The following is a 72089-nucleotide window of genomic DNA, read 5'->3' as shown; positions in this document are numbered from 1 at the left end:
TTATGCAAAAATTCAAATGTCATAGTTCTGCTATATGTGGCATCACTGTTAGTTAAACAATACATTTTTGTTTAGTTTCAACATAAATGTAACCAAATGAGTGTGATAGACTTGATACATGGTTAAATTTTCTTCACTTATTCTCTCTTTATGTGTGTGTGTGTGTGTGTGTGTGTGTGTATGAGATTGAGATGATATATATATATGTATATGTGTAATCTTTGTAGTGGTGAAAATGTTAGTCTGGTATATTTAAAATAGTTTGAAGATTAAATAGATAATTTTTCTATGGGTCAATTGATAAGTCAATTCATAAGTCAAAGGGTAATAAGGTATTTTTACCTTTTGTCAACGGTAGTTCGGGTGATTGTTCAATTTTGCAAATTTGGGGATGTTATCGTCCAAACCGTGTCTAAGTTGTGCAATTTACCCTATGTCACACAATGCGGGAGCGGGAGCGGGAGCGGGAGTGTAAAAATGGCAAAGTCTAAAATTAGTTGAGAGCGGGAGCGTCTTGAGAGCGCATGTATATAATACATTTTATGTTATATATATATAATTTTTTTTTATTTTAAATTCAACTAATGTTAGAACTTATAAAATGCCCATATAAAAGGTCCAGTCCCACCCATCTATCCGAGCCCAACGCCATAACAATTTCAGTACTCTGGAAAAAAATAAAACTTAGCCCATTACCATTAAGTATAACCCTACTCTTTTTAAAAGACCCAAGCTCATGTTCTATTAAGTATAACCCTACTCCTTTTGCATTTGCATCATTTAGACCAGCAGCTAAGTTGCTAACGGCGGAGCTCTGTATGCCAAGAAGTTATCTCGATGGGCAAAATCACAATCTACAGCAGCATCACAAAAAAATCACTATCCATTGAAGGAGATCTCATCGGAAGATTAGGCTTCATCTTTGGAGATAGAAGTGACTATTGGTAGTGCTTTTTTATTTCATCTTCAGATATGCAAACACACATATATATGCATATCTCTCTTAGTCTTAATCTTCTCTCTTTTTCTTTACAAAAGAAAATCCGAACGACCATCCGCGCCATGTTTTCCAGTGAGTCAACAGGTATTTAGGCAAAAGATCGAATTCTAAAAGTGAGTTCATGAATTCGAAAATTGAGTTCGCGAACTCAAGCTCTCAAAACGTCGATCCGCGTTCGGAGCTCTGGAGCGGAAGTCGTCCATGCGAATCATGTGACTTAGAATTTACCCTTATTATTATTATTATTATTCTTTAATAAGAAACTCACTTATCTACATATCATTTAAACCCTTAAGCTTTTACTTTGAAATACATAAATAATTTGATAACTACACTAATTAGGCTATAATTTTATTATGACTCAAACTAAAATTTAAATTTCCATCAAAATCAAGGAACAATAATCAAAAGATGGGTTTTTTTATATCTTAAAAGAAGAAGAGAAAATAATACAAAAGGGACAAGACAAGAGAAAAGAACAGATGAACAACTTCACAATATTTCATCACCGTGTCAGTAGAGAGGAAATAGAGGGATAGGAAGGAAAGGATGGGGCTTACTCAGAAACCTTTTAGTCTCCATTTTTCTTATTTAGTCTCCTCTTTGGAGGAACCAAGCCATGGGAGATGTTTAGTAAAAAATTATTCTCCCCCAAGACACCATTGTGTTATGTTAAGACGAACTATGTGATAATTTCTTATAATCTATAGTGAAAAAAAAACCACAGGCCTTGAACTACACAGAGGGTTCCAGTTTCAGAACTTAGTTGTAAAGACGTTCTTTATAATACAGCAAGCACAGAGCGAAGAAAAAAAAAAAAAAAAAAGGGTAATATGGAGTAGTAGCTGAACAATATCAGCCGTAGTGCCAACGAGATTGTACCACTGTATAAAGAAAGCCTAGTGCTTTTTCAGGCCTTGAAATAATTATGAATCGGAAAATGATTTAATTTCAGAAATAAGAATACAAGTGTGAAGATGTAAATCTACAAATAATTTAAAACAGATCAACATATTGCTTCATTTTGTAAGAATAAAAATACACACATTCAAGAAAAAAAAAAAAAAAAAAAAAAAGAACAGATCGATTTCAACCACTACGATCTCTTCTCGAGAATTAACTCTCATTATGCTAAAAATAGGCCTTAGACTTAAAATCACAAGAAACATAAATATTGTTGTAATAACTACTGTTTTCCATTTAAGAAAATTAATGTAGAGTGACAATGGACTACCACCAAAGTATTTGTTTAGTTTTTTTATGCAAGGAGATAGAGAGTGTCAAAATTGCACAGCATGTACGAAAGGGACAACCCAACAACACTACTTATCCTTGTCCATAGACCTTAGCATTCACATTCTTCCTTGTATCGAAATTTCTACCAATATTAAAAGGTTAGTAGCACACGAACTAGAAAAACTGTGTCCTATTTGTCCCTGTTTATTTCTACCAATCATAAATCATCGAATAGTGTTTTCATTTGTCCGAAAAGCTTCAAATTTAGCAAGTTTGCCAGAATGAAATGCCTCCAATTTTAACCTTTGACAAAGGTTCACAGCAATCCAACATAGAATCATCAAACCATCTCCATGAACCTGTAAGACAAATGGGAATGGAAAATCATAATGCAAATAGAAAAATGCTGCAACTGTGAAAAATTATATTCTTACACCACCAGATCCTAACTTGGGTGGTATCTCTTCAAGGCTGAGGGCTTCAAGTCACACTTGGAACACAAAGTGTGCGAGTTGCTTACCTATTTAAATGAAAAATGATTTTTCAAATACTTTATTACACATGATATACAAGTTATAACAACTTCTCATCATTTTTCCACCATACAACATCACAACAGTTAAAAGAGGGGCCTGTCCTCTATTTTAAACCCAGACATTGTAGCATTACATCTTTAATTAAATATTACAAAGCACAAATTGCCATCTAATGTTACATGGGCAGCCCTCCACAAAATCTTCATATTATCATTAGTTCAACCCCTCGAGGTAATTTTGATTGCAGTCCCATAGCACACATTTTCGCCGCTAGTCGATTCTCATCTTCCACATTCTCATTTTCAGCTCCTATCAAATACGGTGGGCGTGTATCAATATTTATCTTCTCTAGCGAGACAAAATTCTTAAATAAGTACATGGCGAGCTCAACATCAACCTCACAGCCAGTAAATCCAACCAATTCTACCACCTTGGGACATTTGAGCAGACGTTTCTCAGCCCTTCCTTGTACCACCTTCCCTTGCAAAGAGTAGCGGCCAGGACAGTCAATATTCCCATAAAAAACCTGCCACACCAATGGTCCGATTATTAATTCAATTTTGTTAGAACAATGAAATTGACTTTTGATTCCAAACAATGAAAATGGAATGATGATCAAACTGGTTAAAGCTAAGACCTAAATCAATGCACTTAATCTATTAGCCACAAACAAAATGAATCAAAAGTATTAGTCTACTGAAAGTTAACATCTTCTTTTAAGTAGCCTAGTCCACAAAGGACTGTCATCTTATGTATTAATACCTCTAACATCGGTTCCATCTAAGAGCTGATGTATAACTTATTGCCTCTATAATAGCATCTAGTTCATACATCACACATTGGTAATCATTAATTCACACGTATGAGGCAAAGAAATAAAGAATTTTTTCACAAACTTTCCTTGAAGGAGAGAGATGCAGATTAACATTGAACATCAAAATAATAGAAATTGGAAGGCAATGTAGGAATATATTGTCTTCTCATCAAATTTTAAAATATATACACACACACACACACACACACACATATATATATATATTAAAAAACACCTCCAATGGCCGATGCTAAGCCTAAGCTACAAAATCAATGAAAACAAACTAGATGCACAGTGCACCACTGTTCTCAAATTCTTTTGATATTAGGTAAATTTATGTAAGATATGAATCTTATCTATAGGTCTCAGAAATTTTGTAAAGCAAATCATACATATCTAGAGGGAAAAAAGAAAAAGAGAGCGATGATGTAGTATGAATGCCATTACAAGTTAAAATTACTTAGTAATCACCTAAAATAACATAAAACATAAGATTCCAGGATAGAATATGATGCACATATTGTAAACCAGAAGGTAAGAGCACTAACCTCGAGACAAAATCTATACAAACAAGGAGCTGCCTCTATGAGAGAAATGCAAGGAAGGAAGCTCCTGATACGGTATGGATACACCTTCAATGTCAAATGCTTTAGATTCCTTAATTCAGGAAATTTGGGGAAGTTATCAAATACCTGAAGAGTCCAAATAACAAAATGTGTCAGAAAACCTTGAAGAATAAGAGAAGGCACAAAAGAGAGGTAAGTTAGATACTAACCTCGTAATCCAACTTCAATACAAGTGTCTGCAGCTGAGAGGTATAGCTTGAAAACTGGGAAAATTTCATAAACTTGCAAAACTGACCCCCCAGGTTTAGTTTAGAAAGATGGCATGCACTCTTGAAACACAAGTTTATTTGGTGACCAAAATATTCAAGTGACACCAGACTTTTCGCAGAAATCTCAATGTCTTCCAAAAACCAACAGTACGCTATTTTCAAATGCTTGAGCGATTGACCATAAACTTTAACATTGACTAGACAAGCCGAGTTATCAACAGATACTTCTTCAAGAAATGGACAGCTTGATAAAAAACATTCAAGGCATTCTGCAGTCACATCCACATACGTGAAACGGATTGCAGTTAGTGATTCAAGTCTCGAAAAATCCAGGGACCGCATAGATGATAAATTGTAATGCCCTTCCGGAATATTACTATGTAATCGTTTAAGATTCAACTCAAGCCTTTGAACTCTCTTCTCCATTGCAAAGTGAACCCAATTATCAATATCAGATGTAGAACTAGAATCCAAATCAAAGTGAATTCTGAATTCATCCAGGGTTGCACCCTTGTGTGAGTTCAAGACCCGATTCACCCAACTTATATAGTTAGCCCTCTCCACCCCTAATATTTTCCAATTTCCTTTCCTTCGAAGTTTCCGCAATAACTTCAAAGCCTCAAAATTAAAAGTACCAGTTGTATATGTCCACAACTCTTTCCATCTACTTGAGACTACACTAGTTCTTGCCGCCTCTTTCATTGGCAAGCAAGAGAGGATGCAAATAAGAATTTCATCCGGCAACTGACTGATCCGATCTTCAGAGTGATTACTCCTCCCTTTACACTGATTATTGCAAACCAAATAACATAGTGAGGATAATTAGTATAAATTAATAAAATTGAATTGACCACAAACATGAGAAATTAGGTGATAACAAATAAGGAGAAAACAACTCCTCTCTTTACACTGATTATTGCAAACCACATAACATAGTGAGGACAGTCAGTATAAATTAATAAAATTGAATTGAACACAGACATGATAAATTAGGTAAAACGAATAAGGAGAAAACAACCACGCAAACACACAATAATTCATCACACATAATAATTTAGCGGAGAAATTGACGATTAAGAAAAAAGAAAGCTTTATGATTATTATTATATGGAAAAGATTCAAAAGAAATTTCAAATTGCTTAAAGGGAAAAAAATATTTACCTTCCTAAGTGCAAATTTGGAGTTCAGTCGTCTTTGTTTCATTGTGTAACCAAAAACCCTTTAGCCAAGTCTTCAACTTCGTAAAAACTTTGAACACCCACTGAGGAATTGTTCAAAAAATTACTATCAATCTACAATGAGAATATATGACACAGAAAGTATGTGTGTGTGTGTGTGTATATTACTAAGCAGATCTTGTCACCTGAGGCGATAGCGGAGGCTGCGCGGAGTGTCGAAGCAGATTGTTGTGATCGTAATGACTAGAAGAAATATTTCCAAATCCTTCGGCACGAAGGAACATATAGAATTTGGACGATGGAATGATGGTAAATATACACCAATCTGTTTCACGCGCTTAGATAAAAAATAAATAAAAATTAACCAGCCCAACGTGAGTGGGCTTAGCCCATCAGTTTTGCAACCGACCTATTGATAGAAAGAGGTCGTAAAACGGCACATGGGGGGTCAGAAGCAAGTGGAGTCAAGGGCGGGTCAAACTCACATTCCATTGAGACATTGATTAGTCTTATAAATTATAAATTAAAGCCTAGCCCTAAGAAAAATTGAGATAAGACCCCCTAAGTTTAATAAAAAGAATCCCTAAGTTTTTTATTTTTATGTTAGATATCATTATTAGGGTAAATTGCAACACTGTTTGGACGATACTCTTAAGTTTACAAAATTAAACAATCACCCCAACTATCTTTGACAGAAGATAAAAATACCTTATTGCTCATTGACTTATGAATGACTTATCAATTGACACATTGAAATGTTGATTTACCTATTTAATTTTTTTAACTATTTTTAATATGTCACACTAACATATAAATATAATGTGCTGATTGAATTGGATCAAATCGAATCGTATTCGTATATATATAAATTATTTGCTCACCCCTAATAGTTTCTAAAGCAAATTAGAATCCAATTAATTTCAATTATTTAATGTCCTGCGAAGGGACAATTAATTTCAAATTTTCAATTCGCTATTTGTCTTTTCATTCAAGGAGGACAAAATTGAATGTAAAAAAGATTATTTTATGAGTATATATGAGTATTATTTAGAATAAATTATAGTCATATGGGTGGGCTTGGCTTCAGTTAGTACGTCCTATAGTTTGGGCCTTGGCTGGCTAGTATTGTATAGGCTTGAGTTCGAATCATGTCAGGCTTTCATAATTGTACAGTAATTATTAAGTGCCCTGTCCTTCCCAATGTTCACCCCTAAATGAGGCGTATTATACAGGGATGGCAACGGGGGCGTGATGAGTATTAAAAAGTGCGTATTTAAACCCTTTAAGCTTAGGCATTCTAGTACCTTTATCTATCTTACTTTACCGTTTTAGATTGATCTCGTATTATTTTCATTTTCAGCCACTTATCCCAAAAATAAGCTAACTCAGCCAAATAAGAGCTTAATTGAAGCAATTCTGAGATTAAACAAAGAAAGGAGCAAAGTGGAGGAAGAAAGAAGCAAAACAGCAAGTTCGATCGATCCAAAGTCAAGGTTCGATCGATCGAACAATGATCGATCTCAGCACTTCAAGATAGATTCAAGCCTTGACCAAAAAGCATAAAGTTCCAAAAGTTCGATCGATCCAACACCATCCTTCGATCGATCGAACACTTTTGTCCTTATTCAAATGATTGATCCTATCCATAACTGTCGACCCACTAACCACCTTTTGTCCTTTTCCCAAAAATATCTCCCAAAATATCTCGGATTTGTCTTTTTCCAAAAAGCTCAGCCAGTTGGATCTATCCAGCCTCAGTTTGATCGATCTCAGCCAGTTCGATCGATCCAAGTCCAAGGTTCGATCGATCGAACTTCCTCCGAGTGCAAAAAGTTAAAATTCTAGCTCATTGAAAGTTGTCCTTTATCCAATCATTGGAGAATATTGTGTGCACGACCCTAGCTCATTTTGGGTGTCATTTTGACCTACCTATATAAGGATAAGGATTGCTTTTTCAAAAAGAGAGAAAAAAATTAGACATTCATATAATCTCTTGGAGAGGAAGCTTGGAGGAGGAGGAGGCTAGAGACACCATTGGAGATCTTCATCAACAAGGAGCAAACCTCTTCCATGGAATTAGCCCTTGAGGGTTGGAGTATCATCACCATGAGTGGCTAGACATCCTCTTGGGGCTAGAGTTAGCCCCAAGCATGCTTTCTATATCTTAATCTTGTGTATTACTGAGGGATTAGTGTTGTAATTGATGTTTTGACACTTTGATATATATGGATCTTGTTTATTCAATGATTTATGTGGTTTAATGCTTCCAATTGGTCATTTCATTCTATCTATATGTCTATGTATGCTAGAATAGATGTTCATGTGCTTATTTCTAGATTTTGTGTTATTGATGCGTGTCTATGTGTATTGATACTATAGATTTAGAGATTGTCAAAACATTGTGCTTAAAAGAATGCTTTTGTGATTCTCTTGATGGTTCATGCTTATCTCTTGATGGGTTGTGCCTCTCCCCTAGTTTATTTTCATGCTAGTAGTGTAGATGTAATGTAGTTGTAGTGTAGTGTTAAATGGGAGGACAATCTATGCTTCTTGTTTGATGATCCAAGCTTTTGAATGCAATTAGCATATGTCTCTATCCTTATGTTGTATTTGGATTGTGAGTTAAGTGAAATGATTAACGACTTGTTTTGATTTATTGTGCCTTTCACATGTTGTGTACACAATATATGCTTCATAGCTTAGATATATTGTGCCTTTCACATGATGTTTAGACAATACATACTTAACTAGTCATCCTTACTTGTTGAATCAACCAAATACACACACACCAATATTGCAACACCCTAATTGCCTTCATTAATCACTTGTCAATGATATAGAAATGCATTGCTTGGTGGTGATCTCTAAACCCCAAGATATCTCTCTCTCTCTCTTTCACTTACTCTTAATTGCAATTTTTTTGCTATTATTTAGTTTAATTTAGTTGCTCTTTAATCAACCAACTAACCAATTGTTTGATCACTTGACCTACTAGCTTAATTGTGATTCCACGACATTGCTCGATCTTCACAGTCCCTTGGGACGATCCTTACTCGCCCTAGCTATATTAATAGTGAAATGTAGTAGTGGCTTCTATAAATGTAAAACTCTTGGCCCTCGCCTTAATGCACACTCTTAAGCTTACGGTTCACGAACGACCAGGGTGGGTTTGGGCAGGTGTACCCCCCATAACCGTTTAAAAACCCCGCCCCCGTCCCTGTCCAAAACCATATAAATGGGGGAACCTTCCACCCCATCCCCGTAACCGTTTAACATTTTTACCTCCGCGGGTACCCTCTCCGCCCCGTTTAAGACCATAATTTATTTATTGTTGAAATAAATTTGCTCTTTTTTTTTTTTTTTCCTCATCTTCTGTTCTTCACCATTGTAACTCTTTTTTTAATCAAATTCATTTGTTAATTTAATATTATTATATAAGGTACTTAATATATATATTGGGAAATATATATACGAATGAAATAAGGGTACTTAAATAATTTTTCTATCTAAACGGGACGGGGCGATGCAAGGCGACCTCTCCCCACCCCCGCATCAAATCCGCGTGGGTTTTATTACATCAAACCATCCACACCCAAATAAGCTAGACGGTTCTCCAAAATCGCAAAAAACGGGACGGGACGGGTAACCGCAGGGGTGGGTCAAATTGCCATCCCTAGGCGTATACAAGGGGTTGGAAATGAATAGTTTCATTTGCTGTTCACTCAAAAAAAGAATTGAAATCTAACAATTGTTAGATTCTGAGTCATACAAATTTATGTTTATATAGTTTTATATTTATATAATTTGATCTGTTAAATAATTCATTAAAAATTGACACCCAACTTAGAACACATTTTCCTGATTTCCACGTTGTAGAAGAATTCGAGTAGAGTTGATACCCTTTAACGTAATTATCTAGGGGTGAATTGTTAGGAAAATGAGGTTTTCAATTTTATGCGCATATCAAAGTACCTATTCCATGGTAGGAATGTACTCCTTATACGAAATTTTATAAAGGATTTTTGATAATTTCACATGTAGAGAACATTGTTAATATATATATTTTTCTTCCTTTTCTTTTATTTATTTATTTTTTTCTTAAACAAAATTGCACGCACATATATGTTTCTATGGAGACTTGAATATGACTTTTTACGTAACTTTGAGTTATTAGAGCACATTCTTCTTACTTAATAGTCTTACTTTTTTTTTAAATAGCTAGATTCAAACTTGAACTCGAGATTTTGAACTGCTCACAAGCATAAATTGAATCTAAATTGAGTTTTAAAATGAAGGGAAGTCAAATTGGAATAATTTTTATGTGAACTCCAATCTAATTGTCTGCTATAGAAATATCCTATATCACTAAGACAAATCTAAATTAACAAGAGACCACTTAATTATGATATCCAGAATCATAAAGATAAATTGAAGAAGAGCCCACTTAATTATTTCTACAGAAAAAAAAATAGAATAAATTACATTAACAACACACCTACCATTTTATTTCCAGCTGACTAAATTTATAAAATAATAATATTGTCTTTCTCCTATATATAATATAATATAATACTCCATATTATTATAATATAAAAGTATTACACTTTTATACTCAATGTCACTTTTCAATAGGTGACACAATTTGCCTAACTCACAAAAAAATGAGTATAATTTACAAAAAGTAAATAAATAAAATAACACACATAAAAATTCTTGCAAAACTGGATACAGTAAATTTTTATTTTTATTTTTGGAATCTTAGAGTAACGATCAAGGAAGTAGTAATAGGAATGTCAAGAATTCAAAAAGTGAATTGTTGTATGAGAGAAAAACGGCATTTGGTCCTACAAAGTGATTTGATCGGAATGAAGTGCCACAGTTAGACGTCCCTTTCACAGACAAACTGACATAAGTCGGCGTTTGCCGGTGGGCTGCTATTAGCTTTTGCTTTCATAGGTTGTACTGTCGGCTCCGTCGGCGCGTATTTTACCGTGCCCACTAAAAACTCATGGGTGGGGTCCGAACAGTTGGCCGGACCCTTGTCCGTACTCGAGGTCGACTATGGGTATAACCGTCATTTCCAATGTCAACACGAAGCATGAACCTCATCCATAATGTAACGTTACCGATTTTTCCTATTTTCTATTTGTTGGAAATTATTTAATTTTTTTGGATTATTTTAATTCTTACCTCGTTTTGCGTGTCACGCAGGCCCCGAGGGGCTTTTTGGTCATTCATCTAGCCGAGGGTTTTGGAAATTTATTTTTAATCATTTTAAGTCAGTTAGAAGTGATGGTATTATTTTTAAATTTTTCAGATATCGGGTCGATTTCTGAATTCTTGAACTTCTCTCGGTTTTCTCATTTTAAGTGAGGGGCATTATAGACATTTCACTCATATATTCATATTCATATATCTACATAGTTCGGAAGATATTTTGGAGGATAGAGGAGGCATTACATTGAATGAGCAAGGGCAAGATTCAAACTTTACCAAAAGTATAAACCATTTTTTGTTTGACAAGTGGCACCATTAGGACCACTTGACCAAGTGCAAGACCAACTTTTTCCCCTTCCTCTTTCATTTTCGGGCATCACCTCTTCCTCTTCTTTGTCTTCATTTTTCTTTCTCTATATTCCATATCTGCATCAGATATATGCCACATATGTTTCAACCTTGGATTTGGGGATATTAGAAGTTGTTTTTGGTGATGCCATAGAGAGAAAGTTGATGAGCTTGAGGAGAGCTTCCATTTGGCACCCATGTTGCTAGGGTTTAGAGAATTTTAAAGCTAGGGCTTGCTAAGGCCTTGTTTGGTTTGCTATTTTGCGGTAAGGGAAGTCTAAATTACAAATTCCTATGATTTTAGTGAGATTCTATGTATTTTCTTACATTAAAATCTTGATATTGTGAAGCATGCTTAGTTTGTAGCTTTTTGGTTGTGATGTTAAGCATGAGATAGTATTGAATTAATTATTGTGGATTGAGAATATGATTATTTCTTGTATTTGTGCCAAGCATGCTATTTTCTATGAGAAAATGTGAAAGTACGAATTATGTGACTAAATTTTATGTTTGGGTTTTTTATATGATAATCATGATGTAAATAATGACTTGTATATTGATAAATGGTAGTATGATATGCATATTCTTGGTATGGGGTGAGTTGAAATAGTGAAGGTTTGATATGGTAGAAAAGGTTAGGAAGTGAGATGAAGGATAGTGTTGTAAGTTAAGGTGGTGGTTAATTAAGAAGGTTTTAGTGAGGTTTGGTTAGAAAAGAAGAAGAGAACATTTGTATTTCATGTTTGATGGTTTGGTTTGTTGTTATACCCCCGGATTTCCGGATGCGGGTTGGCAGGCCCACGCCCGATTACCCGAGGATATCAAACCAATTAGGCGATAATCGAACACAGAATACAAATAAGATAAACAGGAATAAATAAAAACTGTTGAAAAGAAACTAGAATAGAAATCTCAAAAACTGAAACCTCAAAATATAATTTTATAAGTAAAGAATTATTCTGACACATACAAATTCTCCATTTCCAATACAACTCGGGAATCCATCTAGTGGACCCCTAATAAAACTGCAACACTAGAAAATAACAACTAAAGGACTCCAATGCTAAATCACGAAGAAACTCCTACGTCGTCGGAAGAATGAGTAGCCGTCTCTGCTTAGCACAAACAAGCTTTAAGACTGGAACCATCCGTTACCTGTAAAATAATAGTGGGTTAGACCCACGAACAAGTTCTATCCTAACTACAATCCAAACAGAGACTCGATACACAGATACACCCAATATATCTCAACCATATCTAAATAGTCCATAGATATGTATATATACACACTACAGGACTCTTACTGGACTATGATGAGGGTCTTAACCTGAATAGAATGCAACATGTAAAAACGCACCCAAAGGTGGGCATGAGTACCTAGACCTAACAGGGTATACCTTAACCATCATAACTAGCTATGCATCATATTGCATATACGCACCCTAACCAACGATCCTGAGACTCAAGCTCATATCGCGGTACTATAAATCTTATATATAAATTCCCATCCAAATATAATGATGTGCCGATCAACTGTTCGTCACTCAAGACACAACATATAATTAAGATTTAAATGTTTTAATTAAATCCCTATCCTATTTCATACCGAAATATAATCAACCATCCAATATGTCGTTCAACTGTTTTAGCTGACACGACATGAAACCATGTAGGATTTAACTGTTTTAGTTAATCCATTCCGTATGTATGAATGGGTAGGAGTTAGCGTTTTGATCTAGCCCTTCCCTCCGTATGCCACCGTCCCATACCGGTGCATACCATGCAAATGATCCGTAAATGATGCAACATTTTAAGCAGTATATCAAATATAGTCCACATAATCCATATAGTTGATAAATACAGAATTTAAATAACTCATCAACTAACCATTCACAATAAAATCCATGTAATTGACGAAACAATGTTTGATCGTTCGTCAATTTAAAATCCAGACCGACATCCATATAATTGACAGAAAATATATATATTTAATTCTTTAATTAAATCCAGGCCAACATTCATATGCTTGACAGAATCTAAGTGTTAGTTCAGCAACTTAAATCCAAACCATAAATCAAGTAATTGCGGAATATGGTATACTATTTCAGCAAGTTCAATTTAAAAATATACTCCAGTTAATTGCAGAGTAAGATTTAATATTTCAACCATTAAATTCCAAACCATAATCCAATTCAAATCCTTAATTGAAGAATAGGGTGTGACACTACAGTAACTACAACCAGAGTACTATCCAATTCAAAACCATGTAAACTACAGAATTAAAAAAAGTAGTTTAGCAACCAAAATCCAAACCACGCCTAGGTCCAGTCACTTAAATGAAGACCCTTTGTACCTTTAAAATAAGTTTTAAACTCATGCTATAATCCATTTAAATTGCTAGTTTAAACTTAGGCAATTAAATCATTTCCGTCTATAACTAACATGCGAAGTTGTTTAAGTTCCCTCTATTAATTCCACTTGCATAATTGCATCTCTTATGCACTGAGAGCTTATAAAAATACCTAGGTTACATGTTAATCATCTTAGTCTACTTCCCACACAGTTCCAGACTCAAAAATCGTCCACACAGTGCATCCAAAAACCCAGTATACATCAAAATAGGAGAGCCTGCTCTTTGAACTTGAAAGTAGGCTCTTTTTAGAGCATGGAGCCGGCTCCATTGCTTCATGGAGCCGGCTCTGAAGATGAGGGAGCCAGCTCTCTCTCCATAGAGCAGGCTCTCTCCATCTCTGAGAGCCGTCTTCAACCTCTGCAACATCTGCGACCTTCTGCGTTGTTTTAAGCCGCTTCCACCCCTTTTTGTTTTTTAAAGACTAAATCTAGATGTTCTAGGTGTGTCAAGTATTAACCAAATTCATTATTCAGACCAATTTTACATCGTTAAACCCCTTTAACACGTACTGATTTAAACATGCTTGAAAACCAAACACAGTAGCAACACTTGCAGGAACCATCATAGAGTTTAATCAAAGCATACACATAATTAAACAGACATATAAAAACATACATAATTCAGTTATTGATCCATTAAACCCTAGAGCATACTTAGGTGCACAGAACACAGGCCAACGGGAAGGAGAAAGAAGATAACTTGCCTGTGCTTTCAGTTACGAAATCCCAGCATCATATCCGCTGTTTTGGCAACGCTGAGTTACTGTCTAGCCTCCTTTTACTTCTGCTCTTCCATTCTCCTAGGTCTGACTTTGAAGCCCCAGCCGGAAACCTCACAAACTTGTTCTGTTTCTCTCAAAACCTCACTCTGTATGACACTGTATTTTGATACGTGAATAGGGTTTTCCAACCTTTCCTTTAGGCTATAAACATATATATATAGGCATAGATAAAACCTAATTCTAATGGAAATCTCAGATAGAAACCCTAACCTAAATTAAACCCTAATCGGCCCATAGGTTGTAATCCGTCTCTGCTTCTACCTACTGGACCACTCAACAGAACCCTAAAGACTGTATTAACGTAATTTAAATACTCATTTAACTCAATTAAATAAGTAAAGCAAACTAAAAAAACCAAACCATAAATTAAATCATTACCACAAATCAATTAAATCAATGAATGCAATTAAATTAAATGACTAAACAACAAACACAATTTAAAAAAAAAAAAGAAATTCATTTAAATAAAACAATTAATTAAAACAATTTGACACCTAAGCACATAGAATAAAATTTAAATTCCAATCTTATCCTTTTGAAAACTAGGGATATTACATTTGTGAATTTGTGAAATTCATGTATGATTGATATGACTCATAATCCCATGATCCATTTTCTTTGGTTGCGGCTCACAGGATTTTTAGGAATGTACTTTAGGCTTTTTCTTCTGAGCTGTTGAGCTCACCCTATTATCATTAATATTTTTCAAGAACTCGGAGATGAGCCGGTGAATGATAGGCATCCATAGTTATTGATGTAGTTAGGATTTCAATTCATTTTTATTAAAACTATGTAATTTTGGCAATGAAAGCCTCAGTTTCTGTATTTAATTCTTTAGAGATTGTATAAAAATGGGATTTGTATAATTTGATCTTTAAACAATGTATTGGACTTGTATTGAGCTTTAATTATGTTTTACACACCTTTGAATGCATGAATTGGGACACGTTTAGACCTAAAATGTGGTTACCAAGGGACCCAAGAGGTGTCTATATGCACAAGTGCACAATTTTAAGGTTTTTAGGGCATTTTCAAGATTCTGACCATCTTGAACCAGTTCAGTCCCAATGAACCCGTTCAAGGGGTGCATTTGGTTCATGTTTGGGCATACTGCCCATCTTGAACCTGTTCATGATCATTAAACCAGTTCAAGACCTCTAGTACTCACTTTAGCGAGTACCATAACTTTTCAAGTGATACCACGACCGGTTATTCAACCATAGGAGACGGAGATGGAGCGGAATCTTCAGTACCTTATTCAGTTTGGCAAACTCATGAAAGTAACATTTGAGGGAGGTCTGGACCCGTTAGTTGCAGAATACAGGCTTGATGAAGTTGAAAAGCATTTCAGGGCAATAGTCGCACCTAATGATCGGTTAAAGATTACCTTAGCCACGTATAAGTTTGTTAGCGACGCGGCAGTATGGTGGAAGACCATGACTAGCGCGTATAATACTGATAGTATGAGTTGGGATACATTCAAGAATCTTTTCTCTGATAAGTATTTCCCGTAGACCAAGATACGGGAATTGAGGACACAGTTTGATAGTCTCGAGCAAGGTGACCTGTCAGTGATGGAGTATGAGAATAAGTTCACTTCTATTTCACGTTTTGCTACAGATGTGTTAGGGAATGAGGAGGAGAAGACATGATGTTTTGTGTACGGCCTAAATCGTTCTATTAGGCCGGGGGTGACACTTTTGGGATTAAAGAGTTATTCTGAGTTGGTACTTCTTTAGGGTCCTCTAGGATGAGTGTGGTGTGTTACCATTGTAGACAACCAAGACACTGCAAGGCAGAGTGTCCGCTTGATAAATCTAGTTTCAGAGTTTGTTTTCAGTGTGGTTAGATGGGCCACATGAAGAGGGACTGTCTACAGAGGAGATAAGGCATTACTGTGATTGATTCTTGTATAATGGGGGATACCTGTGAGATGGGGCAGATGCCTGTGCACTATTGTGCTGGATGTAGCATGAGTTACCTGTGAGTTTTATAACGAGAGGTCACCTGTGACTATGTTGTAACGGGGGATACCTGTGAGTTGTGTCAGTTGTAATAGGGGAAACCTGTGAGTCGGCTTGTGTTGTAACGGGGGATACCTGTGAGCCATGTCGAATGTAACATGGGACACCTGTCAGTCAGTTTGTGTTGTAACGGTGGACACATGTGAGTCGTGTTGCATGGTTGTCTGTGAGTCGTGTTGTATCGTTGTCTGTGAGTCATGTAATATAGTTATTTGGGAGTCATGCCGCATTGTCGTATGTGCGTTTTGTCATGTTATTGCTAGTGCGTTGTGTCGTGTTGTAACGGGGGCTACCTGTGAGTCGTGTTGTGTTGTAACGGGGGATACCTGTGAGTCTAATATAGTAACAGGGGTTACCAGTGATTGTGTAACGGGGAACACCTGTGAGTTCTATAACGGGGGGATCCTGTGAGATTGGGTGTGACAGAAGATGCCTGCACACTATTGTTCTGGTAACGGGGGCTACCAGTGAGTTTGGACAGATGCCTGTGCACTTTATGCAGTGTCGGGTTCATCTTTTCCAGGATGATGGACATGTTCCGTAGTGTGGTTCTGGATTGGGGTGATACTGATGATGGTTAAAGTGTGAGCCCCTGGGGCAGGAAATAGATCGAGATGTTTTGTAACTGTTTCATGTTGTAATGTTGTATTGGTTGGGACCACTATGTATTAAAGCAATGACGCATTTCTAAGACTATATGTGTATTATCTTTCGGGGAGCCATTACTCTTCCTACATTATTTTATGAGTGGACCCCACATGATTAAGCTTAACATTTATACATCACACACTATCAGCTTTGGAAGAATCTCTCCTACTCACGCAACATCTCTCTATAAACTTCTCATATATATATATATATATATATATATATATATATATATATATATATATATATATATATTTTAAGCCTCAAATTTCTTTTCCATTTTCTGGCTAATAGGTAGGGTTTTCGGGCTCAGTTCCTTAACAAAAAATGTCCCTCTCATTGTCATCTATCACATAGTTAAAGGACTTAATTTTCGGAGTAGCGGTAATTATTTTACGAATTTTTGAAAATTTTAGATTTAAGGCTTCGGAAGAGATTTTGGGCCGCTTTGATTCGGATCCAGGAGCCGCGCCTTTAGAGCAGTTTGCTCTCCTCATCGTTGGCTACGTTTCCACGGAATAATTTTTCGTTCCGCCGCCGTTGATCGGCATTAACTGCGTTGACTTTTCCGGCCGGGGATGCATTTTGGCTACTTTTGAGGTAAGCCATTACATTTTGACTTTAGTTGCTTTCGTTTACTTGAATTCTTGCTAAGTGTGCTTAAAAATGATAAATTTTGGAATTTTGAATGATGATTATGTGTTTACATATTTATGTGGTAAAACATGTTCTAGATGATGTTAATTGTGTATATATATTTGCTTGGTTGCAAAAGTGTTTAAAGAACATGTCTTACGTTGAAATATTTTTTTTTAAGGTTATGTGTATATACATGATGATGATGTTGATGAGTATGTATGGCTAAATTGATTAAATGCAAGCATGTGTATGTCAATTTCATTCATGCATAATTCCATTCGTGGCATGGGCATGGTTCGGGAAAAGTGAAGTTGAAATGATTCTTTTTAAATAAATGCATTTGGAAAAGATTGTGAGAAAAGGTTTTGTAAATGGAACCGGGTTTCGCAAGCCCGGGGCTAATTCGACCTAGAGGGAGCGCGACCTGGTGTAAGGCGTGAAAAAGTTGATACTACGCCAGAAACTGTTGTTGGATTTGGAACTGGGGATAGCTATCAATCTCACCTCGGTAAAGTCGGTGAGCGGTTTTCGGTGTGCGTTGTGTTAAAACGGACTTTAATCAGAAAAGCGTTGCATTTCATGGCATTTTGACACCTATGATTATGACTCATTATGTGATACTAATCTTTTAAATTGAATGATGTGGACTGTGATTTTGATAATTCCATGTGTGATTTTGATCTTCATTGTTATTTTAGGCATTACCTACTGAATTGTTAAGCTCACACCTTATCTTAATATTTTCAGGAAATCAGAGAAGTATGGACATATGACTTATATTCACGAACTTAGGCGACACTAGAAATCTTTATAATGTTATAAGGCTGTATGTACGGCTATGGCGACCTCGTTTATGTATTTAAATTCCTTGTAATCACGTAAATAAAATGTGTATATTTTATGGCCTTGTATTTCCAATTATGTTTCTTGGACATGTATAAATGAAATTTGAAATATGCACGCTACGGATGGGATGCGCGTGAGCTACTTTAAATACTTATTTTTAATGATCATGATTATGGGACTTTATATCATAACTGTCGTGAGTTGGGAGAGGTTTTACATTGTGCTTTGGCTCACAAAAGAGCTCGGTTGGTTACAGGACTAGAGAGGTTGCAGACTGCTAAATTTGCAGCTTTCAGGGCTGTCGGCTGTTGGCTAGGCTAGTCAGCAGACCGAAAGTGCATTTTTCATGTCATTATATCGTTTCGGCTGGTTGACTAACTCAGTCAGCCAACCGACCCAGCAGTTTCAGTCGGCCAACATAAGGCTGTCAATCGATCGGCGCTGCCATTCTACCTTCATTTGTGTTCCTTCTGTGATGTTAGTAGTTCAGTGTTTTATGACCCTTGGGATGATGTGTATATAGTGTATTGACGTTGGAAATGACTTTTTACCCTTAGTTGACCTCGGGTTGAGGTAAGGGACTGGTTAGCGATTTAGACCCTCATGTTCGGGTCGTTACAAAAACTTTATGCAAAAATTCAAATGTCATAGTTCTGCTATATGTGGCATCACTGTTAGTTAAACAATACATTTTTGTTTAGTTTCAACATAAATGTAACCAAATGAGTGTGATAGACTTGATACATGGTTAAATTTTCTTCACTTATTCTCTCTTTGTGTGTGTGTGTGTGTGTGTGTGTGTGTGTGTGTGTGTGTGTGTGTGTATGAGATTGAGATGATATATATATATGTATATGTGTAATCTTTGTAGTGGTGAAAATGTTAGTCTGGTATATTTAAAATAGTTTGAAGATTAAATAGATAATTTAACATTTCTATGGGTCAATTGATAAGTCAATTCATAAGTCAAAGGGTAATAAGGTATTTTTACCTTTTGTCAACGGTAGTTGGGGTGATTGTTCAATTTTGCAAATTTGGGGATGTTATCGTCCAAACCGTGTCTAAGTTGTGCAATTTACCCTATGTCACACAATGCGGGAGCGGGAGCGGGAGTGTAAAAATGGCAAAGTCTAAAATTAGTTGAGAGCGGGAGCGTCTTGAGAGCGCATGTATATAATACATTTTATGTTATATATATATATATATATATATATATATATATATAATTTTTTTTTATTTTAAATTCAACTAATGTTAGAACTTATAAAATGCCCATATAAAAGGTCCAGTCCCACCCATCTATCCGAGCCCAACGCCATAACAATTTCAGTACTCTGGAAAAAAATAAAACTTAGCCCATTACCATTAAGTATAACCCTACTCTTTTTAAAAGACCCAAGCTCATGTTCTATTAAGTATAACCCTACTCCTTTTGCATTTGCATCATTTAGACCAGCAGCTAAGTTGCTAACGGCGGAGCTCTGTATGCCAAGAAGTTATCTCGATGGGCAAAATCACAATCTACAGCAGCATCACAAAAAAATCACTATCCATTGAAGGAGATCTCATCGGAAGATTAGGCTTCATCTTTGGAGATAGAAGTGACTATTGGTAGTGCTTTTTTATTTCATCTTCAGATATGCAAACACACATATATATGCATATCTCTCTTAGTCTTAATCTTCTCTCTTTTTCTTTACAAAAGAAAATCCGAACGACCATCCGCGCCATGTTTTCCAGTGAGTCAACAGGTATTTAGGCAAAAGATCGAATTCTAAAAGTGAGTTCATGAATTCGAAAATTGAGTTCGCGAACTCAAGCTCTCAAAACGTCGATCCGCGTTCGGAGCTCTGGAGCGGAAGTCGTCCATGCGAAGCATGTGACTTAGAATTTACCCTTATTATTATTATTATTATTCTTTAATAAGAAACTCACTTATCTACATATCATTTAAACCCTTAAGCTTTTACTTTGAAATACATAAATAATTTGATAACTACACTAATTAGGCTATAATTTTATTATGACTCAAACTAAAATTTAAATTTCCATCAAAATCAAGGAACAATAATCAAAAGATGGGTTTTTTTATATCTTAAAAGAAGAAGAGAAAATAATACAAAAGGGACAAGACAAGAGAAAAGAACAGATGAACAACTTCACAATATTTCATCACCGTGTCAGTAGAGAGGAAATAGAGGGATAGGAAGGAAAGGATGGGGCTTACTCAGAAACCTTTTAGTCTCCATTTTTCTTATTTAGTCTCCTCTTTGGAGGAACCAAGCCATGGGAGATGTTTAGTAAAAAATTATTCTCCCCCAAGACACCATTGTGTTAAGTTAAGACGAACTATGTGATAATTTCTTATAATCTATAGTGAAAAAAAAACCACAGGCCTTGAACTACACAGAGGGTTCCAGTTTCAGAACTTAGTTGTAAAGACGTTCTTTATAATACAGAAAGCACAGAGCGAAGAAAAAAAAAAAAAAAAGGGTAATATGGAGTAGTAGCTGAACAATATCAGCCGTAGTGCCAACGAGATTGTACCACTGTATAAAGAAAGCCTAGTGCTTTTTCAGGCCTTGAAATAATTATGAATCGGAAAATGATTTAATTTCAGAAATAAGAATACAAGTGTGAAGATGTAAATCTACAAATAATTTAAAACAGATCAACATATTGCTTCATTTTGTAAGAATAAAAATACACACATTCAAGAAAAAAAAAAAAGAACAGATCGATTTCAACCACTACTATCTCTTCTCGAGAATTAACTCTCATTATGCTAAAAATAGGCCTTAGACTTAAAATCACAAGAAACATAAATATTGTTGTAATAACTACTGTTTTCCTATTAAGAAAATTAATGTAGAGTGACAATGGACTACCACCAAAGTATTTGTTTAGTTTTTTTATGCAAGGAGATAGAGAGTGTCAAAATTGCACAGCATGTACGAAAGGGACAACCCAACAACACTACTTATCCTTGTCCATAGACCTTAGCATTCACATTCTTCCTTGTATCGAAATTTCTACCAATATTAAAAGGTTAGTAGCACACGAACTAGAAAAACTGTGTCCTATTTGTCCCTGTTTATTTCTACCAATCATAAATCATCGAATAGTGTTTTCATTTGTCCGAAAAGCTTCAAATTTAGCAAGTTTGCCAGAATGAAATGCCTCCAATTTTAACCTTTGACAAAGGTTCACAGCAATCCAACATAGAATCATCAAACCATCTCCATGAACCTATAAGACAAATGGGAATGGAAAATCATAATGCAAATAGAAAAATGCTGCAACTGTGAAAAATTATATTCTTACACCACCAGATCCTAACTTGGGTGGTATCTCTTCAAGGCTGAGGGCTTCAAGTCACACTTGGAACACAAAGTGTGCGAGTTGCTTACCTATTTAAATGAAAAATGATTTTTCAAATACTTTATTACACATGATATACAAGTTATAACAACTTCTCATCATTTTTCCACCATACAACATCACAACAGTTAAAAGAGGGGCCTGTCCTCTATTTTAAACCCAGACATTGTAGCATTACATCTTTAATTAAATATTACAAAGCACAAATTGCCATCTAATGTTACATGGGCAGCCCTCCACAAAATCTTCATATTATCATTAGTTCAACCCCTCGAGGTAATTTTGATTGCAGTCCCATAGCACACATTTTCGCCGCTAGTCGATTCTCATCTTCCACATTCTCATTTTCAGCTCCTATCAAATACGGTGGGCGTGTATCAATATTTATCTTCTCTAGCGAGACAAAATTCTCAAATAAGTACATGGCGAGCTCAACATCAACCTCACAGCCAGTAAATCCAACCAATTCTACCACCTTGGGACATTTGAGAAGACGTTTCTCAGCCCTTCCTTGTACCACCTTCCCTTGCATAGAGTAGCGGCCAGGACAATCAATATTCCCATAAAAAACCTGCCACACCAATGGTCCGATTATTAATTCAATTTTGTTAGAACAATGAAATTGACTTTTGATTCCAAACAATGAAAATGGAATGATGATCAAACTGGTTAAAGCTAAGACCTAAATCAATGCACTTAATCTATTAGCCACAAACAAAATGAATCAAAAGTATTAGTCTACTGAAAGTTAACATCTTCTTTTAAGTAGCCTAGTCCACAAAGGACTGTCATCTTATGTATTAATACCTCTAACATCGGTTCCATCTAAGAGCTGATGTATAACTTATTGCCTCTATAATAGCATCTAGTTCATACATCACACATTGGTAATCATTAATTCACACGTATGAGGCAAAGAAATAAAGAATTTTTTCACAAACTTTCCTTGAAGGAGAGAGATGCAGATTAACATTGAACATCAAAATAATAGAAATTGGAAGGCAATGTAGGAATATATTGTCTTCTCATCAAATTTTAAAATATATACACACACACACACACACACACACATATATATATATATTAAAAAACACCTCCAATGGCCGATGCTAAGCCTAAGCTACAAAATCAATGAAAACAAACTAGATGCACAGTGCACCACTGTTCTCAAATTCTTTTGATATTAGGTAAATTTATGTAAGATATGAATCTTATCTATAGGTCTCAGAAATTTTGTAAAGCAAATCATACATATCTAGAGGGAAAAAAGAAAAAGAGAGCGATGATGTAGTATGAATGCCATTACAAGTTAAAATTACTTAGTAATCACCTAAAATAACATAAAACATAAGATTCCAGGATAGAATATGATGCACATATTGTAAACCAGAAGGTAAGAGCACTAACCTCGAGACAAAATCTATACAAACAAGGAGCTGCCTCTATGAGAGAAATGCAAGGAAGGAAGCTCCTGATACGGTATGGATACACCTTCAATGTCAAATGCTTTAGATTCCTTAATTCAGGAAATTTGGGGAAGTTATCAAATACCTGAAGAGTCCAAATAACGAAATGTGTCAGAAAACCTTGAAGAATAAGAGAAGGCACAAAAGAGAGGTAAGTTAGATACTAACCTCGTAATCCAACTTCAATACAAGTGTCTGCAGCTGAGAGGTATAGCTTGAAAACTGGGAAAATTTCATAAACTTGCAAAACTGACCCCCCAGGTTTAGTTTAGAAAGATGGCATGCACTCTTGAAACACAAGTTTATTTGGTGACCAAAATATTCAAGTGACACCAGACTTTTCGCAGAAATCTCAATGTCTTCCAAAAACCAACAGTACGCTATTTTCAAATGCTTGAGCGATTGACCATAAACTTTAACATTGACTAGACAAGCCGAGTTATCAACAGATACTTCTTCAAGAAATGGACAGCTTGATAAAAAACATTCAAGGCATTCTGCAGTCACATCCACATACGTGAAACGGATTGCAGTTAGTGATTCAAGTCTCGAAAAATCCAGGGACCGCATAGATGATAAATTGTAATGCCCTTCCGGAATATTACTATGTAATCGTTTAAGATTCAACTCAAGCCTTTGAACTCTCTTCTCCATTGCAAAGTGAACCCAATTATCAATATCAGATGTAGAACTAGAATCCAAATCAAAGTGAATTCTGAATTCATCCAGGGTTGCACCCTTGTGTGAGTTCAAGACCCGATTCACCCAACTTATATAGTTAGCCCTCTCCACCCCTAATATTTTCCAATTTCCTTTCCTTCGAAGTTTCCGCAATAACTTCAAAGCCTCAAAATTAAAAGTACCAGTTGTATATGTCCACAACTCTTTCCATCTACTTGAGACTACACTAGTTCTTGCCGCCTCTTTCATTGGCAAGCAAGAGAGGATGCAAATAAGAATTTCATCCGGCAACTGACTGATCCGATCTTCAGAGTGATTACTCCTCCCTTTACACTGATTATTGCAAACCAAATAACATAGTGAGGATAATTAGTATAAATTAATAAAATTGAATTGACCACAAACATGAGAAATTAGGTGATAACAAATAAGGAGAAAACAACTCCTCTCTTTACACTGATTATTGCAAACCACATAACATAGTGAGGACAGTCAGTATAAATTAATAAAATTGAATTGAACACAGACATGATAAATTAGGTAAAGTATGTGTGTGTGTGTGTGTGTATATTACTAAGCAGATCTTGTCACCTGAGGCGATAGCGGAGGCTGCGCGGAGTGTCGAAGCAGATTGTTGTGATCGTAATGACTAGAAGAAATATTTCCAAATCCTTCGGCACGAAGGAACATATAGAATTTGGACGATGGAATGATGGTAAATATACACCAATCTGTTTCACGCGCTTAGATAAAAAATAAATAAAAATTAACCAGCCCAACGTGAGTGGGCTTAGCCCATCAGTTTTGCAACCGACCTATTGATAGAAAGTGGTCGTAAAACGGCACATGGGGGGTCAGAAGCAAGTGGAGTCAAGGGCGGGTCAAACTCACATTCCATTGAGACATTGATTAGTCTTATAAATTATAAATTAAAGCCTAGCTCTAAGAAAAATTGAGATAAGACCCCCTAAGTTTAATAAAAAGAATCCCTAAGTTTTTTATTTTTATGTTAGATATCATTATTAGGGTAAATTGCAACACTGTTTGGACGATACTCTTAAGTTTACAAAATTAAACAATCACCCCAACTATCTTTGACAGAAGATAAAAATACCTTATTGCTCATTGACTTATGAATGACTTATCAATTGACACATTGAAATGTTGATTTACCTATTTAATTTTTTTAACTATTTTTAATATGTCACACTAACATATAAATATAATGTGCTGATTGAATTGGATCAAATCGAATCGCATTCGTATATATATAAATTATTTGCTCACCCCTAATAGTTTCTAAAGCAAATTAGAATCCAATTAATTTCAATTATTTAATGTCCTGCGAAGGGACAATTAATTTCAAATTTTCAATTCGCTATTTGTCTTTTCATTCAAGGAGGACAAAATTGAATGTAAAAAAGATTATTTTATGAGTATATATGAGTATTATTTAGAATAAATTATAGTCATATGGGTGGGCTTGGCTTCAGTTAGTACGTCCTATAGTTTGGGCCTTGGCTGGCTAGTATTGTATAGGCTTGAGTTCAAATCATGTCAGGCTTTCATAATTTGAGGGAGGTCTGGACCCGTTAGTTGCAGAATACAGGCTTGATGAAGTTGAAAAGCATTTCAGGGCAATAGTCGCACCTAATGATCGGTTAAAGATTACCTTAGCCACGTATAAGTTTGTTAGCGACGCGGCAGTACGGTGGAAGACCATGACTAGCGCGTATAATACTGATAGTATGAGTTGGGATACATTCAAGAATCTTTTCTCTGATAAGTATTTCCCGTAGACCAAGATACGGGAATTGAGGACACAGTTTGATAGTCTCGAGCAAGGTGACCTGTCAGTGATGGAGTATGAGAATAAGTTCACTTCTATTTCACATTTTGCTACAGATGTGTTAGGGAATGAGGAGGAGAAGACATGATGTTTTGTGTACGGCCTAAATCGTTCTATTAGGCCGGGGGTGACACTTTTGGGATTAAAGAGTTATTCTGAGGTGGTTACTAAAGCACAGATGGCGGAGGCAAAAGCCAAAGATTGGCAAGAAAGGTGTGGTATAGTTGGTTCTCAAGAACGAGGTGTGAGTGTGGGTACTTCTTCAGGAAGCGAGGACAGGAGGAGGCACATATGTGTTTTATTGTTTTCTCAGGAGCAACGAACGACAGGTGCTACTCCTATTGTTGGTACTTCTTCAGGGTCCTCTAGGATGAGTGTGGTGTGTTACCATTGTAGACAACCAAGACACTGCAAGGCAGAGTGTCCGCTTGATAAATCTAGTTTCAGAGTTTGTTTTCAGTGCGGTTAGATGGGACACATGAAGAGGGACTGTCTACAGAGGAGATAAGGCATTTCTGTGATTGATTCTTGTATAATGGGGGATACCTGTGAGTCGTGTTGTGTTGTAACAGGGGATACCTGTGAGTCTAATATAGTAACAGGGGTTACCTGTGATTGTGTAACGGGGAACACCTGTGAGTTCTATAATGGGGGGATCCTGTGAGATTAGGTGTGACAGAAGATGCCTGTACACTATTGTTCTGGTAACGGGGGCTACCAGTGTGTTTGGACAGATGCCAAGATGATGGACATGTTCCGTAGTGTGGTTCTGGATTGGGGTGATACTGATGAAGGTTAAAGTGTGAGCCCCTGGGGCAGGAAATAGATCGAGATGTTTTGTAACTGTTTCATGTTGTAATGTTGTATTGGTTGGGACCACTATGTATTAAAGCAATGACGTATATCTAAGACTATATGTGTATTATCTTTCGGGGAGCCATTACTCTTCCTACATTATTTTATGAGTGGACCCCACATGATTAAGCTTAACATTTATACATCACACACTATCAGCTTTGGAAGAATCTCTCCTACTCACGCAACATCTCTCTATAAACTTCTCATATATATATATATATTTTAAGCCTCAAATTTCTTTTCCATTTTCTGGCTAATAGGTAGGGTTTTCGGGCTCAGTTCCTTAACAAAAAATGTCCCTCTCATTGTCATCTACCACATAGTTAAAGGACTTAATTTTCGGAGTAGCGGTAATTATTTTACGAATTTTTGAAAATTTTAGATTTAAGGCTTCGGAAGAGATTTTGGGCCGCTTCGATTCGGATCCAGGAGCCGCGCCTTTAGAGCAGTTTGCTCTCCTCATCGTTGGCTACGTTTCCACGGAATAATTTTTCGTTCCACCGCCGTTGATCGGCATTAACTGCGTTGACTTTTTCGGCCGGGGATGCATTTTGGCTACTTTTGAGGTAAGCCATTACATTTTGACTTTAGTTGCTTTCGTTTACTTGAATTCTTGCTAAGTGTGCTTAAAAATGATAAATTTTGGAATTTTGAATGTTGATTATGTGTTTACATATTTATGTGGTAAAACATGTTCTAGATGATGTTAATTGTGTATATATATTTGCTTGGTTGCAAAGGTGTTTAAAGAACATGTCTTACGTTGAAATATTTTTTTTAAGGTTATGTGTATATACATGATGATGATGTTGATGAGTATGTATGGCTAAATTGATTAAATGCAAGCATGTGTATGTCAATTTCATTCATGCATGATTCCATTCGTGGCATGGGCATGGTTCGGGAAAAGTGAAGTTGAAATGATTCTTTTTAAATAAATGCATTTGGAAAAGATTGTGAGAAAAGGTTTTGTAAATGGAACCGGGTTTCGCAAGCCCGGGGCTAATTCGACCTAGAAGGAGCGTGGCCTGGTGTAAGGCGTGAAAAAGTTGATACTACGCCAGAAACTGTTGTTGGATTTGGAACTGGGGATAGCTATCAATCTCACCTCGGTAAAGTCGGTAAGCGGTTTTCGGTGTGCGTTGTGTTAAAACGGACTTTAATCAGAAAAACGTTGCATTTCATGGCATTTTGACACCTATGATTATGACTCATTATGTGATACTAATCTTTTAAATTGAATGATGTGGACTGTGATTTTGATAATTCCATGTGTGATTTTGATCTTCATTGTTATTTTAGGCATTACCTACTGAATTGTTGAGCTCACACCTTATCTTAATATTTTCAGGAAATCAGAGAAGTATGGACATATGACTTATATTCACGAACTTAGGCGACACTAGAAATCTTTATAATGTTATAAGGCTGTATGTACGGCTATGGCGACCTCGTTTATGTATTTAAATTCCTTGTAATCACGTAAATAAAATGTGTATATTTTATGGCCTTGTATTTCCAATTATGTTTCTTGGACATGTATAAATGAAATTTGAAATATGCACGCTACGGATGGGATGCGCGTGAGCTACTTTAAATACTTATTTTTAATGATCATGATTATGGGACTTTATATCATAACTGTCGTGAGTTGGGAGAGGTTTTACATTGTGCTTTGGCTCACAAAAGAGCCCGGTTGGTTACAGGACCAGAGAGGTTGCAGACTGCTAAATTTGCAGCTTTCGGGGCTGTCGGCTGTTGGCAAGGCTAGTCAGCAGACCGAAAGTGCATTTTTCATGTCATTATAGAGAGTTATACACTCAGGAATATCGTTTCGGCTGGTTGACTAACTCAGTCAGCCAACCGACCCAGCAGTTTCAGTCAGCCAACATAAGGCTGTCAATCGATCGGCACTGCCATTCTACCTTCATTTGTGTTCCTTCTGTGATGTTAGTAGTTCAGTGTTTTATGACCCTTGGGATGATGTGTTTATAGTGTATTGACGTTGGAAATGACTTTTTACCCTTAGTTGACCTTGGGTTGAGGTAAGGGACTGGTTAACGATTTAGACCCTCATGTTCGGGTCGTTACAAAAACTTTATGCAAAAATTCAAATGTCATAGTTCTGCTATATGTGGCATCACTGTTAGTTAAACAATACATTTTTGTTTAGTTTCAACATAAATGTAACCAAATGAGTGTGATAGACTTGATACATGGTTAAATTTTCTTCACTTATTCTCTCTTTATGTGTGTGTGTGTGTGTATGAGATTGAGATGATATATATATATATGTATATGTGTAATCTTTGTAGTGGTGAAAATGTTAGTCTGGTATATTTAAAATAGTTTGAAGATTAAATAGATAATTTAACATTTCTATGGGTCAATTGATAAGTCAATTCATAAGTCAAAGGGTAATAAGGTATTTTTACCTTTTGTCAACGGTAGTTGGGGTGATTGTTCAATTTTGCAAATTTGGGGATGTTATCGTCCAAACCGTGTCTAAGTTGTGCAATTTACCCTATGTCACACAATGCGGGAGCGGGAGCGGGAGTGTAAAAATGGCAAAGTCTAAAATTAGTTGAGAGCGGGAGCGGCTTGAGAGCGCATGTATATAATATATTTTATGTTATATATATATATATATATATATATATATATATATATATAGTTTTTTTTATTTTAAATTCAACTAATGTTAGAACTTATAAAATGCCCATATAAAAGGTCCAGTCCCACCCATCTATCCGAGCCCAACGCCATAACAATTTTAGTTCTCTGGAAAAAAATAGAACTTAGCCCATTACCATTAAGTATAACCCTACTCTTTTTAAAAGACCCAAGCTCATGTTCTATTAAGTATAACCCTACTCCTTTTGCATTTGCATCATTTAGACCAGCAGCTAAGTTGCTAACGGCGGAGCTCTGTATGCCAAGAAGTTATCTCGATGGGCAAAATCACAATCTACAGCAGCATCACAAAAAATTCACTATCCATTGAAGGAGATCTCATCGGAAGATTAGGCTTCATCTTTGGAGATAGAAGTGACTATTGGTAGTGCTTTTTTATTTCATCTTCAGATCTGCAAACACACATATATATGCATATCTCTCTTAGTCTTAATCTTCTCTCTTTTTCTTTACAAAAGAAAATCCGAACGACCATTCGTGCCATGTTTTCCAGTGAGTCAGCAGGTATTTAGGCAAAAGATCGAATTCTAAAAGTGAGTTCATGAATTCGAAAATTGAGTTCGCGAACTCAAGCTCTCAAAACGTCGATCCGCGTTCGGAGCTCTGGAGCGGAAGTCGTCCATGCGAATCATGTGACTTAGAATTTACCCTTATTATTATTATTATTATTCTTTAATAAGAAACTCACTTATCTACATATTATTTAAACCCTTAACCTTTTACTTTGAAATACATAAATAATTTGATAACTACACTGATTAGGTTATAATTTTATTATGACTCAAACTAAAATTTAAATTTCCATCAAAATCAAGGAACAATAATCAAAAGATGGGTTTTTTTATTTCTTAAAAGAAGAAGAGAAAATAATACAAAAGGGACAAGACAAGAGAAAAGAACAGATGAACAACTTCACAATATTTCATTACTGTGTCAGTAGAGAGGAAATAGAGGGATAGGAAGGAAAGGATGGGGCTTACTCAGAAACCTTTTAGTCTCCATTTTTCTTATTTAGTCTCCTCTTTGGAGGAACCAAGCCATGGGAGATGTTTAGTAAAAAATTATTCTCCCCCAAGACACCATTGTGTTAAGTTAAGACGAACTATGTGATAATTTCTTATAATCTATAGTGAAAAAAAAAACCACAGGCCTTGAACTACACAGAGGGTTCCAGTTTCAGAACTTAGTTGTAAAGACGTTCTTTATAATACAGAAAGCACAGAGCGAAAAAAAAAAATGAGTAATATGGAATAGTAGCTGAACAATATCAGCCGTAGTGCCAACGAGATTGTACCACTCTATAAAGAAAGCCTAGTGCTTTTTCAGGCCTTGAAATAATTATGAATCGGAAAATGATTTAATTTCAGAAATAAGAATACAAGTGTGAAGATGTAAATCTACAAATAATTTAAAACAGATCAACATATTGCTTCATTTTGTAAGAATAAAAATACACACATTCAAGAAAAAAAAAAAAAAAAAAAAAAAAAAAAGAACAGATGGATTTCAACCACTACGATCTCTTCTCGAGAATTAACTCTCATTATGCTAAAAATAGGCCTTAGACTTAAAATCACAAGAAACATAAATATTGTTGTAATAACTACTGTTTTCCTTTAAGAAAATTAATGTAGAGTGACAATGGACTACCACCAAAGTATTTGTTTAGTTTTTTTATGCAAGGAGATAGAGAGTGTCAAAATTGCACAGCATGTACGAAAGGGACAACCCAACAACACTACTTATCCTTGTCCATGGACCTTAGCATTCACATTCTTCCTTGTATCGAAATTTCTACCAATATTAAAAGGTTAGTAGCACACGAACTAGAAAAACTGTGTCCTATTTGTCCCCGTTTATTTCTACCAATCATAAATCATCGAATAGTGTTTTCATTTGTCCGAAAAGCTTCAAATTTAGCAAGTTTGCCAGAATGAAATGCCTCCAATTTTAACCTTTGACAAAGGTTCACAGCAATCCAACATAGAATCATCAAACCATCTCCAAGAACCTGTAAGACAAATGGGAATGGAAAATCATAATGCAAATAGAAAAATGCTGCAACTGCGAAAAATTATATTCTTACACCACCAGATCCTAACTTGGGTGGTATCTCTTCATGGCTGAGGGTTTCAAGTCACACTTGGAACACAAAGTGTGCGAGTTGCTTACCTATTTAAATGAAAAATGATTTTGCAAATACTTTATTTCACATGATATACAAGTTATAACAACTTCTCATCATTTTTCCACCATACAAAATCACAACAGTTAAAAGAGGGGCCTGTCCTCTATTTTAAACCCAGACATTGTAGCATTACATCTTTAATTAAATATTACAAAGCACAAATTGCCATCTAATGTTACATGGGCAGCCCTCCACAAAATCTTCATATTATCATTAGTTCAACCCCTCGAGGTAATTTTGATTGCAGTCCCATAGCACACATTTTCGCCGCTAGTCGATTCTCATCTTCCACATTCTCATTTTCAGCTCCTATCAAATACGGTGGGCGTGTATCAATATTTATCTTCTCTAGTGAGACAAAATTCTCAAATAAGTACATGGCGAGCTCAACATCAACCTCGCAGCCAGTAAATCCAGCCAATTCTACCACCTTGGGACATTTGAGCAGACGTTTCTCAGCCCTTCCTTGTACCACCTTCCCTTGCAAAAGGTAGCGGCCAGGACAATCAATATTCCCATAAAAAACCTGCCACACCAATGGTCCGATTATTAATTCAATATTGTTAGAACAATGAAATTGACTTTTGATTCCAAACAATGAAAATGGAATGATGATCAAACTGGTTAAAGCTAAGACCTAAATCAATGCACTTAATCTATTAGCCACAAACAAAATGAATCAAAAGTATTAGTCTACTGAAAGTTAACATCTTCTTTTAAGTAGCCTAGTCCACAAAGGACTGACATCTTATGTATTAATACCTCTAACATCGGTTCCATCTCAGAACAGATGTATAACTTATTGCCTCTATATTAGCATCTAGTTCATACATCACACATTGCTAATCATTAATTCACACGTATGAGGCAAAGAAATAAAGAATTTTTTCACAAACTTTCCTTGAAGGAGAGAGTCGCAGATTAACATTGAACATCAAAATAATAGAAATTGGAAGGCAATGTAGGAATATATTGTCTTCTCATCAAATTTTAAAATATATACACACACACACACACACACATATATATATATTAAAAAACACCTCCTCCAATGGCCGATGCTAAGCCTAAGCTACAAAATCAATGAAAACAAACTAGATGCACAGTGCACCACTGTTCTCAAATTCTTTTGATATTAGGTAAATTTATGTAAGAAATGAATCTTATATAGAGGTCTCAGAAATTTTGTAAAGCAAATCATACATATCTAGAGGGAAAAAAGAAAAAAAGAGCGATGATGTAGTATGAATGCCATTACAAGTTAAAATTACTTGGTAAGCACCCTAAATAACATAAAACATAAGATTCCAGGATAGAATATGATGCACATATTGTAAACCAGAAAGTAAGAGCACTAACCTCAAGACAAAATCTATACAAACAAGGAGCTGCCTCTATGAGGGAAATGCAAGGAAGGAAGCTCGTGATAAAGTTTGAAACCACCTTCAATGTCAAATGCTTTAGATTAATTCAGGAAATTTGGGGAAGTTATTAAATACCTGAAGAGTTCAAATAACGAAATGTATCAGAAAACCTTGAAGAATAAGAGAAGGCACAAAAGAGAGGTAAGTTAGATACTAACCTCGTAATCCAAATCCAATACAAGTGTCTGCAGCTGAGAAATATAGCTTGAAAACAGGGAAAATTTCATAAATTTGCAAAACTGACCCCCCAGGTATAGTTTAGAAAGATGGCATGCACTCTTGAAACACAAGTTTATTTGGTGACCAAAATATTCAAGTGACACCAGACTTTTTGCAGAAATCTCAATGTCTTCCAAAAACCAACAGTACGCTCTTTTCAAATGCTTGAGCGATTGACCATAAACTTTAAGATTGACTAGACAAGCCGAGTTATCAACAGATACTTCTTCAAGAAATGGACAGCTTGATAAAAAACATTCAAGGCATTCTGCAGTTACATCCACATATGTGAAACGGATTGCAGTTAGTGATTCAAGTCTCGAAAAATCCAGTGACCGCATAGATGATAAATTGTAATGCCCTTCCAGCAAATTACTAAGTAATCGTTTAAGATTCAACTCAAGCCTTTGAACTCTCTTCTCCATTGCAAAGTGAACCCAATTATCAATATCAGATGTAGAACTAGAATCCAAATCAAAGTGAATTCTGAATTCAGCCAGGGTTGCACCCTTGTGTGAGTTCAAGACCCGATTCACCCAACTTATATAGTTAGCCCTCTCCACCCCTAATAGTTTCCAATTTCCTTTCCTTCGAACTTTCCACAATAACTTCAAAGCCTCAAAATCCAAAGTACCGGTTGTATATGTCCACAACTCTTTCCATCTACTTGAGACTACACTAGTTCTTGCCGCCTCTTTCATAGGCAAGCAAGAGAGGATGCAAATAAGAATTTCATCCGGCAACTGACTGATCCGATCTTCAGAGTGATTACTCCTCCCTTTACACTGATTATTGCAAACCAAATAACATAGTGAGGATAATTAGTATAAATTAATAAAATTGAATTGAACACAAACATAAGAAATTAGGTAATAACAAATAAGGAGAAAACAACTCCTCTCTTTACACTGATTATAGCAAACCACATAACATAGTGAGGACAATCAACATAAATTAATAAAATTGAATTGAACACAAACATGATAAATTAGGTAAAACAAATAAGGAGAAAACAACTCCTCTCTTTACACTGATTATTTCAAACCACACAACATAGTAAGGACAAGCCGTATATAGTAATAATAATTGAATTGAACACTAACATGATAAATTAGGTAAAACGAATAGGGAGAAAACAACCACGCAAACACACAATAATTCATCACACATAATAATTTAGCGGAGAAATTGACTATTACGAGAAAAGAAAGCTTTATGATTATTATTATATGGAAAAGATTCAATTTTTTTTCAAATTGCTTAAAGGGAAAAAAAATATTGACCTTCTTAAGTGCAAATTTGGAGTTCAGTCGTCTTTGTTTCATTGTGTAAGCAAAAACCCTTTAGCCAAGTCTTCAACTTTGTAAAAACTTCGAACACCCACTGAGGAATTGTTCAAAAAATTACTATCAATCTACAATAAGAATATATATGTGTGTGTATGTATATATATATTACTAAGCAGATCTTGTCACCTGAGGCGAATGCGGAGGCTGCGCGGAGTATCGAAGCAGATTGTTGTGATGGTAATGATTTGAAGAAATATTTCCAAATCCTTCGGCACGAAGGAGTATATAGAATTTGGACGATGGAATGATGGTAAATACACCAATTTGTTTTACGCGCTCAGAGAAAAAAATATATAAAAATTAACCAGCCCAACATGAGTGGGCTTAGCCCATCAGTTTTGCAACCGGGCGTTGATTAGTCCTATAAATTATAAATTATAAATTATAAATTAAAGCCTAACTGTAAGAAAAATTGAGATAAGACCCCTAAGCTTAATAAAAAAAATCCCTAACTTTTTTATTTTTATGTTTTTTAAGACTTATTTTTCATCTAGATATTACTATTTGGGTAAATTGCAACACTGCTTGGACGATGATACTTCTAAGTTTACAAAATTAAACAATCACCCCAACTACCTTTGATATAAGATAAAAATACCTTATTGCTCTTTGAGTTATGAATGACTCATTAATTGACACATTGAAATGTTGATTTACCCATTTAATTTTTTAAATATTTTTAATATATCACACTAACATATATATATATATATAATGTGCTGATTGACTTGGATCGAATCGAATCACATTTGTGTATTTATAAATTATTTGCTCATCCCTTTCTAAAGCAAATTAGAATTCAATTAATTTCAAATCTCTAATATGCTGCGAAGAGACAATTAATTTCAAATTTTCAATTCGCTATTTGTCTTTTCATTCAAGGAGGACAAAATTGAATGTAAAATAGATTATTTTATAATTATATACGAGTATTATTTTGAATAAATTATGGTCATATAGGTGGGCTTGGCTTCAGTTAGTACATCCTATGGTTTGGGCCTTGGCTGGCTGGTACAGTATAGGCTTGAGTTCAGATCATGTCAGGCTTTCATAATTGTACAATAATTATTAAGTGCGCCGTCCTTCCCAATGTTCACCCCTAAATGAGGCGTATTATACAGGGATGGCAACGGGGGGCGGGTTTGGGCGGGTGTGACCATCCCCGCCCCCGCAACCATTTAAAAACCCCGTCTCCGTCCTCGTCCAAAATCGTAAAAATGAGGAGACTTTCCACCCCATCCCCGTAACTGTCTAATATTTTTACCCTCGCGGGTACCCGCCCCACCCCGTTTAAGATCATAATTTATTTATTGTTGAAATAGATTTGCATTTTTTTTGCCCATCATCTTCAGTTTTTCACCATTGCAACTTTCCTTCTAATCAAATTCATTTGTTATTTTAATATTGTTATATAGGGTACTTAATATATATACTTAAAAATATAGATACTAAATAAATAAGGGCACTTAAGTAATTTGTCTATCTAAACGAGGTAGGGCGGTGCGGGGCGACCTCCCCCTGCCCCCGCACCAAACCTGCGTAGGTTTTTATTACATTAAACTATCCCCTCCCAAATATGCTAAACAGTCCCCCAAAATGCCAAAAAAGGAGGCAGGGTGGGGCAGGTAACCGCGGGGCAAATCAAATTGCCATCCCACCGCGTATTCAAGTGGTTGGAAATCAATCATTTCATTTGCTGTTCGCTGAGAAAATGAATTGAAATCTAGCAATTGTTAGACTCTGAGTCATACAAATTTATGTTTATATAGTTTTATATTTATATAATTTGATTTGTTAAATAATTCATTGAAAATTTTATTTTTTGACACCCAATTTAAAACACATTTTCCTAATTTCCATCTGTGTAGAAGAATTCAAGTAGAGTTAATACCCTTTAACATAATTATCTAGGGTGAATTGTTAGGAAAATGAAGTTTTCAATTTTATGCCCATATCAAAGTACCTATTCCATGGTAGGAATGTACTTCTCATACGAAATTTTATTAAGGATTTTTGATTATTTCACACATTGGGAACATTTTTAATATATATTTTGTGTTCTTCTTCTTCTTTTATTTATTTATTTTTATCTTGAACAAAAATGCACACACATATATGTTTCTATGGAGACTTAAATATGACTTTTTACATAACTTTGAGTTATTAGAGTACATTCTTGTTACTTAATAGTCTTACTTTTTTTCCAATAGCTAGATTCAAACTTGAACTCAAGATTTTGAACTGGTCACAAGCATGAATGGAATCTAAATTGAGTTTTAAAATGAAAGGTAGTCAAATTGGAAATTTTTTTATGTCAACTTCTACCTAATTGTCTGCTGTAGAAATATCCTATATCACTAAGACGAATTCTAAATTAACAAGAGACCACTTAATTATGATATCCGGAATCATGAAAATAAATTGAAGAAGAGCCCACTTAATTATTTCTACAGAAAAAATAGAATAAATTACATTAACAAAACACCTAGCATTTTATTTACAGCTGACTAAATTTATAAAATAATAATATTGTCTTTCTCTTATATATAATACAATATAATACTCTATATTATTATAATATAAAAGTATTACACTTTTATACTCAATGTCACTTTTTGATAGGTGACACAATTTGTTAACTCACAAAAAAAAAAAAAAAAAAAAAAAAAAAAAAAAAAAGGTATTATAATTTTTACAAAACTGGATACAATAAATTTTTTATTTTTATTTTGGAATTTTTGAGTTTTTTTTTTTTTTTTTGGAAGTTAAAGCAATTACGCACACACCCTACCTCCAATGAGGTTCGAACCCCTTACCTTTGGGGAGGAATGGGTGATACCACTGGGCCATTTGGTCCTTTAGTCGGAATCTTGGAGTTGCGATCAAGGAAGTAGTAATATGAAAGTCAAGAATTCAAAAAGTGAATTGTTGTACGAGAAAAAAACGGCATTTGGTCCCATAAAGTAATTGGATCGAAATGAAGCGCCACAGTGAGACGTCCCTTTTACGGACAAACTGAGATAAGTCGGCGTCTGCCGATGGGCCGCTATCGGCTTTTCCTTTCGCAGGTTGTACTATTAGTTCCTTCAACACGTGTTTTTCTGTGCTCACTAAAAACCCGTGTGTCTGAACCATTAGCCGGGTCCTTATTTGAACCCGAGGTCGACTATGGGTACAACCGTCATTTCCTATGTCAACACGAAGGATGAACCTCATCCATAAGTTAATAACTCTCCAAAACCATAAACATCACTGAAGGAACTCAATGCAGGGAGGAAGAAGAGAATCGGCCGGCTGGCAGGCATATGTCGATCGGCAGACCTAAGTGGTCGGCCGGCTGAAGCGATGCACAAATGTGCATGCTCTAGGGACTTTTATAAAATGGCCTTTTGGCCGACTGGAGAATAGGGTTTAGTCGGCTGACTAGGCCAGCCGAAAAGCCACTTCCAGAGACCCAACTCTCTAGAATACCCAAAAAATGCCCTATCAGTCAGCTGATTCTCCTTGTCAGCCGGCCGACAGGCCCCTGGAATGCTACTACTTGCAGCGAGAAACACCAGAAAATAGAGCTCGTTATGAACCAAACCTGATATGCAATCAATCCCGAATTCACGACAAACATAAATAGCATCCCATGGACATATACATTAATCAACTTCCCAAATTACACCATCATTTACCCATTCCTTACAAAAGGTTAACATAGTCACTAATTACATCAAATACTGTCAAGAGGTTATAGTTACAAAACATGGCTATGCTTTACACAAAACAAATGCATTTTCAAAATGGTACTGTACAAAATGATCATACACAAAAAAAAACGACAAAAATAAATAACTCCTAGTCCTGTCAAGCTTGTGGTGCATTTTCCTCCGCCACTTCTTTTCCATGCCCTAAAAAATATTAAAATAAAAGGGTGAGCATAAAGCTCAGTAGAAGCAGCCTAAGGCGTTAGTTTTGGGCTCCCTTGAGTCACGTAACACATAAAGGAATAAAAAGGAATCAGGGTCATATAATGGGAGTCCATACAACATTTACAACTGATAAGCAACAAACTTAGCACATAACATAATTCTACAAAATGATGTGCATGACATGAAATATGATGCACCCATCTCAAACCTGGTCTATACCAACCCATCTTTTACTTTTCGAAAATCCGCTAACGGACTTTACCGAGGCGAGATTGATAACTATCCCCAGTTCTAATTCTGGCAAAGCTTGGCGACAGTTAAAGGGCCTAGTATCAACTTTTTCACGTCCTACACTGGGCCGCGCTCCCTCTAAGTCAAGCTAGCCCTGGATTCGCGAAATTCGGTTCATTTTAAAAAAAAACACTTCCCTTTCATGAAAGAAACTTCACTTTCTAAAAACAAATTTTCCTTTCAAATTTCCCTAAATCCTTCATTTATGTCATGGTATGCTATGTAATGGCCTTTAATCTCAAAATTTCAATTTCATCATTATGTCAAGAATAATATCAACATGGTATCAATGATAGACAACTAAGATTATAACATACTTTGAAAGTTCAATACAACAAGACACCAATATCTCAGGTAAAACATGTACAAAAATCATTTACAAGGAAGCTTAACATGTAAACATATACAACTTCACACTTTAACAATTAAAACCTTTCCAATTCTTTAATTTCATAACAAAGTTTGCAACTTAGGCATAAATTAGTGAAATTTGAAATTTACTCAAATAAAGAGGCAAAACTTTATGCATTAGGAAAACCTCTACCTCAATTGGAGATTATGCCAAGCAAAGCCCGAAATTCACCCAAGAACCCCAAAATTCGAAATCTCCAAATGGTGGCCAAACGGCACTTTGCTCCGATCAAAACGTAGATCTTGACGAGCTCTTCAACTTTGCATTCAAGTTCCCAAATGTTTGGAATAAATTCAAGCTCAAAATTTTAAAGAAAAGAAAAAGAAAAAGAAAAAGTGAGGAAGAGAGGGAGGGGGAGAGCATCTGACTGGTATAAGAGTTATACCCCTTGTGGGTCCCACAAAAGTAATATCCCACTAATAATAAAATAAATACAAATACACCATCACTTTACCACCACACATTAATCATTTAATCAATTAAATATGCAGGATAAAATAATGTATGATACGCAATGGACCCGTGACATAATTATTGAGTACAACGACCCCAGTAGCGGACCCCACCTGGGGACATCCCGGTCCGAAAAATAGAAAAATGCCAAATTGGCAGCCAATACATGTCAATAGTCCTGAACTCAAGGAAATGTCCCAAACAACACTCTGACACACCCGACACAACCCACGGTGTCCGGCACGCAAAACAAGAAAAGACCAAAATACCCTCAAAAATCAAAAAAATTCCAGAAAATGGAAAAATGACAAAAATCAGAAACATTAAAGACACCGAATTTTTAGCGAGGAAATCTCGATTGGCAGAAAAGACCAATTGTTGTGGGAAAAACCCTCGTGAACTACACCGTTTAGAGCAAAAACATTCAATAAAGGCCTGTTTGATTTCTTACTTTAGCGACGGTAAATGATTTTTAAAAATAAGTGTGTTTGATAAAATTTTAGGATACCGCTTAATATGGTAACTAAAAGAGGCTAAAATTTTAAGCGATGAGAGGGTTACTTATCGCTTATCGCAGAAGACGGTAAGTTATTAGGTTTTAAAACTATTTTTTTAATGATTACACTACCCTCAAATAATCACGCTCTCTCTTCTAGACTTCTCTTTGCAATTTCTTTAAAATTCTCTGTTCGATCTCTTTGCATCTGGAAATAGAGTGAGTTCTCTCGTTGAAAAACTCTTCTATATATATTCGGTTGGTTGTTACTTTTTTTATTTATTTTTATTTTTTTATTTTTTTTAGAGAACAAATTCTTTAAAAACATATAAAATTTTACCAGATTCCCATAATAATAATAATATATAATAATAATAATAATAATAATTATTATTATTATTATTATATATTATTATTATTATTATTATTATTATTATTATTATATATTATTATTATTATTATTCTACTACGTATTATATATTATAAACACGGCTCCTTGGTTAACTATTTAAATTGATTTAACACCATAATTATTTATATAGGAAATCAAACAGGCCCTTAGGAAATCATACAGACCTTTATATTTTAAATTTTCATCAATTATTTGTATAATATAATTCTATTTCTAGATAAGAATTTTATTTTTTTTATGATTATTTGACATTATTATTCATTGTTAAATTGATATATTTAATTGAGTGAATTAATGTCATCATTTTATTAAAATTTTTATATTATAAATATAAAATTGTTATGAGTATTATTGAGGACAAAAATGTAATCTGTACAACTTTCAGACTTCAGCTTTTGTATATAACAAACAATCTTAATAAAGTCAGTAATTCAAAGTAAAATATTATCAAACGGGTTTTCAAATTAATACATTCAGCAACACCTATGAGAGTTGTTTAAGTGGTCATGAGAGAGTTGTTTCCTCTTCATTTTTCTTATTTAGTCTCCTCTGTGGAGGAACCAAGCCATGGGAGATGTCACAGGCCTTTTAGTACACACACAGTTCCAGCTTCAAAACTTAGTTGTAAAGATGTCTTTTTTTGCTGTTTACAAGTAATTATAATTCCACATTTCTATCAAAATAACAATGATGACACGAGAATTCAAGGCTGAGGGTTTCAAGTCCCACTTGGAACAGAAAGTGTGCGAGTTGCTTACCTATTTAAATGATAAATGATTTTGCAAATACTTTATTACATATTATATACAAGTTATAACAACTTCTCATCATTTGTCCACCATACAAAATCTTACATGTTGTAACAGTTAAAGAGGGGCCTGTCCCTCCTTCAAAGTATCATTAGTTCAACCCCTCGAGGTAATTTTGATTGCAGTCCCATAGCACACATTTTCGCCGCTAGTCAATTCTCATCTTCCACATTCTCATTTTCAGTTCCTATCAAATTTGGTTGGCGTGTATCAATATTTATCTTCTCTAGCGAGACAAGATTCTCAAATAAGTACATGGCGAGCTCAACATCAACCTCATGGCCAGTAAATCCAACCAATTCTACCACCTTGGGACATTTGAGCAGACGTTTCTCAGCCATTCTTTGTACCACCTTCCCTTGCAAAAGGTAGCTGTCAGGACAATCAATCTTCCCATAAAAAACCTGCCACACCAATGGTCCGATTATTAATTCAATTTTGTTAGAACAATGAAATTGACTTTTAATTCCAAACAATGAAAATGGAATGATGATCAAACTGGTTAAAGCTATGACCTAAATCAATGCACTTAATCTATTAGCCACAAACAAAATGAATCAAGAGTATTAGTCTACTGAAAGTTAACATCTTCTTTTAAGTAGCCTAGTCCACAAAGGACTGTCATCTTATGTATAATACCTCTAACATCGGTTCCATCTTAAGAACAGATGTATAACTTATTGCCTCTATGTTAGCACCTAGTTCATACATCACACATTGCTAATCATTAATTCACAGGTATGAGGCAAAGAAATAAAGAATTTTTTCACAAACTTTCGTTGAAGGAGAGGAGATGCAGATTAACATTGAACATCAAAATAATAGAAATTGGAAGGCAATGCAGGAATATATTGTCTTCTCATCAAATATATATATATATATTAAAAAAGACCTCCTCTAATGGCCGATGCTAAGCCTAAGCTGCAAAATCAATGAAAACAAACTAGACGCACAGTGCACCACTGTTCTCAAATTCTTTTGATATTAGATAAATTTTAGTAAGATATGAATCTTATATATGATATCAGAAATTATGTGAAGCAAATCATCCATATCTAGAGGGAAAAAAGAAAAAGAGACAGACGATGTAGTATGAATGCCATTACAAGTTAACATTACTTAGTAAGCACCTAAAATAACATAAAACATAAGATTCCAGGATAGAATATGATGCACATATTGTAAACTAGAAAGTAAGAGCACTAACCTCGATAGAAAATCTATACAAACAAGGAGCTGCCTCTATGAGGGAAATGCAAGGAAGGAAGCTACTGATAAGGTATGAATCCACCTTCAATGTCAAATGCTTTAGATTCCTTAATTCAGGAAATTTGGGGAATTTATCAAATACCTGAAGAGGCCAACTAACCAATTGTGTCAGAAAACCTTGAAGAAGAAGAGAAGGCACAAAAGAGAGGTAAGTTAGATACTAACCTCGTGATCCAACTTCAATACAAGTGTCTGCAGCTGAGAGATATAGCTTGAAAACTGGGAAAACCTATCTCTATAAATCATAAATTTGCAAAACTGATCCCACAGGCATAGTTTAGAAAGATGGCATGCACTCTTGAAACACAAGTTTATTTGATGACCAAAATATTCAAGTGACACCAGATTTTTCGCAGAAATCTCAATGTCTTCCAAAAACCAACAGTACGCTATTTTCAAATGCTTGAGTGATTGACCATAAACTTTGAGATTGACTACACAAGCCGAGTTATCAACAGATACTTCTTCAAGAAATGGACAGCTTGATAAAAAAACATTCAAGGCATTCTGCAGTCACATCCACATACGTGAAACGGATTGCAGTTAGTGATTCAAGTCTCGAAAAATCCAGTGACCGCATAGATGATAAATTGTAATGCCCTTCCGGAATATTACTATGTAATCGTTTAAGATTCAACTCAAGCCGTTGAACTCTCTTCAGAGTGATTACTCCTCCCATTACAGTGATTATTGCAAACCAAATAACATAGTGAGGACAATTAGTATAAATTAATAAAATTGAATTGAACACAAACATGAGAAATTAGGTAAAACAAATAAGGAGAAAACTAACCCTCTCTTTGCACTGATTATTTCAAACCACATAACATAGTGAGGACGAATAAGGAGAAAACAACCAAGCAAACGCACAATAATTCATCACACATAATAATTTAGCGAGAAAATGAGGATTAAGAGAAAAGAAGCTTTATGATTATTATTATATGGAAAAGATTCAATTTTTTTCAAATTGCTTAAAGGGAATAAAAATATTTACCTTCCTAAGTGCAAATTTGGAGTTCAGTCGTCTTTGTTTCATTGTGTAAGCAAAAACCCTTTAGCCAAGTCTTCAACTTTGTAAAAACTTCGAACACCCACTGAGGAATTGTTCAAAAAATTACTATCAATCTACAATAAGAATATACGAGACAGAAAGTATATGTGTGTATATATATATATTACTAAGCAGATCTTGTCACCTGAGGCGATAGCGGAGGCGATAGCGGAGTATCGAAGCAGATTGTTGTGATCGTAATGACTTGAAGAAATATTTCCGAATCCTTCGGCACGAAGGAATATATAGAATTTGGACGACGGAATGATAGTAAATATAGAATTTGGACGACGGAATGATAGTAAATATACACCAATTTGTTTCACGCGCTTAGATAAAAAATAGGGAAAATTATATATAAATGGAGTCAAAGTTTCATATTTACTTAGAGGCTGAGTCAAAGTTTCATATTTACTTAGAGGCTGAGTCAAAGTTCCATATTTCTCTAAAATGGATTGCTGAGGTGGCACATGGTTTTAAACTGTTTAGAAATTATGGTGCCTAAAATACCCTTCCGCGTCTTCGAAGGTATTACTTTTTTGAACTGAAGGTACTACTTTTTGGCGTCTAGGTACCATGTTTTTTAAACACCCGCAAAGGTACTACTTTTTCTCCGAATGTACTACTTTTTTGAACTGAAGGTACTACTTTTTTGTTCGGAAATGGCATTTTAGGCACCACAATTTTTTAAACAGTAAAAAACCATGTGCCACCTCAGCAATCCATTTTAGAGAAATATGGATCTTTGACTCAGTCTCTAAGTAAATATGGAATTTTGACTCCATTTATATGTAATTTTTCCTAAAAAATAAATAAAAATTAACCAACCCAACACGAGTGGGCTTAGCCCATCAGTTTTGCAACCCGCGTTGATTAGTCTTATAAATTATTTATAATAAATTATTAATTAAAGCCTAACACTAAGAAAAATTGAGATAAGGCCCCCTTAGCTTAATAAAAAGAATCCCTAACTTATTTATTTATTTATTTTTAAGACTTATTTTTCCTATAGATATTATTATTAGGGTAAATTGTAACACTGTTTGGATAATGATACTCCTAAATTTGCAAAATTAAACAATTACGTGAATCACCTCAACTACCTTTGACACAAGGTAAAAATACTTTATTGCCCTTTCACTTATGCATGACCTACCAATTGACCCATTGAAATGTTAATTTATCCATTTAATCTTTTAATTATTTTTAATGTATCAAATTAACATTTTCATCACCTTAATGTATAATGTGCTGATTGGATTGAATCAAATCAAATTAAATTCACGTATTTATAGTTTATTTGCTGACGCCTAATACTTTCTAATGCAAATTAAAATCCAATTAATATCAAATCTCTAATGTGGTGCAAAGAGTCAATTAATTTCAAATTTTCAATTCGCGCTATTTGTCTTTTTATTCAAGGAGGACAAAATTGAATATAAAACAGATTATTTTATTAGTATTATTTTGAATAAATTATGGTCATATGGGCGGGCTTGGCTTCAGTTAGTACATCCTATAGTTTGGGCCTTGGCTGGCTGGTATAGTATAGGCTTCAGTTCAGATCATGTCAGGCTTTCATAATTGCAAGTACAAAGAGCCCGTCCTTCCCAATGTTCACCCCTAAATGAGGCTTATACAAGGGCTTGGAAATAAATCATTTCATCTGCTGTTCACTGACAAAATGAATTGAAATCTAACAATTGTTAGATTCTGAGTCATACAAATTCATGTTTATATAGTTTTATATTTATATAAATTGATCTATTAAATAATTCATTGAAAATTTTATTTTTCGACACCCAAGTCAGAACACATTTTTTTGATTTCAATGTGTATAGAATTCGTGTAGAGTTCATGCCCTGTAACGTAATTGTCTAAGCGTGAATTGTTAAGAAAATGAAGTTTTCAGTGTTATTATGCGCATATTCCTTGGTAGGAATGTACAACTTATTTGAAATTTTATTAACGATTTTTGATAATTTCACATTTTATTTATTTATTTTTATCTTTAACAAAAATGCATGCACATATATGTTTGTATCAAGACTTGAACACTACTTTCTACGTGACTTTGAATTATTAGAGTACACTCTTGATACTCAATAGTCTTACTTTTTTTCAAATAGCTAGATTCAAACTTAAACTCAAGATTTTAAGCTAGTCACAAGTATCAACTGAATCTAAATTGAGTTTTAAAATGAAGGGTAGTCAAATTGGAATAATTTTTATGTCAACTCCAATCTAATTGTCTATAGAATATATCACTAAGACGAATTCTAAATTAACAAGAGACCACTTAATTATGATATTTGGAATCATAAAAATGCATACTAAATTGAAGAATAGCTCACTTAATTATTTCTACAGATAAAAAATAAATAAATAAACAAAATAAATTACATTAACAACACATCTAACATTTTATTTCCCAGCTGACTAAATTTCTAAAATAATAATATTGTATTTCTCTTATATATAATACAATATAATACTCTATATTATTATAATATAAAAATATTACCCTTTTTATATTCAATGTCACTTTTTGATAGGTGACATATGAATTTTAAAAGAGGTAAAAAAAATAAATACCGAACAATATGTAATTTTGCCGAACTCACAAAAACAATGAGTACTCATATAATTTACCAATATTAAATAAATAAAATAACACACATAATTCTTACAAAACTGGATACAGTAAATTTTTATTTTTGGAATCTTGGAGTAGGGATCAAGGAAGTAGTAACAAAGGAAGTCAAGAATTCAAAAAGTGAATTGTTGTACGACAGAAAAACGGCATTTGGTCCCACAAAGTGATTGGATCGGAATGAAGCGCCTGCAAATGGAATTCGCATGCTCTGTCTTTTCCGGAAACGATATTCCGTAGGCACATTGAGTGTCCACGTGGCACCACTCTCTGCGTGACATGTCGACATTGCTTCTCTGAACAGTTAGACGTCCCTTTCACGGACAAACTGAGACAAGTCGGCGTGTGCCGGCGGGCCGCTGTCGGCTTTCGCTTTCGCAGGTCGTACTGTCGGCTCCGTCGGCGCGTGTTTTACCGTGCCCACTAAAAACCCAAGCTCTCAGGGTTAAAGCTGAACTGGTTTTTTTTGTGTTTTGAAACCAGAACCGTTGGATATTCCGGCTTCTTCCTGAACCGTTCGAGCTTTAACGAAGCGTTCAGAGTTTGCTGCATATGGCACCTCTGCTGACCTGATCATTGGCATTGGTCCCGACAAAGTTGTTTCTTCATCGGAAATTAGCAAACTGTACGGTCTTGGTTCAAAAGTCTTTATCACCCTTGATAGTTGTCAATTTTTACTGTTCTTTGTCCCCTTCTAATTTAAGTACAACCATACGTTGGCAAACTAGAATTGGAACTACTTTTGAAATTTTCAAAAAAACAAAAAAAAATTGTAATCAAACTAATGCCAAAATTTAGAATAAATGTAATAGTAACATCTTCCATAAATTTTTTAATTGCGCCATTGAGGAAAAAAATTTATTATGCAAAGATTTTAATTATGGTTCTAAGAGTTGGGCATTACGTGTGAGTTGCAAATAAAGTAAAAAGTGAGTTTAGAGAATTTTTAGTGGGAAAATTTCAATTAGCAGAAGAGGCCAATTGTTATGAAAAAAACCCAATAATATCATGGGGGTGGCCTTTTAATAATAACTAGAATAACAAATTGCACGTGAGTACTGTGTTTGTGGGTGTCATGTATGTGAGAGAGAGACATAGATTGCCGGATTGAGGTAGGGACTGGTCGGCGATGGAAAGAATTGTCGAAGGCAGAAGGCCTCAAGGTTGAAACTATATTGTCTGATATACCATATATATTCGCACGAGGCAGAGATGAGAGAACCAAAGTGTGAAAGAGAAAAAATAATATTTTGGGAACTTATATAGTGAGGGGCATTTGTGAAATTTCAAGGGGGGCATGGTATAAAATGAAAAAAAAAAAAAAATCAAGTATATAATACAAAAAAAAAAAAAAAAAAAAAAAAAAATTCCAGATGAGGCATTAGCCTCTGGTCCCCTTGCAGGTCTGTGGCTATATGAAGCAAAGTATAATCGACTCCTACTCAGGCTTACACCTTATCACTCTACCAAAACTAATTACTGACATCCCTAACTTTGCGACTCCCTCCGTCCAATAACTCTCAACCTCATGTTTATTCATAATATCTGTAAAAGGATCGTTGGTAGATTAACCAACACTCCACGAGCATCTGGATCCCTTTACAGTGTGATCTACTTATTTTCTTAAAAACTGATTTCCAGAAGTTTGCAAGAAATTCTTTTATGATCGGTAGATATGAGATCTTCAATCACGCCAATCCCGATCCAAAAATGAATGAACAACCTAAAACACTCTTTGTATAGTCTGTGTGCTCTCAAAAACTCACACCAAAAAGCTTTCTAGGGTTATGAAAATATTTACGCAAAAAGTCGCCAAATAGTGTGTGAATATGAGTTTATATAGATAAGTATTTAGTCCTATTAGGATTAAAAAAATATATCAATTTTCGTGCTAGAAAATCTCCATAAGTCACACTCAAAAGGTAACAGAAGTAGGCAAAAACACAAACTTTCCTTTTTGGTTCACCAGAAAGCAACCAGTTCAAGAGTAAAGTCCAACAGATTGGATTGCTAAGAAAAATTTTATGAAAGAAAATTCAACTTGTAACCCCATTCTAAGTGATCCTCACACCTTACCATGACTAGTAGCAGTTCATTGTCAAACCAAAAATATCGTGAGTGACTTCACTTGAAATTTCGGCATTCCGAAACCAAGACTTGATGATAAATACTCCTTCTGTCTCACTTTAATTGTCCATTTGTATATCACGGTTCTCAAAGGCGACAATTAAAGTGGGACAGAGATAAAAATAATTACAACTCACTCAAAACTAATTTTGATTACCAAAATATGTCAATAATAATTTTACATCTTAACATTACCCACCTGGTAACAAACTATAGCAAGACCACTTTAATGGTATAAACAAAAAAAAAACATAGTGGAGTGTTCGAGATTGATGATAAGATGTGAACCGTAGTTGTTATTTGTGTCATTCAAACAGTAATAAAAAGAAAAATTTATAAACATAAAATTCATGATTAAAAATTATTTATAAAATAAAAAACTAAACTATATAAGCAAATGGAATGTAATCAGTAGATAATAATGAGATACCATCAAGTAGATCCCCCATGAATATGGCTACTGATCACTCAATGCACATTGGTTGGTTTGTTCTGTCATGAATAGCATCACTATTTCATGATACATCTTTCACTTAATTATGAATAAGATAGTGAATCAATTGTAAAGTTTTAGTACATTATCTAATAATGAAGACTGTATCAAATATATCTTTTATTTATTTTTTTACATCAAGTCATCGAGTACTGTTTTACCACCTGGCATAACTTTGTATCACTTAAAAATGAAAAAACTCACCACCGCCCAACAGATAGCATTTTCCTTTAGCTGTATCAATTCATGCCATATTTTCGCAAATACATATCTATACAATGACAAGGCCATTTTGGTCGTTTCAGAAAGTGGTATACAGTAAAGCAAATCTCTGCAACACCTTGTACTCTGATCTTCTCTTTCATCTTTCTAGACAAACATGCCCTTAGTCCACTTTCCCTCTTACCCTTACATTCCCTCTAAAGACTTTCCCTCCCCATTAATGTCCTCTCTATCTCCTCTTCTCATCTTCTTCAAAACCCTCTTAAAACCTTACTCTAGTCTTCACACTTCATATTTCACTCTCCAAACACCCTCCAATGGCGGTCTCTTCTTCCTCCTTTGCTCTCACTCTCATCTTCGTTTTCCTCTCAACCCTGGTGGTCGATCATGTAGTTTCACAACCAGTTCTCAAATCGGACGAGCAAGAATCGGTTTACCGAGTTCTCGAGTCGATTAACTCCGACATCCCCTGGCGCTCTCTCTTCCCCGATGACCTCTGCACCTCCGCCCCACACGGCGTCGTCTGCGACATCTTCGTTGACGAAGCCAACAGCAACGCCACCACAGAAACGGTTCACATCACCGAACTCAATTTCGGCTACGTTTCCGACTATTCTCCAAACCCACCATGCTCGTCCAAGTCTACCATCAACCCTCTTCTCTCTTCCTTCAAACACCTCCGAAAACTCTTCTTCTACAAGTGTTTCACCGAAACACGAGTTTTTCTGCCTGATATTTCGAGTTTCAGATCTTCTCTAGAAGAGCTCGTCTTCATAGAAAACCCATCTCTGGTTGGGTCTCTTGGTGGCGAACTCGGTAACTTGACGAGCCTAAGGAGGTTAGTCTTGACAGGAACGAATGTTTCTGGGAGTATATCAGATGGGTTTGGCGATTTAATAAACTTGGAGCAGATTACAATATCGAGAAATGGATTTATCGGTGGTGAAGTTTCGGAAAATTTGGGGAAGTTGAAGAAATTGAGGGTTCTTGATCTCAGCAACAATGGGTTTGAAGGGAACGTCCCAGAATCACTCGGAGGACTAACAGAGCTCTTGAAGCTCGACCTGGGTTGGAATCGATTTTCCGGGAAAATCCCAGAAAGTTTGAGCAATTTGAAGAGTTTGGAGTTCTTAGACTTGAGTTTTAACAGTTTCGGTAACTATGGAGTTCCTCTGTTCTTAGCAGAGATGCCCAGATTGAGAGAGGTGTATCTGAGTGGAAACTTACTCGGAGGGCAGATTCCGGAAATTTGGGAGAAACTCGGGGGTATTATTGGAATTGGGCTATCGGGCACCGGACTAGTTGGGAATATTCCGGCTTCAATGGGGGCATTTCTGAGAAACTTGTGTTATCTGGGGCTTGACAATAACACGCTGGAAGGGACAGTACCAGAGGAGTTTGGTTCTTTGGAGTTGCTGAATGAGGTGAATTTGGAGAACAACAATTTGAGTGGAAGGCTTCCATTTTCTGCTGATTTTGCCGGTAAAGTTGGGGAAAAGCTAAAGTTGGCTGGGAATCCACAACTGTGCATTGACAAGGGTTTGAAGAGGTCTGCTAAAATCAGTGGCAGTTTGGGGCAATTGAAATTGTGCAACAAACCAGCCATTCCCAATCCTGTCCTTTTCAATGGGGTTTCTTCAATTCTGCATGCTTCTCACTTGTTGATGTTTCTAGGGTTTTTGTTTATCATTTGTTGATGTTTCTAAGGTTCTTCTCTTATCTTAGTAATTAGAGTGTCAAAACAGAGAGAGATTAGGCAGAACAGAAGGAACACATGATACTAGTACTACTACTGACTTGTTGCATATGAAATTTTTGGGTTGTAGTCAAATGTAATGAAAAGGGCACATATGTAATTAAAAGTTGCAATCAATGACAACAACATATATCTCTATCTTTGCTAATTTGATTTTTCTATAAATGTGCTTTGTGTTCTCTTCCTTGAATGGGCCATAGAGGTAATTGCATTTATGACTTATCATGAAGGTGGAGACAGATAGCAATAGCCATATATATATATACACACCCATATCTTATATCATCACGATTGAGGTGGTCCACTTGATATGGAAAATTCATGGATGTTAGGGACTGAAATGTCCTTTTCAGTCCACATCCACTGCAATCCCAACATGGTACACTTCTGTTCGTTTATGGCTTCATGCTTATGACTGGAATAAATACTAGGACTAATGGTCACAATCACCACATTTGACAATAGCTGTGAAAAAGAACTAATACTACCATGTGTTTGATAAATGTCATGCAAAAATTTTGGTTTCTTTCAACTAAACAAGCCTCTAGCAACTGTGTAACAAGAAAAAACAGTAACATCAATTGTGCAAGAAATTTCATTTTAGTGCTCTCTTTCCCTTTAAAAGAGCATTCGAACTTCAAGGTTGACAAAGCTCTTTGTTCATGTATATGTATATTGTTCGATGATCCTGTATGTGTCCTACAAATGGTGGCTTTTGATCCAAATGATCCTGCCATTTATGGACTATTTGGTCTTCTTTCGGCGCGGTTTCTTTGGGATGTCTGGCTGGTCCCCTGAGTGTGACTCTGATCTAAGGGACAAGTCATGGACTAACCGGCTCGGTTGAGTTTCTTTAGATGAGTCCTTGGAGGCACCTGCGGAGTGGCGTCGTCTTGACTGCGATTTGGTCGGGGATTCAGCCATTAAAGAATCATCTACTGAAGCTCGACGTCTTGATGACTTTGGTAATTCTGGCAAGTCTTTGGCCTGAGATTTTGGGCCTTTTTCGCTTGAATCTACAAATACATAGGCCAAAGGATTTGAAAAAAAAAAAAAAAATACATGTATGGAACAATACAATTCATATTTAACAAACAAGAACTTGCCTCAAATCCATAATGTATTGTACTAGTGCCTAAAATTTTCTGACTAAATGCAACATCTGTAATTGTTAATGCCATGCACATTCAATTTTCTTGAAAAACAAATGTTGGTTAAAACTTACAAATATGCTAAGCAAGAACATGAAAAGCAATTTTTTCAAGAACTTTGAGGATGATACATCATACAAGACAAAGACAATAATTGTTTTTTTTTTTTTTTTTTTTTTTTTTCCCCAATAAATTAACTCTGTTTTCATAATATAATGTTCTCGAAAAACAGAACAAAATAGGTCCTATGTTTTTCATGATTTAGGAAGAACTATTAAGAAATAAAAACTTCAGACCTTGTGAGCCCTTTTGTGTTTGAGGGTTCTCTTTTGCTTCTCCATTGATGCTTGAGGGTGTTGACTGGGAATTAAACTCCTTCATCTGCACAGAAGTAGAATAAGGCTTTATGTTTCTTAATTTGAATACACATCAAACTCAAAGCACTTATTAGCCTATCGTTCACCATTGTACCATGAGATGAAGAAAATATAAAATATTAATATTTTTAAGCTTTAAAGTATAATCAGAATAATTTTCCTAACAAAAATAATAAAATTTACCCAGCTCGGAGTTTCTACAGATTGTCCATCCCATCCAATGTGAGCCACATGCTTCACATCTGTTGGATTGCCAATCTGCATTTCTGGTTCTTTTTCATCTTCTTCTGCATCACAATATTAATTAGAAATAATTTTTGGAAAATGCTTTTCTTCAGAATTCCAAATCATGGAAACCAAACAAACAAATATATATATATATATATATATATATATATATATATATTTCCCTGTTTTTTCTTACTAACAATCAAGTGCTCTAGAAGTATAAACTGATAAAGGACTGTGTCTCATTATAGTAAAATGTATAGAAGAATTGAAGAAAATGTACACACCAAATATTTGAGCAATGTATCTTAGGCCTTTAAGAAGGCCCTTCATCGTTGTGTCCACCATTCAAAACTTTCTCCTTGACAAAATGTTGATGCCGGAATTGTGGATTAAACAGATATAACATGGAGAAAGCTAAACAAAATTTTCTGTGGAAACAAACATCATGCATGACAGAAGTGGAACCATTCCTGTTTAGGATTTAAGAGAAACCATCATCATATGAAATCTTTAAAAGAAAGCTCAATGCAATGTCATTAATTCAACTATTATCGGTTAAGCCTTCCCAACTGAGTGAAAAGAAAATCAAAAGAAAATTGAACATGGTATGTAACATATTTAGTTAATTTGAATATTCTGTACTGTTTGGTGAAAAAGAAAAGAAAAGAAAATATTAAAAAAAGCTGTTTAAAGCAAATCTTTCGTCAATTCAATGGCAATGTATGGTTTGTTACTAGTACCTATTAATCAAAACCAGAAGCAGATCGAAATTTCAGGAGTGAGAATAAAATTACAGTTACAGATTTATGAGAATGCTAATTTTAGTATGGTTTTAACTTGGCTTGCTTAAAATGATCCGTTCACTATGAAAACGTAAATAATTTAAAGATTTTTTTTATTTTTATTTATTTATTTTTTTTTATATCAGAATAATTTAAATACTGAGAAGAGGCTTAAGGCCTTCAATTTCTTCCTTTCACGATACTGTGTTTGTCCCATGCAAGCCGAGCCTTTGGGCCAGTCTATCTTTTTGGGTCTCCTAAGGGTCTAAAATGAATATTTCCTCTTGAGTGGGCTCAACGAAGCCCAATTCTATTGTAGTGTTTGGGCCTCTCAAATTAAACTGTAGTCTAATACTTTTTCACTTTACAATTTTTTTTTACTTTATTATTATTATTTTTTTCACAAGGCAAGAAATATTAAAAGTTCAATTAATAATAGATGAAGATAGTAGAAGTTTGGCACTCTAAAATCTACCAGAAGTACTAATTCACTACATCTACTCAAAAATTAAAATCTATAGGATTCAAGTCTTCTTACAATAAAGGATGAAGGAAGAAAAAAAAAAAGAAGTTAACTTTAGTCTAAACCTATATATTATGTTCGGAATATCTTGTTGAGTGTTTTGGCATTGCTTTTATATAAATTAATATATTATTAAAGCACGATATTCTCAAATTTAATGTCTTCCTTAATTGTTACAATTACGAAGTTGATATCTGGTTAGAGATAAAAACAAAGTTCTTTAATTTGAACTTTTGAACTAGAAAAAGTATGACTGGGAACTTCCTTTGAGTTCACATAGATTTGCTCCTTTGAATTATTATTTTTTATTTTATTACTCAGATACTTGACTTATTTTCTATAACAAATTAATTTAAAGTCAGCAATATTGAGTGTGATTATGTCTTCTTCTTAACCATATTATATAAATAATTATATTTAATATAAAAGGTTCTGCAATTTAATGCATTGGTTGTTAAGTTTTTATTTCTCTCTCTCTCTTTTAATGAAGGATCAAGCCGGCTCTAATACCATTTCTTCTAATACCATTTCTTCCAGATTGGGTGTTTCACATGGATCCAACCTAAAAGTTTAAATTATTAGTTAGTACTAACACCTAACTTTACATGCTCGAGACTCTTCTCATTCAAGTTCGATATGTAACAAGAACCTATGACACTTCACTAGTCCATCTTTGACAATATTATTCATCTTTCACTAGCATATTAGCTTTGTGCAATGTAAATTGATAGTCATTTTTTGTTTCTAGTTTAATTTGTAAAAATACCATTTCAAGATAGAAAAAAGAAAAAAAGAAAAAAAAAAAACTCTTCTAATTCTTAATTTGTAAAAACACTTATTTAAGAAACTAAAGTGTGTTTCTTCTAGTTCTTAACTTCATTTGTAACAACTCTTACCTTATCCAGATACAATATTGTCCGCTTTTAACTCCCTCAAACCAACGACTTCCTAGGGGGTTATTCATCCCGAGTTCTAGTAGGTTTACGACCATCACGGCATTAAAACACGTTGTCATAACTTCATTTGTAACAACTCTTACCTTATCCAGATACAATATTGTCCGCTTTTAACTCCCTCAAACCAACGACTTCCTAGGGGGTTATTCATCCCGAGTTCTAGTAGGTTTACGACCATCACGGCATTAAAACACGTTGTCATAGAAGGGTGTTGAATTTACATATAATATTTACCTCATCAACACCCAAGGGATATGGGATCGTGCACCTGTAACTCGCCCAGTGTGGTAACCAGCTGATGCCACCTGCACACGTTCACACATACCTGCCCATGAGTTCATTTATATGTAAAAATCTCAAAAATTAAAATGACATAACTAATAAACATGTTAAACCATCTTTATTAGTATATTATGGGTAAAATTGTAAGGCAAAAAAAAAAAAAAAAAAAAAAAAAAAAACCTCACTCTATTTGAAATTTGCTACGTATAAGTTCTTATAAATAGTTTCAAGCCAAATAATCTTCTTATCTCTAAAATTACTAATAGCACATTACTTCTAGATTCTGATTATGAAATTAGGAAAAATGTTGTTTGTTTAGTAGACAATGGCCATGAGGGCCTTTTGTTAACCTATTAAATTATTATGATTATAAACTACACAATGTGGAGAAACCTCTCCTAATTCCCAACAATTCTCTCAAAACCTAGATAGGTGCGTGTTATTTAATTGTAAGTTTTCTATACATTTATTAAGAGGTCTTTTTAAAAAAAATTTTAAAGAAATACAAAATTATTAGCATTAACTCTTAATTTAGTACTGAAACTTGAGATTTAAAAGAAGTACCCAGGAGATGTCAAGCCTCAATTGCACATAATCTCATTATATTATTAAAATGTTGTAAAATATCCCTTTCTACTATTTTTTTCTTTACAACAAACCCCCTAAATTTATCAGAAGTTGCAAATTACTTTTCTTTTGTCAAAGGAAAGTTGGAATTCTCATATTAAAGAGGTCACGTGCAATGTATGTGTACATAACATGTGGGTTAATATTTTTGGATGAAAATATCATTTAACAAACCCACTTTACCCTTTACAATTGATTTTGAATATGTAAGAGTATTTTTGTCATAGTAATTAGCTGTGGCCGATTTAACACCATAACTCCAACATTTCTCCGAAGAGAAGGGATAATTTGCAACTTTTGATAAATTAAGGGGGTTTGTTGCTCCAAAAATATAATAGATGGGGGTATTTTACAAATTTTTGATATTACAAGGGTTTGAAATTCTAATTCTTATCAACTATGACTGGTTTGTATGACAGGTCTGATTAGGGATGTAATTATCTCTAACTTCAAAGTAAATATATAGAAATAGAGTAGCTGACAAACGAAGAGTCATATAAGAGAGTAACAAAACCCAAACAACTAAAATGAAAATTAATTAAGTTGTGGTCAATTAGATCAATCACATCAATCTCTAATTTTAATTTGGACATTTTGATATAGCCAAATTTCCTTCTTTCTTTATTTTTTTCCCCTTTTCAATACATTTTTTAAAATTATTATTATTATTATTATTACTACTATTTTCACGGATTAAACATGGAATCCGTAAATAATATTTTTCACGAATTAAACATGGCTAGAATTCGAAAATAAGAAAAATCATTGATACACTTTTCATCTAGTTTCAGAGTAGGTATATGGGGTTAGTGCAATTCTACCTCTAGTCAACCTTGATAGATTTGACTAGGGATGTGATTGTCTTTAACTTCAAAGTAAATATTTAAAAATAGAGTGACAGACAAACAAGAGTCAGATAAGTTACAAAACCTAAGCAACTAAGATGAATATATTAACCAGAAAAAAAAAAAAAAAAAGAAAAAAAAAAGAAAGGGATGAACATTAATTGAGTTTAGGTGAGTCTAGATCGCATCAACCCCTAATTTTAATTTGGACCTTTTGATATAGCTAAGTTTCGTTTTTCCTTTCTTTTCTTTTTTTTTTTCTTTTTTTTTTTCTTCATACATATTTCCCAATTTATCAAAGGCTACAAATCACTCTCCTCATACATACGAATAGATCTGTCAATGGATCGGATTGATCAAATCCATATCCTTTTTGTTAAGCAAATGGATTATCGGATTCGGATCACTAACGGGTTCTCGGACTGAATGTCCCAATCCATATCCTATTTAGCTCAGACTCAGATCAGATCGGATTCGAAATCGGATTAAATTAATATTTACTAACATATATAATTACAAAGAGTATGATTTTATTAGTATGTGTACTAAGAGATTTATTAACATGTGGATGAGAACACCACAATATTTTTATATAACATTATTATTATTTTGAATTTTTGGGTTACCTTTAATACAATTCTAACAAGTGTATTGATATATATATATATGTGTGTGTAAAATTATTGATAAATAATTATATATATATGATAAATAATTATATATATATATAATTATTTTTATATATAATCTCAATCGGATCGGATCAGATTTTTATCGGATCGGATCAGTATAATCCATATCCGATTTGTTAAGTTAACGGATTATCGGATTCGGATCGTAACCGGGTTATCGAATTTTTTGTTCAATTCATATCCGACTAATCGAATCGGATTCAGATCAGGATCCGCTTCATTGACAGGTCTACATACAAATGTTAGAAATCTAATGTTAATGCGCACATGACTTGCACATTGATTGATTATTTTGACAAAAACATCCTTTTACACACCTATTTTACCCTTTAGAATTGATTTTTAATATGCATGCATAATGGTAAAGTGGGCATATGAAATAGTCTTTTTATTAGAACAATTAGCCCACATATCACATATGTTACCAATTTAACACCAACATTTGTTATACAAAATGAAATAATTTGTAACTTTCGATAAATTAAGGGGGTTTGTTGTAAAAGAAAAAATTAGTATAAGGGAGTAATTTGTAATATTTTAGTAGCAAACGAGGGTATGGTATTATTGGCCTTTGATCAACCTTAACATGTTTGATTAGAGATGTAATTAATTGTCTCTAACTTCAAAATAAATATATATAGAATATAGTAACTAATAAATAAAGAGTTAGACAAGAGACTAACAAAATTCAAATAACAAATATGAAAATTAATTGAGTTAAGGTCAATCTAGATCATATCAACTCCCAATTTTAATTTGCACCTTTTTGACATAGCCAAATTTCTTTTTCTTTTTTTTTTTCTTTTTTTTTTCTTGCCTTTTATTATTATTATTATTATTATTATTATTATTATTATTATTATTATTATTCTTGCGACAGATTAAAAATGGAATCCATAAAATAAGATAGAAAAAAACCATTGAAGCATTTTTTATGCAGTCTTAGAGAAGGAATGGGGTGTTAAATGCAATTCGGCCTTTGATTAACCATGACATACTTTATTAGAGTAACTGGCAAACCAAGAGTCCGATAAGTGAGTAACAAACCCATACAACTAAGATGAACATTAATTGAGTTTAGATGAGTCTAAATTGCATCAACCCCTAATTTTAATTTGTACATTTTGATATCGACAAATTTTTTTTTTTACCTTTTCTTATTAGGGATGTGATTGTCTCTAACTTCAAAATAAAAATCTAGAAATAGAGTAACTAACAAATCAAAAGACAAATAAGTGAGTAACAAAACCTAAATAACTAATATGAACATATTAATCGAAAAAAATGGGTTTAATTCATTTACACCCCTCTTGGTTTGTCAATACTTCAAGGAGACCCTTACATTTGTAAAAATTCAGTCAGACCCCCTGTCGAACATTGTCGGCTGACAAAGCCAAAAAAATAAGTGGCATTACTAATTTGCCCTTTTTGTCGTTATCCCATATAAACTTAACAAAACACTTTTTTATGAAACTCCCACCAAAGGTTTACCCTATCTCTTGAACCAAACTTTCAATCAAAGTATTCTTTTACCCAATTCCAATACGGTATCATAGTGCACCCAGTTTTCACTCGCCCTTCACCGTGTCTTGTAGTGCGCCACACCCATCATCGCTTTTCAGTTCCGTTCATTACTCGTCGCCGCCGAATCGTGCTCCTCCTTCGTCGCCGGAATCGTGCTACCTACATGCTAATTCTGTATCTCCTCAAGCAAGATGATATTCATTCCGGCCTACTTTAAACTTTAAAGCTGAAAGACTCAACTCAAAAAATCTGCAACAAGAAGTCGAAGTTTATATGAACTTATGTTAGCTAATCTAACTTGTCGCATGAATAACAGATGTGATTCTTTTTTTTTTTTTTTTCTCTCCTTCGATTGCACTGGTTCGGGTTTCATTGATGCAACAAACAACTTAGATGATTTTAAATAGGTATCTGGAAGTGAAAATTATATCCCTTCACTTGGATTCAATCAACTAGTTTCAGTTGTTGTCGCAGGAAGATTAGGGGTGCACACGGTCCGATTTGGACCGGATTGGGAGTATTTTAGGACCAAACCATTTATAACGGTTCTACTATTTTGAAACCAGACCAAACCATAATGTCCATGGAACCAAACCAAACCAAACCACAAAAAATCGGTTTGGTTCAATTCGGTTTGGTTTGTCAGTTTCAGTTAATTTCCTTTTTATTTTATTTTAATTTAGATGGGGCAAAGTTTTTAAAATAATAATAATAAAAAAAAAAATCAACTAACATTTGATATAATATGCAAAAAAAAAAAAAGAATTTTAAGAAGAAAAAAAGGAAAGAAAATTGAGATTTATTTGAAAGGAAATGAAAGAAAATTGATATATATTTGAAAAGGAAAATTTGACTTTTTAAAAAAAAAAATTTAAGAAATTTAAATAACAAAAGAAAGAAAGAAAGAAATGGGGCACGTGAGAACTTTATTTAATTTAGGTTTAGTATATATTATACATACATACATATATATATATATTGAATAACATAGTAACGGTTCGGTTCGGGCTGGTCCGGTTCAGCACGACCCTAAATCAAGACCGAACCGAAAAATTTCGGTTCCATAATTTTGGGCTCAGGATCGAACCAAACTGCCATATAGCTAGTCTATATCGCCTAATTCAGTATGGTCCGGTCCGTTTTTCGGTTTACTGGATTTTTTGAACACCCCTAGGGTTGATTGGTGGGTCCCCCTACTGGAGTCTTTCACTACGATCACAGTTCAGTCTTTGCTTTGTAGTAGGTTTTAGAGAATTCCTTTTGGGTCATTCGAGCTTTTCCAAAATTTCATTTGGATAACACTTTCCTTTTCTATTTGCATGTACCGATCCATCTTCGTATTCACCTCTGTACTGTTCAATAACGCTCCAATCATATTCTTTGCCTGAGATTCTGGTGGAGAAATTTTAATAGAGAAATGATAGGTCTTCCGATCTCAATTGTCGACTCCTACTCTTAATCCAAGGTGGTTGGGTATGAGTCGAATAAAAAGTGATGTTTACCGGATTTTTTTTTTTTAAGAGTTCCAACATGGTCCAACCACGTTGGATTCGGAAGAGGACTCGGCAATTGAAGTCAGAAAACTTATCATTTCTCATTTTAATGTTATTGCCGGAGACCCACGATTTACAACGTATCAAAGTGGGGATGGGAAATTTGTGTGTGTGTGTGTGTGTGTGTGTGTGTGTGTGTGTGTGTGTGTCAGCCACCCCTCGTGGCCCTCCAGTTACAACATCTCAGTCATCTTCTGCCCTTGCAGTAGTAGACAGGTTCCAACCCCTTACTTCTACAACCACATTCAAGTCAACCCTTGTTAATCCTACTCCAGACCCATTCCAGGTATAACTGTGTTTGGTTATAAACATAGTGCTATTCTAAATTATGTGTAACACCATTTTTAAATTAAATGTGATATATACAATTTAGCGAAACAAGACGGTTGACTGTAATCAAACATAATTATTAGAGGGCAATTTGGGTATTATTGTTTACCTTTTTATGATGTCAACAAAAAGTGTCTCTGACCAGTTTTGACCGTTAACCGGGGAAGAGACTGACGTGTGTCAGAAAAAGAGGGGGTCTGATTGAATTTTTGCAAATGTGGGAGGTTTCCTTGAAGATTTGACAAACTACAGGGGTCTAACTAAATTAAACCCAAAAAAATTAAAGTAAATATTAATTAAGTTTTGAGGAGTCTAGATTACATCAATTTTTAATTTTAATTTGAAATTTTTGATATAGCCAAGTTTTAATTTTTCTTTCTTCTTTTTCTTCATATATACCTCTCAATTTATCAAAAGTAACAAATTACTCTCCTCATACAGATGAATATTAGAATTCTGATGTTAACGCACGTGGCATGCACATTGATTGATTATTTTGACGAAAATATCCTTATGCATATGCATCTGTAAGGGTAAAATAGGCATATAAAAGAGTAGTTTGTCAAAATAATTAGCCCACGTATCATATGCATTGCACGTCACCAATTTAATACCAGAATACCAACATTCGTCATACAAAGGGAGGTAATTTGCAACTTTTGGTAAATTGAGGGAGTTGTTGTAAAAGAAGAAAAAAAAAATAGTACAATGGAGTGTTTTGCGACATTTTAGTAATGTACGAAGGTTTAGCATTATTGGACTTGATCAACCTTGATGATTAGGAATGTGGTTAATTACCTCTAATTTTAAAGTAAATATATAAAATAGAGTAACTAACAAATAAAAAGTCAAAATAAGAAAGTAACAAAACCCAAATAACTAATATGAAAATTAATTGAGTTGAGGTCAATTTAGATCATATCAACCACAAATTTTAATTTGGATATTTTTTATATAGTCAAATTTCTTATCAGTTCGTACACGTCGTGGCAAATGCAGCAGATTTCTTCTCGAGCTCTTCTAAGTTCTCGGAAGAGAGTGGTTGCGAGATTGAAGTCGAATTGGGGTCGGGGTTGAAGAGATGACGGTTTTTCTTTGGTGAAGCCATTGTTGGCGTCTTTGAGCTCCGACGTACTCCATCTTCAGTGGTTTATAATTTTATTGTTCACCGAAGAATTGCCCACTATTTATGGGGTACGAGTTCAACCAAACAGCCAATAGAAACAATGTAGGTTTTGGGTTTCTGAAAATTGTTACTGTCCTTTAAAGTAATTTTAACTTTTATTGATTTTTTTTATTATTATTGTAAATATAATCTTGAGGGTCCTTCCCAATTTATATATTTACCTAACAAAAAGTCCTTTTTTGTTCACTTTACATACTAAAGGGGGTTAAATTTAAACACCAGGAGTGTTATTTGCACATTTTTATAATTACAGAGAGTTTTTTTACACCTCACCCAAAAATGAAAAACCCAAACAACATAAAAGTCTGTATAAATCAAATATTGTAGAGCGATATCACTGGTTTTTATCACTCTATGTCAAAAATAAAATAAAAAAAATAATGAGAAATGGTAGCGCTTGGACTAATGGTATTAATGTGTGTGTGTATATAAATATATCTCCTTTTGTCCAAAATTTATAAGGTAAATTACACTGTCCTTCCTTTGAGATTTGAACAAATTATACATTATAAATTATTTATCATTTATTATTTTGACCTCCCTAAATTTATTCGCAGAAAGGTGATCATGAGTGAAAAGTCAATAATATCCTGATTTTCATATAAAGGGTGGACAATGTTTTCATACAAAGGAATGGCAAGATGGTTATTTTATAAAATTTGGTCAACCGAATTATCGAAAAGAAAATGATAGAATGCCAAATCTCAATTAAGTCAAAATAATAAACGCTGAACGGATTACTTGTATGAAATTTGTCCAAACTTTATGAAAGGTTAATGTAATTAATCCAAATCTCTATGGCATCTGTATATTGGTATTCAGTATACTTATACAAGACCCTTTGTTTTGCAAATTTTTAAAAGCGTAAAAAAATTTGCTAGCGTACAAGAATACTCGTTTCTTTATTTTAGATAAGTTAAGAAAATAATGGCGAACTGTTTAGTTTTTGTATTCTTGTCTCTTTATCTTTATGTCAAATAATTATAAAAAAAAGTTAAAATACTACCTATATTGAACATAATTATCTCTTTGATGTTGGAAATTAATAAATTGTCGAAAAGAATGGCAACTTGCATTGCCAGTATTTACTATTCAGCGTACTAATTTCTTCATGATAGCAAAATATAAAAAGTTAAGAAAATGGCACCACCACCATTCGTATTTAGTATTTTTTCTTTTTAAGTCGAAGACTTTAAGAGGTTAAAAGATGGCGGCACATCATCTATTTTAGTACAAAGACCCTTTTGAAAATTTTAAAAGCTTAAAATAATGTCAGTGCACAAGTAGACTTGTCTCTTTATTTTTATATCAAATAATTATAAAAGGTTAAAATTATGATGAACCGCCAACATATTTAACATACTTGTCTCTTTTATGTCAGAAATAAATAAACAGTCGAAAAGGAATGACGACGCACATTGTAAGGATTTACTATATAACATACTTGTCTCTTTATCTTAATATCAAATTATCATAAAAGGTTAAAATTATGGTGAGCCGTCACTGATATTTAACATACTTGTCTCTTTCATGTCTTTCGTGTCGAGAATAGATAAATAGAAGAAAATGAAGCATTGTATGTATTTACTATATAGCGAACTAGTAACTTTATGCCTGAAATTTTTAAAAGGTTAAGAAAACGGCGCCGCACCATTAGGGATGGCAAATTCCCATCCTCCCGGGGATGGGGATCTTTTAGCTAAACGGGAATAGGGAAGGAGGCAAATTATGAATCCCCACTTGAGCCGGGGCTGAGGATGGGGTAAACCCGCCCCGCCTCGCCCCGCCCCCCCCCCCCCCCCGATTAAGTGTGAAGTTACTAATATACCCTTACATATAATAATTTATTACTAAATTAGATTTATTATATATATGACAATAAGAAAAAATGTGTTCCTTTTTTTTAATAAAAAAAATTATGAGGCCGGGGCTGGGGCCGGGGGCAGGGCGGGGCGGGGACAGGGATCAGGTGTCAGGGGCGGGGGCGGATATGGGGATTCTGGCAAAATTTTAAGCAGGGATGGGGGCGGGGATGGGGAATAAAAAATGCATCGGGGATGGGGATGGGGAATGGAATCCCCGCCCCGTTGCCATCCCTATTGACACCATTGATATTTAATATACTTGTCGCCGCACCATTGATATTTAATATATTTGTCTTTTTATGTCGAAATCTTTAAGAGATTAAAAATGGCGGCACACTATCTCTTTCAGCATTGTATGTATTTACTATACAGCGAACTAGTTGTTTTATGCCTAGAATTTTAAAAGATTAAGAAAACGGTGGCACACCATTGATATTTAATATATTTGTCTTTTAATGTCGGAAAATTAAAGAGGTTAAAAAAAAGGTTACTTACAATGACACCCCTGAAATTTGCTGCAATGACAACTATATATAAATTAGACCTTTTTTAAACAATAACACCCCCTTAGTTTTGATAATGTTCATAAAGACACCCCAATTAATTACTGCCACATCTGATACATAATAAAATGATATTTTTACCCTTTGACTTATGTGTTAACCTATATATAATGAAATTACTTTTTTAACCCTAATATAATATTTATATAATAATAATAATAAATAAAAAATATCAAAACCTGTTTAAAATGAGTATGAATGTCAAACCAATAATTATATATATATATATATATATATATATATATATATATATATATATCGTTGTAACAAGGGTCATTTTGTCCCACATCGGAATCGGATAGGAAAGTAATTGGGTATAAATGGGTGGGTATGTAGCACTATCCAATAGTTCGAGCTTTTGGGTAAATAGGCAAGCGTCCACCCATTACAGTTGGTATCAGAATTAGACCCAATTCTTGATCCAGTGTCACACCAAGAACCCGGCCCGGAAAGCTCCCGAGTGAGCACCCTGGGTAGGCAGGGTGGCCCAAGCAGCAACGAGGGCGTTGCGAGTTTGGGTGGGGGAGAATGTAACAAGAATCATTTTGTCCCAAATCAGAATCGGATGGAAAAATGATTGGGTATAAATGGGTGGGTATGCAACACTACCTAATAGTTCGAGTTTTTGGGTAAATGGGTAAGCACCCACCCATTACAATCGTCCAGACACGACTTCAATGGTGGCCGCGGTAGAGGCAGCACCTATACCACTGCAACCTTCACGATCTGAAGAAGCATTCCGCGGCAATGGCTTCAAAGGTTCTAATGAGGGTTACGCTTCTTGTTCGGCCATAGATTTGGTCAATGGGATTCCCCTCCCGCTGGACCTGTTTATCGAGGGATCAAAAGGGCTCACAGCCTTAGTGTATGTATATATGTATTGATGGTCTTTAATTGGTTTAGGTGTGGCGACGATGGCTCCGCGGCCGGTGGAGAATTAACGGCCGGCAAGGCATCAAGATCTATAATGACCGGCAATGCATCAAGATCTGTGATGACCGACGATTCACCGAGATCTCTTTTGACGTCGTTTTTGCCCAAAATGTATGAGCTTGTTGATGGAACGTACAACTGATGACATGATCTGGTGGAACGAAGACGGATCAACCTTAATCGTTTGGAATCTGACCGAGCTCGCTGGAGATTTTGCTGCCTTAATTCGTTAGAGATTTGTAACGACCCAAATCCTCATGGATCCGGATCATTAAACGGGTCCTTACCCGACCCAAAATCATTCAAGGGTAAAATGGTCATTTCACGTCAAAATTAAATAACAAGGTCCAAAAAGGGCAAATTGGTAATTTGCCATGAATCCATAAATTGAGACTCAAGGGTATAATAGTCCTTAACTTGAATCACATACTAAATAAAATAAGGTTCGGGGCAAAATAGTCCTTTTGGGGCAAAAATATAATTATGGCATTTAATTGGGTCATAAAAATAATTAATTTCAACTTCAAAAGATGCCAAAGTGTAATTGTAATAACTTAAATTGGTAATTACATGAAAAGGCAGAACCGGTCGACGTATACTCCTTATATGTCGACTAGTTTGGGATATGCACAGTGGGAAAACTACTGCCATGATACCGGTCGACTGGTTTGGGATACCGGTCGACTGGTTTGGGATCAGGATACCAGTCAACGTATAGGATGCCATACGTCGACTGGTTTGGGACGTGAACAACTCAAACATATACTGTGAAGATACCGGTCGACCGGTTTGGGTTATACGTCGACCGGTTCTTGAAATTCTCCACTCCCACTTTCCACTGTCCTGTGTAACCCCAATACACCAATTTTAGATCATTCAACCACCCACATTACAACACTTACGTGCAAAATTAATACATTTCAACAATAAATTGGAGTACAACAACCACGTTATTAACATAATTTTACCACACGTCACTAAAATACACTAAACTGATTTTGAATGAGTAATACTTAATTACATTTTCTCAAGGATCATTCACAAACCTAATTACATTCCTAAAACTATAATACACATGAAATAGCTAAATACAAGATAGCAAAAATCATCTTCTAGCAACTTTCAATTTTGAGATGGATTAGCATCCGTCGGTTCTTTTCCAAGACCTGAAAAAAAATAATATATAGTAAGGTGAGCTATATGCTCAGTAGGTGACACTTAAGACACACATCTTGTGTCCTTGTGAATCCAATCAAAGCATAGGCCAATGGGAAATGGGGATCATGCAATGTACGGTTAAAACAACTTCAATGTCAATTCCAAGTGTAAATAATGCAATGCAATGCATGATATGTCACTCCCCATTTTCATTTCTCAAAACCATACTTTCCAACTGTTAATACAACCCGCCCTTTGGTAACCCCGCCGCGACACGAGAGGAGGATTGGCTAGTGTCCCTGACCCTTGGTAACCCCGCGGCGTCATTATGGGCCCAGCTAGCTCAACCACGCTAGGGCGACTCCCTAGTTCCCTCTAGGCTATATTAACCTCCGGCCCGTTGGTAACCCCGCAGCGACCGGGTTTATCAAAACCATTTCACAAAAACTCTTCTCCCAAAATTTTCGTTTTCATTTCAAAAACTGATTTCTCCCATTTCATGCAACCCAATGGCATGTACATGTATATGTGTCTCAAGCTTATAATATTATGGCATGTAGAAGTTTTACATTTCATAATTACATTTCATAATTACTTCACAACTAAGCATATATCATATTCAACATCATCAATTGAGTCATCAACACATTAAACACAACAAAACTATCACCACAACATGCTTTTCACATAGAACAAATCATAATCAAAATCATGAATTTCTCTAGACATCAATTACACAACATTGAAACAATTAACTCTCAAATTAAACATGTTTATCACACAAAGGAGATATAACTCACAATAGAACAAGAAGGAAGTGGATTAAGGGCCTCTACCTCAAGTTTGCACCAAAACCCTAAAGATGGGTCTCAATTTCAAATTCCCTAGGGAGGCTCAAAGCTGGAATTGAGGGTGCTCACGCATAGAGCTTGTCGTGCTCTCCGTTTTACCTCAAACGGCACCTTAATCCGCCAAGAATTGAGAGAATAATCAAAGCTCAAAGATTGTCTTTCAAGTGGAAAGAAAAAGAAAAGGAAAATGAGAGAGGGAAAGAAGCTACGGGAGAGAGAGAATGTGTGGAGCAAAGAAGTGTGGTCTCAAGACCATTTTAAGTGTGAGTGGTGGGCCCCACCAGATTTTCTTTTCTTTTCCCTTTTTTCTTTTACTTCAATTCTTACACCACACACACAAGTGCACCATATGCAAATACTACTTAATCCATATAATTTAAAATGCACAATGCAAATGGACCCAACCACAATCCCGAACACAACATGTGAAAAGACAGAAATACCCTTGTCTCCACGAATTATTGGAAAAATGAAAATGCTGAAAAATCAGAAATATCACAATCTCCCCAACTTAAAAGGATTTCGTCCCCGAAATCAAGCCGTACCTGGGGAAGAGAACAACTCTGGATACTTGGAGCAAACCTGCTGTTCAAGCTCCCAAGTAGCCTCCTTGACTCCGTGGTGCCTCCAAAGAACTTTCACTAACTGCATCGTTTTACCCCTTAACACCTTCTGCCGTGTGTCAAGAATCTGCGCTGGTCCCTCTTGATAGGAGATATCTTCATCAATGTCCACATCGACCCAATCCAAAATGTGAGATGGATCCGGTTCTTACTTCCGTAGCATCGACACATGAAAAATATTATGAACCTTGTCCATCTGCGGTGGTAAAGCGAGTCTGTAAGCAACCTCTCCTACACGGTCCAAGATCTCAAATGGTCCAATGAATCGTGGCGACAACTTGCCACTTTTCCCAAACCTCATCAAACCCTTCCGTGGAGAAACCCTCAGAAAAACATGGTCTCCCACTTCAAAAGCTAGCGGTCGTTTCCGCTTGTCTGCATAGTTCTTCTGTCGACTCTGAGCTGTGAGCAACCTCTGTCTGATCAATTTGATCTTCTCGGTAGTCTCGAGTACAATGTCGAGTCCTAAGGCAGCTGTCTCACCTACCTCAGTCCAACAAACTGGAGACCTACAAGGTCTGCCATACAACGCCTCAAATTGAGCCATCTCAATGCTCGCTTGATAACTGTTGCTGTAGGCAAACTCAATGAGTGGTAAATGATCTTCCCAACTGCCACCCAATTCAAGCACACATGCTCGGAGCATATCCTCTAAGATCTGGATAGTACGCTCCGACTGGCCGTCTGTCTGTGGATGGAATGCCGTGCTAAGATTTAACGCTGAACCAAACGCTGTTTGAAGTCTTTCCCAGAACTTCGAAGTGAACTTAGCATCCCTGTCCGAAACAATGGTTACTGGAACTCTATGTAACCTTATAATCTCCTTCACGTAAAGAACGCCAAGTGTCTCTGCATCATCTGTTGCCTTAATAGGCAAAAAGTGAGCCGTCTTAGTCAATCTATCAATGATGACCCACACAGCCTCATTGCCTCTCCGTGACCTTGGAAGAACTGTCACAAAATCCATCGCAATCTGTTCCCATTTCCATTGTGCTACAGGCAATGGTTGCAACAACCATGCCGGTCTCTGATGCTCGGCCTTCGTGTGATACCCCTCGGATCCGAGACACGGGTTGATCAGGCCCAGGCCCAAACCCGAGGGAATATCAAACAATTAACATTTTATAACGAACACGGAATACAAAATGAATTAAGAAATGAAAGTTTAAAGCTGAAAAGAAACTAAAAGATAATCCTTCAATAATTAAATACTTAAATTTGAAAAACCAAATATCCATAATTTGAACAACTCGGGAATCCATCTCTAGTGGACCCCTAATAAAAATCTCACACTAAATGAGAGTAAAATGAAAGATAAAACCCAAATCCAAGATCTGGAAAGAAATCCTACATCGTCGGTAGAATGGAAGATCGTCTCTGCTCAGCACGAACAAGCTCAAGCCTGGAACTGACGTACACCTGAAAAATAGGAGTGGGTCAGGCCCACGAACAAGTTCTAACCTACTACAATCCAAGCAGAGACTCGATACGCATGTACATACTAAATAGTTCAACAATAACTAATAATCCGTACATAAATATATCCACACTACTGGACTCTCGCTAGGCCATGAAGGGGGTCTCAACTTGGATAGAAGGCATCACACAATACGCACCTGAGTGGGTATGAGTACCTAAACCTAAACAGGGTATACCTCAACCTTCACAGTCAGCTACACATCCAACTGCATATACACACCCTAACCGTCGACACTGAGACTCAAGCTCATGACACGGTAACATAAAAATATATCTAAACTCCGTTTCTATCCATCCACAAGAAATCCAGTAAGTCACTCGGCGTATTCAACCGTACCGACTTATATATATAAGGAGGATTGTATTTTATAACCCGTGCCCTTACTCCAAAATAGGTAGGACTTAGCAATTTGAGTTAATCCAAACCTAGTATGTCACCGTCCCATACCGGTACATACAATCCAATCCGTCCAATAGTTGATAAAGCATCGATAATTATAACAACAATATCAACAATTCCATACTAAACATAATAGAATGCATTAGCAACCATTCTTAAAAATACCAATAATTGATTCACATTGAAAATATAAATATCAATGTCAACTACTCCTTACTATGCATATTGAAATAGATAATCAACATGCTTATTTACATTCACAGTTGACAAAATAATGACCCTATAAATGTCAATACCAACAGTTCCAAACTAAACATGTTAGACAGATTAACAAACATGCTTAAGTAAGCCAATTCAGAATCCATAATTTGATCATACAGGGCTTTATTTATAATTATGACCTATTCCCAGTTTCTATAGAATTAACAGAGCCTAAATAAATATTTCCCCACTCAAATCTATAGCATGCAAAATAAATATAAGTAATCTATTATACTTATAGTTTCCTGTCCAACAACTTGACGCACTAACCGTTAAATTTAATCATCAACTAATTTTCAGTGAAATATAAATTTTTAGCATAATTTCTATTTCTATGAACATATAATTCGAGTGGACAAGCTCTCACAGAAAATTTCTAATATAATTAAGAAATTAGAAACTCCAAATCCACACAGTCTACAAGACATTCGTAATTAACTCCATGTAATCCTAATGATTAATGTTTTGTGTCCAATTCTATGTTAATCTGGTCTTTGCATATTTACGTTTACCCTAGACCACTCCTAAACCATCCATTACAGTATTCATTCTCCACTAAAACATATTAAAACAATCCCTAGGAAGCCTAATCACTGAAAAATTGGAAAAACAACCAACAGAACCAAAACCCACGAGTAAACAACCTGGAGCCGGCTCCAGAATATTGGAGCCGCCTCCAATGGCCCTGGAGCCGGCTCCTAGACCATTGGAGCCGCCTCCAGTCCAAGGAGAGCCGGCTCCAATCCAATAGGAGCCGGCTCTCTCCCTCCTCTTCTTCGTGTTCTCCTCTCCGGTCGCCATTTACGCCTCCGATACTTCACAGTATAGGTTTTCAGAGAGTTTAACTTAATCCCAGAAGATTCCAACCCTTAATTCAGTCCTTATTATGCTACTAATATGGATTAAACCAAGAATTAAACAAGAAAGTTCAAAGTTTAAACAGTTTACAATTTAAAACAATTTCAGTTTCAGTTACACTCTAAACATGAAACAGATAGCGTTTTTATTTTTAAACATGTAATTCATCCTGGAACCATTGAGTATGCAAAGAACACGAGTATAAGGGAGAGAGTAAGGTTAGAACTTGCCTTTGAGATCTTTGTCCAAAAATCTCTACGCCGTCTCTAAAGTTCCGATGAAAACCAACGTGAACCCTCTCTGTTCTTCCTTTGTCTCCACAGTCGTATAGGTTTTGTTATGTTTCTCAAACCCTAACCAAACATCTAACATATATTTATAGGATTTTACTAAACCCTAAGCCCCAACTGAAAACCTAACCGGCCCATCCAACATACTGAGAAACCTACGAGGGCTTACAAACTGATTGTAAAACCCTACTTATTAAATCAAGACACTTACCAAATTAAATTTACAATAAAGAATTAAATTTACAATAAAGAATTAAATATAACACCATTTCAATTAAACACATAATTAATGTAAATAAATCAAATAAATTAATTAAACCCAAAGAAAACAAATAAACCAACCAATTACTTCAAAGAACACAAATAAGGCAAGGAAACCAAATAAATAAAAACCAATTAAAACATATGAAAACATAATTCAAAACAATTAATGAATAAAACCAATTAATGAACAGAAAACAATTAAACAAAATACCGAGACTATCCTTTTGAAAATTAGGGGTATTACACTTCGCCTGTTGACAGGTAAGACACTTAGCCACAAAATGCGCAACGTCCTTTTTCATCCCGTTCCACCAATACTGACGTCTCAAATTGTGATACATTTTTGTACCACCTAGATGAACTGCAAAGCGGGAAGTGTGAAACTCCCGAAGAATATCTTCACGACAAATCGTGGGGACAACCAACAAATCTCTAAACCGTAGACCCCCATCTACATGTAAGGTCCAATCCTTCACTGTCTCACCACTGGAGATCAA

The 72089-nt window shown here is 35.1% G+C and overlaps 6 protein-coding genes across 6 annotated transcripts; 1 reads left to right on the top strand and 5 right to left on the bottom strand.

Moving 5' to 3' along the window:
- Positions 1-2759: 2759 nt before the first annotated feature.
- On the bottom strand, positions 2760-5908 carry LOC132269063 (F-box/FBD/LRR-repeat protein At5g22660-like). The gene is made up of 5 exons (XM_059770073.1): positions 5785-5908; positions 5583-5682; positions 4362-5207; positions 4135-4278; positions 2760-3298 (listed from the first exon to the last, which is right to left on the bottom strand). The coding sequence occupies exons 2-5, from the start codon at positions 5622-5624 to the stop codon at positions 2975-2977; spliced, it is 1356 nt and encodes a 451-aa protein (XP_059626056.1). The 5' UTR covers positions 5625-5682; positions 5785-5908; the 3' UTR covers positions 2760-2974.
- A 16020-nt stretch (positions 5909-21928) lies between these two features.
- On the bottom strand, positions 21929-24748 carry LOC132269060 (F-box/FBD/LRR-repeat protein At5g22660-like). Its single transcript, XM_059770072.1, has 4 exons — positions 24635-24748; positions 23531-24376; positions 23304-23447; positions 21929-22467 (listed from the first exon to the last, which is right to left on the bottom strand). The coding sequence occupies exons 1-4, from the start codon at positions 24731-24733 to the stop codon at positions 22144-22146; spliced, it is 1413 nt and encodes a 470-aa protein (XP_059626055.1). The 5' UTR covers positions 24734-24748; the 3' UTR covers positions 21929-22143.
- A 6871-nt stretch (positions 24749-31619) lies between these two features.
- LOC132269059 (uncharacterized) lies at positions 31620-34874 on the bottom strand. The gene is made up of 4 exons (XM_059770071.1): positions 34751-34874; positions 33215-34060; positions 32992-33075; positions 31620-32158 (listed from the first exon to the last, which is right to left on the bottom strand). The coding sequence occupies exons 2-4, from the start codon at positions 33974-33976 to the stop codon at positions 31835-31837; spliced, it is 1170 nt and encodes a 389-aa protein (XP_059626054.1). The 5' UTR covers positions 33977-34060; positions 34751-34874; the 3' UTR covers positions 31620-31834.
- Positions 34875-41366: 6492 nt separating this feature from the next.
- Positions 41367-43987, bottom strand: LOC132269058 (uncharacterized). Its single transcript, XM_059770070.1, has 4 exons — positions 43883-43987; positions 42849-43780; positions 42622-42765; positions 41367-41818 (listed from the first exon to the last, which is right to left on the bottom strand). The coding sequence occupies exons 2-4, from the start codon at positions 42927-42929 to the stop codon at positions 41567-41569; spliced, it is 477 nt and encodes a 158-aa protein (XP_059626053.1). The 5' UTR covers positions 42930-43780; positions 43883-43987; the 3' UTR covers positions 41367-41566.
- A 5291-nt stretch (positions 43988-49278) lies between these two features.
- Positions 49279-51109, top strand: LOC132268357 (LRR receptor-like serine/threonine-protein kinase GSO1). Its single transcript, XM_059769213.1, has one exon. It carries the CDS (start codon positions 49550-49552, stop codon positions 50927-50929), a length of 1380 nt encoding a protein of 459 aa, XP_059625196.1. The 5' UTR covers positions 49279-49549; the 3' UTR covers positions 50930-51109.
- Positions 51110-51732: 623 nt separating this feature from the next.
- On the bottom strand, positions 51733-52795 carry LOC132269623 (CRIB domain-containing protein RIC7-like). The gene is made up of 3 exons (XM_059770877.1): positions 52700-52795; positions 52436-52520; positions 51733-52094 (listed from the first exon to the last, which is right to left on the bottom strand). Exons 1-3 carry the CDS (start codon positions 52778-52780, stop codon positions 51733-51735), a joined length of 528 nt encoding a protein of 175 aa, XP_059626860.1. The 5' UTR covers positions 52781-52795.
- Positions 52796-72089: the final 19294 nt, after the last annotated feature.

This window comes from Cornus florida, unplaced genomic scaffold (assembly GCF_030987335.1).
Source record: "Cornus florida cultivar Cherokee Brave unplaced genomic scaffold, ASM3098733v1 CherokeeBrave_3.0.0_Hap2_Chr08, whole genome shotgun sequence".
Classification (NCBI taxonomy): domain Eukaryota; kingdom Viridiplantae; phylum Streptophyta; class Magnoliopsida; order Cornales; family Cornaceae; genus Cornus; species Cornus florida.
Note: the sequence above shows the minus strand (reverse complement) of the source record. Positions and strands in the feature narration are given on the sequence as shown.

What these genes read in the sequence shown, in the direction of transcription:
- LOC132268357 (XM_059769213.1), top strand. Translation starts at nt 49,550, where the DNA reads ATGGCGGTCTCTTCTTCCTCCTTTGCTCTCACTCTCATCTTCGTTTTC.
- LOC132269058 (XM_059770070.1), bottom strand. Translation starts at nt 42,929, where the DNA reads ATGATTTATAGAGATAGGTTTTCCCAGTTTTCAAGCTATATCTCTCAG. An exon ending in TATTGAAGTTGGATCACGAG is followed by an intron (nt 42,766 to 42,848) that starts GTTAGTATCTAA and finishes TGGCCTCTTCAG; the next exon opens with GTATTTGATAAATTCCCCAA. An exon ending in TGTATAGATTTTCTATCGAG is followed by an intron (nt 41,819 to 42,621) that starts GTTAGTGCTCTT and finishes TTGGTGTGGCAG; the next exon opens with GTTTTTTATGGGAAGATTGA.
- LOC132269623 (XM_059770877.1), bottom strand. Translation starts at nt 52,780, where the DNA reads ATGCAGATTGGCAATCCAACAGATGTGAAGCATGTGGCTCACATTGGA. An exon ending in CTGTAGAAACTCCGAGCTGG is followed by an intron (nt 52,521 to 52,699) that starts GTAAATTTTATT and finishes ACTTCTGTGCAG; the next exon opens with ATGAAGGAGTTTAATTCCCA. An exon ending in AACACAAAAGGGCTCACAAG is followed by an intron (nt 52,095 to 52,435) that starts GTCTGAAGTTTT and finishes TATGGATTTGAG; the next exon opens with GCAAGTTCTTGTTTGTTAAA.
- LOC132269060 (XM_059770072.1), bottom strand. Translation starts at nt 24,733, where the DNA reads ATGTTCCTTCGTGCCGAAGGATTTGGAAATATTTCTTCTAGTCATTAC. An exon ending in AGCCTCCGCTATCGCCTCAG is followed by an intron (nt 24,377 to 24,634) that starts GTGACAAGATCT and finishes TGCAATAATCAG; the next exon opens with TGTAAAGGGAGGAGTAATCA. An exon ending in TATTGAAGTTGGATTACGAG is followed by an intron (nt 23,448 to 23,530) that starts GTTAGTATCTAA and finishes TGGACTCTTCAG; the next exon opens with GTATTTGATAACTTCCCCAA.
- LOC132269059 (XM_059770071.1), bottom strand. Translation starts at nt 33,976, where the DNA reads ATGAAAGAGGCGGCAAGAACTAGTGTAGTCTCAAGTAGATGGAAAGAG. An exon ending in TATTGGATTTGGATTACGAG is followed by an intron (nt 33,076 to 33,214) that starts GTTAGTATCTAA and finishes TTGACATTGAAG; the next exon opens with GTGGTTTCAAACTTTATCAC. An exon ending in TGTATAGATTTTGTCTTGAG is followed by an intron (nt 32,159 to 32,991) that starts GTTAGTGCTCTT and finishes TTGGTGTGGCAG; the next exon opens with GTTTTTTATGGGAATATTGA.
- LOC132269063 (XM_059770073.1), bottom strand. Translation starts at nt 5,624, where the DNA reads ATGAAACAAAGACGACTGAACTCCAAATTTGCACTTAGGAAG. An exon ending in TATTGAAGTTGGATTACGAG is followed by an intron (nt 4,279 to 4,361) that starts GTTAGTATCTAA and finishes TGGACTCTTCAG; the next exon opens with GTATTTGATAACTTCCCCAA. An exon ending in TGTATAGATTTTGTCTCGAG is followed by an intron (nt 3,299 to 4,134) that starts GTTAGTGCTCTT and finishes TTGGTGTGGCAG; the next exon opens with GTTTTTTATGGGAATATTGA.